We start from the raw sequence: 66,748 nt of genomic DNA on the forward strand, positions 1-66,748 counted from the left end.
CGCCGGTCACCTTCCTGAAGCCGCTGCAGGACCTGCGTGTCCCGGGACACCACGGTGGTGACGCGGGAGTGTGAGCTGTCCCGTCCCAACGTTCAGGCACGATGGTACAAGGTACGTGGACACCGTTAGAGGCAGTGACTACCCCCTCCCTCACTGACCCTCCTCCCTCCCTCCCTCCCCTTCCCCCTCCCCTCCCCTCCCCTCCCCTCCTCCTCTCCCCTCCCCTCCACCCCTCCCTCCTCTCCCCTCCCCTCCACCCCACACCCCTCTCCCTCACCCCCTCCCCCTCCACCCCTCCCCCCTCCACCCCTCCCCTCCCCTCCACCCCCACCCCCTCCCCCTCCACCCCACCCCCTCCCCCCCCACCCCACCCCCCCTTCCCCCACCCCTCCCCACCCCTCCCCCACCCACCCCTCCCCTCCCCTCCCCCTCCCCTCCGCTCCACCCCACCCCATCCCCACCCCACCCCACCCCACCCCACCCCACACCCACTCCACTCACTCCTCTCCCCCTCCCCCTCCCCTCCTCTCCCCTCCCTGCCCTCCACTCCCCTCCCCAACTAGCTCACCGTCTCACACCCCAGCAGCACGAGTGGCCACTCAGCCCCTCGAGACTATCCCACCACTCAAATGTCATTAGCCCCTTTTACAAGGATGTTGCCAATATATAAATATATATCACATTGAATGGTGTGTACGTATGTATATACATGTACATATGTTGTACCAGTATCAGGCAGTTATTTTCCTATGTATTTACACATATATGTGTGTGTGTATATATATAAAAATATATATCTGTGTGTGTGCGTGTATATATATTCGCGTGTGTGTGTGTATATATGTGTGTGTATATATACATATATATATGTGTGTGTGTATATATATGTGTGTGTGTATATATGTGTGCGTGTCTATATGTGTGTGTGTGTGTGTATATACATATTATACGTGTGTGTGTATATATATGTGTGTGTGTCTATATATGTGTGTTTGTCTGTATGTGTGTGTGTATATATACACATATATATGTGTGTGTATATATATATATGTGTGTATATATAATATGTGTGTGTGTCTATATGTGTGTGTATATATATATGTGTGTGTGTGTGTATTTATCTACCTGTGACCACTTTCAGGTAACTGTGTACCTGCGCTCCTAGACCCCTCTGCCCTACAACGCTCCCTGTCTACCTGTGACCACTTTCAGGTAACTGTGTACCTGCGCTCCTAGACCCCTCTGCTCTACAAACACTCCCCAGGGCCCTGCCATTCACTTTACCATATCTGTCCCGTTGTTCTCCTGACACAGAACGACTGGGAGCTCAAACAAAGCAACAGCGTCCGGATTTATTCCTTGGGGAGAAGCGGGTAGTGCAGCTGGGACGGTGCGGGATGGAAGAATCCGGAACCTATACCTGCGACGTTGGGGACAGCAAGACCAGCGCCAAGCTGGAGGTTTACGGTGAGTTTTGCTAATTGGCTTCGCGTGCCGCAAGGCCGGGCTCGTACTCGGAAGGAGTTATATGGGATAGACTGATGGCAGTCATGGAGAGTTTAGATCAATAGATAATAGGTGCAGGAGGAGGCCATTCGGCCCTTTGAGCTAGCACCGCCATTCAATGCGATCATGGCTGATCATTCTCAATCAGTACCCCAGTTCCTGCCTTCTCCCCGTACCCCCTGACTCCGCTATCCTTAAGAGCTCTATCTAGCTCTCTCTTGAATGCATTCAGAGAATTGGCCTCCACTGCCTTCTGAGGTAGAGAATTCCACAGATTCACAACTCTCTGACTGAAAAAGTTTTTCCTCATCTCCGTTCTAAATGCACTAGGACACCCAGATCTCGTTGTAACAGTCACCGAACAGTGAAAGGCCCGGATAGCGTGGACGTGAGAGGATGTTTCCACTGGTAGGAAAGTCTTAGGGTTGCCAACTGTCCCGTATTAGCCGGGACATCCCGTATTTTGGGCCAAATTGGTTTGTCCCGTACGGGACCGCCCTTGTCCCGTACGGGACCGCCCTTGTCCCGTATTAGGCCCCTAGGTTCGCTGTAGGCCCGGACACTGTAGGCCCGGGGTTCACTGTAGGGCCCGGACACATGTAGGCCCGGACGCTGTAGGCCCGGACGCTGTAGGCCCGGACGCTGTAGGCCCGGACGCTGTAGGCCAGGACGCTGTAGGCCAGGACGCTGTAGGCCCCCGACACTGTAGGCCCGGACACTGTAGGCCCCGACACTGTAGGCCCGGACACTGTAGGCCCCGACACTGTAGGCCCCGACACTGTAGGCCCCGACGCTGTAGGCCAGGACGCTGTAGGCCAGGACGCTGTAGGCCAGGACGCTGTAGGCCCGGACGCTGTAGGCCCCGACACTGTAGGCCCGGACACTGTAGGCCCGGACGCTGTAGGCTCGGACGCTGTAGGTCCCGACGCTGTAGACCCGGACGCTGTAGGCCCCGACATTGTAGGCCCCGACACTGTAGGCCCGGACGCTGTAGGTTTCTGACATTTTAGCTCCAGACAATAGACAATAGGTGCAGGAGTAGGCCATTCGGCCCTTCGAGCCAGCACCGCCATTCAATGTGATCATGGCTGATCATTCTCAATCAGTACCCCGTTCCTGCCCTTCTCCCCATACCCCCTGACTCCGCTATCCTTAAGAGCTCTATCTAGCTCTCTCTTGAAAGCACTCAGAGAATTGGCCTCCACTGCCTTCTGAGGCAGAGAATTCCACACTCTAGGACCGGAGGCCCGGGCGCCGCCTGACGGAGGTTGCGTAGCAACCCGTCTCCCGGCCTGGGCGGCCGCCATTGGTGGAGCGGGAGCACGTGGCCGCTGGCTGGGTGAGGTCACGTGGGGCACGGGGCGGTGACGTCACCTTGTCCCGTATTTGGGAGTGAGATAGTTGGCAACCCTTAGAGAGTCTAGGATCAGAGGGCGCAGCCTCAGAATTAAAGGATGCTTCTTAAGGAAGGAGATGAGGAGGAATTTCTTTAGTCAGAGGGTGGTGAATCTGTGGGATTCTTTGCCACAGACGGCTGTGGAGGCCACAAGTCAGTGGGTATTTTTAAGGCAGAGATAGATAGATTGTTGATCAGTGCGGGTGTCAGGGGTTACGGGGAGAAGGCAGGAGAATGGGGTTAGGAGGGAGAGATAGATCAGCCACGATTGACTGGCGGAGTAGACTCGATGGGCCGAATGGCCTAATTCTGCTCCTATCACTTATGACTTTAGTCTAGTTTAGTTTGTCAGGGCCAGCTGTTATCAGGCAACTGAACCATCCCACCACCAACTAGTGAGTCTAGTTTATTGTCCCGTGTACCGAGCGAGGTACAGTGAGAAGCTTGTGTTGCGCGCTAACCAGTCAGCGGAAAGACAATGCATGATTACAGTCGAGCCGTCCACAGTGTACAGATACAGGGTAAAGGGAATAACGTTCAGTGCAAGGTAAAGCCGGCAAAGTCCGATCAAGGATAGTCCGAGGGTCTCCAATGAGGTGGATGGGAGGTCAGGACCGCTCTCTAGTTGGTGAGAGGACGGTTCAGTTGCCTGATAACAGCCGGGAAGAAACTGCCCCTGAATCTGGAGGTGTGCGTTTCCACACTTCTGTACCTCTTGCCCGATGGGAGAGGGGAGAAGAGGGAGTGGCCGGCCGGGGTGAGACTGGTCCTTGATGATGCTGCTGGTCAGCAGTCCCAACCTTCCCATCTACCTCATTGGAGACCCTCGGACCAACTTCGGCTGGACTGTACTGGACTTTACCTTGCACTAAACGCAATTCACGGGCGGCACGGTGGCGCAGCGGGTAGAGCTGCTGCCTCACGGCGCCAGAGACCCGGGTTCCATCCCAACCACGGGCGCTGTCTGTACAGAGTTTGTACGTTCTCCCCGTGACCTGCGTGGGTTTTCTCCGGGCGCTCCGGTTTCCTCCCACACTCCAAAGACGTGCAGGTTTGTGGGTTAATTTGGCTTCAGTAAAAATAAATTGTAAATTGTTCCTCGTGGTTAAGGATAGTGTTAGTGTGCGGGGGGGGGGGATCGCTGGTCGGCACGGACTCGGTGGGCCGAAGGGCCTGTTTACGCGTTGTATTTCTAATCTAAACTAAGCTAAATATGGAACATACTGATTGCTTTCCATCTTGACAACATCCTCTGGCAGGGTGAGCAACAGTGAACGCAATACGCTCATGTTCGGCAGCCTCTACGGAGAAAAGGGATAGGTGGCCTTTCGGACAGAAGGGTCTCAACCAGAAACGTCACCCATTCCTTCTCTCCACAGATGCTGCCCGACCTGTTGAGTTACTCCAGCTTTTTGTGTCCGTGTTTAGTTTAGAGATACAGCGTGGAAACAGGCCCTTCGGCCCACCGGGTCCGCGCCGCCCAGCGATCCCCGCACACTAACACTATCCTACACACATTAGGAACAATTTTTTTACACTTACACCAAGCCAATTAACCTACAAACCTGTACGTCTTTGGAGTGTGGGAGGAAACCGAAGATCTCGAAGAAAACCCACGCAGGTCACGGGGAGAACGTACAAACTCCGTACAGACGGTGCCCGTAGTCGGGATCGAACCCGGGTCTCTGGCGCTTTGAGGCAGCAGCTCTACCCGCTGCACCACCGTGACGTCCTAGATTCAGGTTATCTTCGTAATCGTGTATTGTCTTTCCGTTGACTGGTCAGCACGCAACTAAAGCTTTTTACTGAACCTCGGTACACGGGACAATAAACTGAACTAAACTAAACCAGCTTAACTAAACCGTCTCAACCGACCTGATCTCCCAGTGGCTCAGCACTTCAACTCCGCCTCCCACTCCCAGTCTGACCTTTCTGTCCTGGGCCTCCTCCATTGTCAGAGTGAGGCCCAGCGCAAATTGGAGGAACAGCACCTCATATTTCGCTTGGGCAGCTTACACCCCAGCGGTATGAACATTGACTTCTCTAACTTAAGATAATCCCTGCTTTCCCTCTCTATCCCCTCCCCCCTCCCAGTTCTCCCACTGGTCTTCCTGTCTCTGACTACATTCTATCTTTGTCCCGCCCCCTCTCCTGACATCAGTCTGAAGAAGGGTCTCGACCCGAAACGTCACCCATTCCTTCTCTCCCGAGATGCTGCCTGACCCGCTGAGTTACTCCGGCACTCTGTGAAACGTCACCTATCCATGTTCTCCACAGATGCTGCCTGACCCGCTGAGTTACCCCGGCACTCTGTGAAACGTCACCTATCCATGTTCTCCACAGATGCTGCCTGACCCGCTGAGTTACCCCGGCACTCTGTGTCTACCTTAAACTAAACCAGCTCCTGGCAGTTTCTTCCTACGCAACACTCCCATGTCTTGTCTTGTCTTATCCGTGTGCGTTACAGAGCGGGAGGTCGTCATCGTGAAGCCGCTGGAAAATCTGGAGGTGCGGGAGAACGGTAACGCGGTCTTCGTCTGCGAGGTTTCCCACGAAGGAGTCAAGGGCGAGTGGTGGAAAAACGGAGAGAAAGTCAAGTCGAACAACTGCGTCAAGATAAGGCAGGAGGGTGAGCACGGACTCGGCCCGGCCAGCGCGGACTCGGTGGGCCGAAGGGCCTGCGCCCAAACACTGTATCTCTAATGTCTAAAGTAAAGACCTACATGGATAGGACAGGTTTAGAGGGACGTGGGCCAAACGCAGGTAGGTGGGACTAGTGCAGATGGGGCATGTTGGTTGGCATGGACAAGTTGGGCCGAAGGGCCTGTTTCCACGCTGGATTACTCTGTGTCTCTGTGTGACTCTGTGACTCTGTGTCTCTGTGTCCCTGTGTCTCTGTGTCCCTGTGTGTCTCTGTGTCCCTGTGTCCCTGTGTCCCTGTGTCTCTGTGTGTCTCTGTGTCCCTGTGCCTCTGTGTCCCTGTGTCTCTGTGTGTCTCTGTGTCCCCGTGTCCCCGTGTCTCCGTGTCCCCGTGTCTCCGTATCCCCGTGTCCCCGTGTCCCCGTGTCCCTGTGTCTCTGTGTCTCTGTGTCCCTGTGTCTCTGTGTCCCTGTGTCCCTGTGTCCCTGTGTCTCTGTGACTGTGTCCCTGTGTCCCTGTGTCTCTGTGTCCCTGTGTCCCTGTGTCTCTGTGTCCCTGTGTCTCTGTGACTGTGTCCCTGTGTCTCTGTGTCCCTGTGTCCCTGTGTCCCTGTGTCTCTGTGACTGTGTCCCTGTGTCCCTGTGTCTCTGTGTCCCTGTGTCCCTGTGTCTCTGTGTCCCTGTGTCTCTGTGACTGTGTCCCTGTGTCTCTGTGTCCCTGTGTCCCTGTGTCCCTGTGTCTCTGTGACTGTGTCCCTGTGTCCCTGTGTCTCTGTGTCCCTGTGTCCCTGTGTCTCTGTGTCCCTGTGTCTCTGTGACTGTGTCCCTGTGTCTCTGTGTCTCTGTGTGTCTCTGTGTCTCTGTGTCTCTGTGTCTCTGTGTGTCTCTGTGACTCTGTGTCTCTGTGACTGTGTCCCTGTGTCTCTGTGTCCCTGTGTCTCTGTGACTGTGTCCCTGTGTCTCTGTGTCCCTGTGTCTCTGTGACTGTGTCCCTGTGTCTCTGTGTCCCTGTGTCTCTGTGACTGTGTCCCTGTGTCTCTGTGTCCCTGTGTCTCTGTGTCTCTGTGTGTCTCTGTCTCTGTGTCTCTGTGTGTCTCTGTGTGTCTCTGTGTCTCTGTGTCCCTGTGTCCCTGTGTCCCTGTGTCTCTGTGTGTCTCTGTGTCTCTGTGTCTCTGTGTGACTGTGTCTCTGTGTGTCTCTGTGTCTCTGTGTCTCTGTGTGACTGTGTCTCTGTGTGTCCCTGTGACTCTGTGTCTCTGTGTGACTGTGTCCCTGTGTGACTGTGTCTCTGTGTGTCTCTGTGTCTCTGTGTCTCTGTGTCCCTGTGTCCCTGTGTCTCTGTGTGTCTCTGTGTCTCTGTGTCTCTGTGTGACTGTGTCCATGTGTGACTGTGTCCCTGTGTGACTGTGTCCATGTGTGACTGTGTCCCTGTGTCTCTGTGTCTCTGTGTCTCTGTGACTCTGTGTCTCTGTGTGTCCCTGTCTCTCTGTGTCTCTGTGTCTCTGTGTCTCTGTGTCTCTGTGTCTCTGTGACTCTGTGTCTCTGTGTCTCTGTGTGACTCTGTGACTGTGTCTCTGTGTGTCTCTGTGTGACTCTGATGTCTCTCCCTTTGCACATATCCAGAGAGCAAGCACTTTCTACTGATCTGCGGGGTGAGGGCTGAGGATGGTGGGGAGATCCGCTTCACAGCCAAGAACGTGGAGTGCTCAGCTACCCTCGACGTTGACGGTGAGTCTGACGAGGTTGTGGGTTCAAAACCCACCTCAGATACCCGATCCTTTAATCTGGGCTAACGCACCAAAGTGTCTCTCATAACAAGAGGATTGAGTATAGGAGCAAAGAGGTCCTTCTGCAGTTGTACAGGGCCCTAGTGAGACCGCACCTGGAGTACTGTGTGCAGTTTTGGTCTCCAAATTTGAGGAAGGATATTCTTGCTATTGAGGGCGTGCAGCGTAGGTTTACTAGGTTAATTCCCGGAATGGCGGAACTGTCATATGTTGAAAGACTGGAGCGACTAGGCTTGTATACACTGGAATTTAGAAAGATGAGAGGAGATCTTATCGAAACATATAAGATTATTAAGGGGTTGGACACGTTAGAGGCAGGAAACATGTTCCCAATGTTGGGGGAGTCCAGAACCAGGGGCCACAGTTTAAGAATAAGGGGTAGGCCATTTAGAACGGAGATGAGGAAAAACATTTTTAGTCAGAGAGTTGTGAATCTGTGGAATTCTCTGCCTCAGAAGGCAGTGGAGGCCAATTCTCTGAATGCATTCAAGAGAGAGCTAGATAGAGCTCTTAAGGATAGCGGAGTCAGGGGGTATGGGGAGAAGGCAGGAACGGGGTACTGATTGAGAATGATCAGCCATGATCACATTGAATGGCGGTGCTGGCTCGAAGGGCCGAATGGCCTCCTTCTGCACCTATTGTCTATTAATTTTCGATGAGATTTAGAATATTGGATTTAGAATATTGTGTTCAGTTCTGGGCACCATGTTATAGGAAAGATATTGTCAAGCTTGAAAGGGTATGGAACGAGCTGCTGGAGGAGGTAGTTGAGGCTGGGACTATCCCAAAGTTTAAGAAACAGTTGGACAGGTACATGGATAGGACAGGTTTGGAGGGTTATGGACCAAGCGCAGGCAGGTGGGACTAGTGTAGCTGGGACATTGTTGGCCGGTGTGGGCGAGATGGGCCGAAGGGCCTGTTTCCACACTGTATCACTCCATGACTCTAGATGTGCATACAAGACCTGCCCCACCCTCTGTTAGCGTGGAAAGTCAAGACTTGCAGGAACATGATGAGCGTTTGTGGGCACTGGGCCTGTACTCGCTGGGGTTTAGAAGGATGAGGGGGGACCTCATTGAAACGTACAGAATAGTGAGCGGCCTGGATAGAGTGGATGTGGGGAGGATGTTTCCACTAGTGGGAGAGTCTAGGACCAGAGGGCACAGCCTCAGAATTAAAGGACGTTTCTTTAGGAAGGAGATGAGGAGGAACTTCTTTAGTCAGAGGGTGGTGAATCTATGGGATTCATTGCCACAGACGGCTGTGGAGGCCAAGTCAAACGATATATTTTTACAGTGGAGATGGACAGATTGTTGATCAGTGCGGGTGTCAGGGGTTATGGGGAGAAGGCAGGAGAATGGGGTTAGGAGGGAGAGATAGATCAGCCGTGATTGAATGGCGGAGTATTGATGGGCCGAATAATAAGATCATAAGTGATAGGAGTAGAATTAAGCCATTCGGCCCATCGAGTCTACTCCGCCATTCAATCACGGCTGATCTATCTCTCCCTCCTAACCCCATTCTCCTGCCTTCTCCCCATAACCCCTGACACCCGCACTGATCAACAATCTATCTATCTCTGCCTTACAAATACCCACTGACTTGTGGCCTCCACAGCCACAATGGCCTAATTCAGCACCTAGAACCTTTATGGACATAATAAGCTAAACTAACATACGCCTCTGCAGTTCTTTGTGTCTACATTGGAAGAATGGATCGACTGGGCTTGTATTCCCTGGAGTTTAGAAGGATGAGTGGTGATCTTATAGAAACATGCAAATTTCATAAGGGATGCAGTAAAAATGTTCCCGATGTTGGGGGAGTCCAGAACCAGGGGTCACAGTTTACGAATAATTGGTAGGCCATTTAGGACTGAGATGAGCTTTGCAGTCTTGGCCTCTCAATTTGAGGAAGGACGTCCTTGCTATTGAGGCAGTGCAGCGTAGGTTTACCAGGTTAATCCCCGGGATGGCGGGACTGTCATTTGAGGAAAGATTGGAAAGACTGGGCTTGTATTCACTGGAGTTTTGAAGGATGAGAGGGGATCTTATAGAAACGTATAAAATTATAAAAGGACTGGACAAGCTAGACGCAGGAAAAATGTTCCCAATGTTGTGGGAGTCCAGAACCAGGGGCCACACAGTCTAAGAATAAAGGGGAGGCCATTTAAAACTGAGGTGAGAAAAAGCTTTTTCACCCAGAGAGTTGTGAATCTGTTGTGAACATTTTTCCTGCGTCTAGCTTGTCCAGTCCTTTTATAATTTGATACGTCTCTATAAGATCCCCTCTCATCCTTCTAAACTCCAGTGAATACAAGCCCAGTCTTTCCAAATCTTTCCACATATGACAGTCCCTCCCATCCCGGGGATTAACCCGATGAACCTACGCTGCACTGCCTCAATTGAACGGCGGTGCTATCTCGAAGGGTTGCATGGTCGATGTTTCTAATAATGAGCCTCTCCGTGCAGAGCTGCCGATTAAGATCGTCAAGCCACTGCGGGACAAGACTGCGCTGGAGAAGCACAGGGTGATTCTGGAGTGCACTGTGTCCAAGCCCAGGGCCCAGGTGCGCTGGCTCCGGGGTGGGCAGGAGCTGGAGGCCAGCGACAAGTACCACATCAGCAGCGAGGACTGCTACCGAAAGCTGGTCATCCACGGCATCACGCCACAGGACGAAGACACCTACACCTGCGACGCCTTCGATGACCGCTCCTCGGCCAGAGTCCTGGTGGAAGGTACGGAGGGAGGGTGGTGAATCTGTGGGAGTGGAGAGGGCACCTTCAACATGATCGTGGCCGTTCATCCAGAGTTGAGAAGGATGAGGGGGGGGGGGGGGGGTGGGGGGACCTCATTGAAACGTACCGAACAGTGAGCGGCCTGTCTGATGTATACATGCAACAATATGGTAATATCCCATCCTCGTCGTTTCATTCTCTGAAGCACGCATTGAGTGGGAGACCAAAACAATAGACAATAGACAATAGGTGCAGGAGGAGGCCATTCAGCCCTTCGAGCCAGCACCGCCATTCAATGCGATCATGGCTGATCACTCTCAATCAGTACCCCGTTCCTGCCTTCTCCCCATACCCCCTCACTCCGCTATCCTTAAGAGCTCTATCCAGCTCTCTCTTGAAAGCATCCAACGAACTGGCCTCCACTGCCTTCTGAGGCAGAGAATTCCACACCTTCACCACTCTCTGACTGAAAAAGTTCTTCCTCATCTCCGTTCTAAATGGCCTACCCCTTATTCTTAAACTGTGGCCCCTTGTTCTGGACTCCCCCAACATTGGGAACATGTTTCCTGCCTCTAATGTGTCCAATCCCCTAATTATCTTATATGTTTCAATAAGATCCTCCCTCATCCTTCTAAATTCCAGTGTATACAAGCCTAATTGCTCCAGCCTTTCAACATACGACAGTCCCGCCATTCCGGGAATTAACCTAGTGAACCTACGCTGCACGCCCTCCAACACAGGTCTGGACACAAGATCGCCATTTTAACTCTCTGTGCATTTTAGCAAATGTGCAGGCACAGCTTTACCATATTGTTGCATATATACATCACATAGCAGCTTTACCATATTGTTGCATGTATACATCACAGCCTGGATAGAGTGGACGTGGAGAGGATGTTTCCACCAGTGGGAGAGTCCAGGACCAGAGGGCACGGCCTCAGAATTAAAGGACTGGAGAGGGGATGGAAAGGGGAGAGAGAGAGGTGGGAGGGTGGGGGAAAGAGGGTGGGGGAGATGGGTGAGAGAGGGGAGAGAGAGATGTGAGAGGGTGGGGGAGATGGGTGGGAGAGGGTAGAGGGGTGGGGAGGTGGGAGAGATGGGTGGAGAGGGAGGGGTGTAGAGGTGGGGAAAGGACGTTCCTTTAGGAAGGAGATGAGGAGGAATTTCTTTAGTCAAAGGGTGGTGAATCTGTGGGATTCATTGTCATATTTCCCTGTACAGACTCTATGAGTGGTGGATAGTTTAGATTAGTCACAGAATAGTGAGCGGCCTGGATAGAGTGGATGTGGGGAGGATGTTTCCACCAGTGGGAGAGTCTAGGACCAGAGGGCATGGCCTCAGAATTAAAGGACGTTCCTTTAGGAAGGAGATGAGGAGGAATTTATTTAGCCAGAGGGTGGTGAACAAAGATAATAGAGCAGAGCAAGATAGACCACATGACCCTAAAAACCGTAGTACGTCATGGCACCATTTTAGTCGGCCGAAACTTGTAGAAACATTTTAAAAGGGAGAGGGGGAGGGGTGTAGAGGTGGGGAGAGGGGATGGAGGGGGTGGGGGGGTGGGAGAAGGGGAGGATGGGGAGGAGGGTAGAGGGGGAGGGTGGGGTGGAGATCGGGGGGAGATGGGTGGGGAGAGGGGGAGGATGGGTGAGGAGGGTGGGCGAGAGAGGATGGGGAGATGGGTGGGGGAGGGGGGAAGAGGGAGGGGTGGAGATGGGTGGGAGAGGCGGGGAGTGTAGAGGTGGGGAAAGATGTGGAGAGGTGGGGAGAGGGGAGAGACGGAGGGGTCCCATGAGACTGACCAGCCGGTACCCGCGTGTGCTACAGAACAAGCCATCATGGTGGTGAGGGAGCTGGTGGACGTGGAGGTGTGGGCTCCGGGTGTTGCCATGCTGGAGTGTGAGCTCTCGATGGAAGTGATCAGAGCGCCGCAGTGGAGCCTGAACGGCCGTCCCCTCGCCCGCGGGCCCGGGGTGCGGATGGAGACTGCGGGCACCGTCCAGCGCCTGGTGCTGACCGACACCACCCCAGCCATGAGCGGCCTGGTCAGGTTCACCGCCGGGAAGGCCCGGACCAGCGCCCAGCTCACTGTCAAAGGTAAAACCGCTCAACCAGTGCCGGCTCACCGGCCCCAAACTGCACCGCGATAGACGGATAATGCCGGAGTAACTCAGTGGGTCAGGCAGCATCTGTGGAGAACATGGATGGGTGACGTTTCGGATCGGGACCCTTCTTCAGATGGATGGGGCAAAGAAAGCTAGAAGAGAGGTGGGGGCGGGACAAAGCCTTGCAAGTGATAGGTGGACACACGAGAGGGAGATGGGTTTGTAAGGTCATAAGTGACAGGAGCAGAATTAGGCCATTCGGCCCATCGATTCTACCCCGCCATTCAATCGCGGCCGATCTATCTCTCCCTCCTAACCCCATTCTCCTGCCTTCTCCCCATAACCCCTGACACCCGCACTGATCAATAATCTATCTATCTCTGCCTTAAAAATATCCACTGACTTGTGGCCTCCACAGCCGTCTGTGGCAACGAATTCCTATTAACTACCCTCTGACTAAAGAAGTTCCTCCTCATCGGGTTCCATCCCGACTACGGGCGCTGTCTGTACCGAGTTTGTACGTTCTCCCCCTGACCTGCAACAGAACATGCAATGTAGACAAGACATTAGGTGCAGGAGGAGGCCATTCGGCCCTTCGAGCCAGCACCACCATTCAATGTGATCATGGCTGATCAGTCTCAATCAGTACCCCGTTCCTGCCTTCTCCCCATACCCCCTGACTCCGCTATCCTTAAGAGCTCTATCTAACTCTCTCTTGAAAGCATTCAGAGAATCAGCCTCCACTGCCTTCTGAGGCAGAGAATTCCACAGATTCACAACTCTCTGACTGAAAAAAGTTTTTCCTCATCTCCGTTCTAAATGGCCTACCCCTTATTCTTAAACTGTGGCCCCTGGTTCTGGACTCCCCCAACATTGGGAACATGTTTCCTGCCTCTAACGTGTCCAACCCCTTAATAATCTTATACTTTTGAATAAGATCCCCTCTCATCCTTCTAAATTCCAGTGTATACAAGCCTAGTCGCTCCAGTCTTTCAACATATGACAGTCCCGCCATTCCGGGAATTAACCTAGTAAACCTACGCTGCACGCCCTCAATAGCAAGAATATCCTTCCTCAAATGTAGAATAGTAGAGAACAGGAACAAGTCCTTCGGCTCAGTGTCCGTGTCGAACATGTAAAAAATCATGAGAGGAGTAGATCGGGTAGACACACAGAGCCTCTTGCCCAGAGTAGGGGAATCGAGGACCAGAGGACACAGGTTTAAGGTGAGGGGGGTGGGAAATATTTAATAGGAATCTGAGGGGTGACTTTTGCACGCAAAGGGGTGGTGGGTGTATGGAACGAGCTGCCGGAGGAGGTAGTTGAGGCTGGGACTAACGCAACATCCAAGAAACATTTGGACAGGTACATGGATAGGACAGGTTTGGAGGGATATGGGCCAAGCACAGGCAGGTGGGACTAGGGTAGTTGGGACATTGTTGGCCGGTGTGGGCAAGTTTGGCCGAAGGGCCTGTTTCCACGCTGTGATACTATGACTCTCTGATGCCAAATTAAACTAATCTCACAGCGATCACTCTCTCTCTGTCTCTAAACAGAGAGAGAGAGAGAGAGAGAGAGAGAGAGAGAGAGAGAGAGAGAGAGAGATGCAAAGACATCACCCTAAGAGGAATGACATTTTTGATGATGCTATTTATATTTAAGGATCATCTCACAAGGACCCAAGTTGGTTCTTGCAGCTGTTGAGATCCATAACATTAATGCAACTTGGCTGCAGCAAGTCTTGCTGTGCCCTGTGATGCCAGCAGGTGTCAGTGGTGAGCTGCCAGTGTGGCCAAGGCTCAGGTTATACAGTAAAGCACAGTCAGAAGATGGACACAGAGTGCTGGAGTAACTCAGCGGGTCATAGAAACATAGAAAATAGGTGCAGGAGTAGGCCATTCGGCCCTTCGAGCCTGTACGCACCGCCATTCAATATGATCATGGCTGATCATCCAGCTCAATATCCCGTACCTGCCTTCTCTCCATACCCCCTGATCCCTTTTGCCACAAGGGCCACATCTAACTCCCTCTTAAATATAGCCAATGAACTGGCCTCAACTACCTTCTGTGGCAGAGAATTCCACTGATTCACTACTCTCTGTGTGAAGAAATGTTTTCTCATCTCGGTCCTAAAAGACTTCCCCCTTATCCTTAAGCTGTGACCCCTTGTTCTGGACTTCCCCAACATCGGGAACAATCTTCCCGCATCTAACCTGTCCAACCCCTTAAGAATTTTATATGTTTCAATAAGATCCCCCCTCAGTCGTCTAAATTCCAGCGAGTACAAGCCTAGTCAATCCAGTCTTTCTTCATATGAAAGTCAGGCAGCATCTGTGGAGAACATGGTTAGGTGACGTTTAAGATGGGAATGGGAGGGGGAGTTGAAGTGCTAGTTCTAGTTTGTTCAGTCCTTTTAAGATTTTATACGTATTAACCCTTGCTTTCCCTCTCTCTCCATCCCTCCCCATCCTCGTTCTCCGACCAGTCTGACTGTCCTGATTTACATTGTACACCTCGTCATCCCCTTCCCTTCCCGAACAATTACCTATTCTACATTTTCCTTGAGCTTAGTCCCTTTTGATCTCTTATTTTCACACCTTACCCCCTCCATTCCTCTAGTTTCCCCCTCTCCCCCGACTCTCAGTCTGAAGAAGGGTCTCGACCCGAAACGTCACCCATTCCTTCTCTCCAGAGAAGCTGCCCGACCCTCTGAGTTACGCCAGCATTTTGTATCTATTTTTGGTGTAGATCAGCATCGGCAGTTTCTCCCTGAGCATGTAAGTGACCGACTGTTTCATAGACGTTGGGATGGTCCCTGCCTCAACTACCCCATGGTAGCTCATTCCATACACCCTCCACCGTCTGTAGGAACCTCCATCGTCCGTATGAACCTCCATCGTCCGTATGAACCTCCATCGTCTGTATGAACCTTCATCGTCTGTAGGAACCTCCATCGTCTGTAGGAACCTCCATCGTCCGTATGAACCTCCATCGTCCGTATGAACCTCCATCGTCCGTATGAACCTCCATCGTCTGTATGAACCTTCATCGTCTGTAGGAACCTCCATCGTCTGTACCCCTCAGATTCCTTTGTTGACTTGTCTCCCTTGTTGTTTACAGATGAGCAGATGGAGCAGATGTAAGAATGATGGTGACCACTCGAGAAGGTTCTCACACCGACAACAGGTCATCTCCAGACCCCCCCCGCACGCACTGACCCCTCTACCCTCGATGTGTGGGCGAGGCATCCCATGTCTTGTTGTGGGCCCAACAGACCACGTCTCAAGTCACCTCTCACCACATCTGAAACCCCCTACACACTGCACGATGAAGGAGGGTCCCGACCCGAAACATCAGTCTGAAGAAGGGTCTGGACCCGAAACGTCACCTATCCATGTTCTCCACAGATGCTGCCCGACCCGCTGAGTTACTCCAGCACTCTGTGAAACGTCACCTATCCATGTCCTCCACAGATGCTGCCTGACCCGCTGAGTTACTCCAGCACCTTTTGTCTTCCTTTGTAAACCAGCATCTGCGAATCCCGTTTCTCCACACTGCTGGCTGGTTACAGAGTTGGCTACTCCCTTGCATTAACCTGGAGTGTCTAGCAACTGAACTCTGGGAGTGTCCAGCAACTGAACTCTGGGACAGTGTGACAAGTACGAGGCAGGAGAAAGATGCAGGGGAGCAGACAAAATTGAACGTGATTTTCATTTCCGTTGAAAGTTTTTATTAGTTTGAAACATAGAAAACAAGTGCAGAAGGAGGCCATTCGGCCCTTCGAGCCTGTACGCACCGCCATTCATTGTGATCATGGCTGATCATCCACAATCAGTAACCCGTGCCTGCCTTCTCCCCATATCCCTTGATTCCACTAGCCCCTAGAGCTCTATCTAACTCTCTCTATAATCCATCCAGTGAATTGGCCTCCACTGCCCTCTGTGGCAGAGAATTCCACAAATTCACAACTCTCTGGGAGAAAATGTTTCTTCTCACCTCAGTTTAAATGGCCTCCCATTTATTCTTAGACTGTGTGGCCCCTGGTTCTGGACTCCCCCAACATTGGGAACATTTTTTCCTGCATCTAGCTTGTCCAGTCCTTTTATAATTTTAAACGTCTCTATAAGATCCCCTCTCATCCTTCTAAACTCCAGTGAATACAAGCCTAGTCTTTTCTATCTTTCCTCATATGACAGTCCCGCCAACCTGGTGAACCTACACTGCACTGCCTCAATTACAAGGATGTCCTTCCTCAAATTAGCAGACCAAAGCTGCGCACAATAGTCACTGGAAAGTATTGAAAGTGGGGAGAGACAATGCTGAGGTCGGGTGTTGAGGAATGAGTTGGTTTTCTGCTAGGCCACAGAATGGCAAAGTTTGGATGTCCAGTGACCGCTGGTCGGAGTGGAAGGGTTGCAAGCGTCGGGAGCTGCAACTTTAGTTTAGTTTAGAGATAGACAATAGGTGCAGGAGGAGGCCATTCGGCCCTTCGAGCCAGCATCGCCATTCAATGTGATCATGGTTGATCATTCTCAATCAGTACCCCGTTCCTGCCTTCTCCCCATACCCCCTGACTCCGCTATCCTTAAGAGCTCTATCTAGCTCTCTCGTGAATGCATTCAGAGAATTGGCCTCCACTGCCTTCTGAGGCAGAGAATTCCACAGATTCACAACTCTCTGACTGAAAAGGTTTTTCCTCATCTCCGTTCTAAATGGCCTACCCCTTATTCTTAAACTGTGGCCCCTGGTTCTGGACTCCCCCAACATTGGGAACATGTTTCCTGCCTCTGACGTGTCCAACCCCTTAATAATCTTATACGTTTCGATAAAATCTCCTCTTATCCTTCTAAATTCCAGTGTATACAAGCCTAGTCGCTCCAGTCTTTCAACATACGACAGATACAGTTCAAAAACAGGCACTTCGGCCCACTGAGTCCGTGCCGACCAGCCATCACCTGTAAACTAGCACTATTACACAACACACTAGGGACAATTTACAATTTTTACTTACGCCAAGTACCCTACAAATTAACCCTGGGTTATCATATCATATCATATCATATATATACAGCCGGAAACAGGCCTTTTTCGGCCCTCCAAGTCCGTGCCGCCCAGCGATCCCCGTACATTAACACTATCCTACACCCACTAGGGACAATTTTTTACATTTACCCAGCCAATTATCCTACAAACCTGTACGTCTTTGGAGTGTGGGAGGAAACCGAAGATCTCGGAGAAAACCCACGCAGGTCACGGGGAGAACGTACAAACTCCTTACAGTGCAGCACCCGTAGTCAGGATCGAACCTGAGTCTCCGGCGCTGCATTCGCTGTAAAGCAGCAACTCTACCGCTGCGCTACCGTGCCGGTAGCTTGGTAAATTGGCTTTGGTAAAAATGTGGATTTTGCTTCCATCCTCGGTATAAACCAGCATCTGCAGTTCCTTCCCAAGGCCTCCTCTCTTTGCGCACGTTCTCTTTGGAGACCTTTGGAACGTTCATTCCCACCCACAACCACCCGAAGATCAATCTCTTACCTCGACGGAGTTGCGATGTTTCTCCGTGTGGTATCTCCGTCCCCACTGCGGCCTAACGTCGAGGAGTTGGCGGCCTTTCCTGGAGACCGGCCTCCCGGCGCTTCAACACCGCGGGCTTTAACATCGCGGAGCTTGCGATCCTCTGCCGGGGATCGACTGCGGAGAGCTCCGACCGCGGGGCCTGTGGACTTTAACACCGTGAAGCCCGCGGTCTCTGGTGAGAAGAGGCCGACTCGGGAGCTCCATGCCGCGGACAGTATCGACCACCCCGACGTGGGGAGTTTCGATCGCCCCGACGCGAGGGCCTCGGACGGTTGGCAGCGGCGACTACGGACGGTTCAACAGCCCCGACCGCGGGTGAACAAAGAGGAAGACGATTGAACTTTATTACCTTCCATCACAGTGAGGAATGTGGAATCCACTGTGGTGGATGTTTATGTTAAATTTTATTTCATGTGGCTGTGTGTCTTGTTGCTTTTCACTTCGTTTGGCTGTGTGGTAATTCAAATTTCACTGTACCTTAATTGGTACCTGTGACAATAAATTGATCTTGATCTCTTGATCTTGAAGATTAGATGAGGTCAGAATCCTGTACAGCCAGTCAGAAGCAAATACTAGTCTTCCCACCCCCCACCACTCCCCATTTTTGAAGACTTCACCAACCACGATTCACAAGATCATAAGTGATAGGAGCAGAATTAGGCCGTTCGGCCCATCAGGTCTACTCCACCATTCAATCATGTCTGATCTATCTCTCCCTCCTAACCCCATTCTCCTGCCTTCTCCCCATAACCCCTGACAACCGTACTAATCAAGAATCTGTCTATTTCTGCCTTAGAAATATCCACTGACTTGTGGCCTCCACAGCCGTCTGTGGCAAAGAATCCCACAGATTCACCACCCTCTGACTAAAGAAATTCCTCCTCATCTCCTTCCTAAAAGAACGTCCTTTAATTCTGAGGCTGTGCCCTCTGGTTTAGCCTCTCCCATTAGTGGAAACATCCTCTCCACATCCACTCTATCCAAGCCTTTTTTTAAATTCTGTATGTTTCAATGAGGTTCCCTCCCCCCCCTCTCATTCTGCACTCTGTATCTTCCCCTTTGCTCCACCTATTGTACTTTGAGTTTGATTTGATTGCATTGATGTCTGGTATTAGACATTAGGTGCAGGAGGAGGCCATTCGGCCCTTCGAGCCAGCACCACCATTCACTATGATCATGGCTGATCATCCACAATCAGTACCCCGTTCCTGCCTTCTCCCCATATCCCTTGACTCCACTATCATTAAGAACTCTATCTAACTCTCTCTTGTAAGCATCCAGAGAATTGGCCTCCACCGTCACCTTAGGCAGAATTCCACAGCTTCAGAACTCTCTGAGTGAAGAAGTTTTTCCTCATCTCCGTTCTAAATGGCCTACCTCTGATTCTTAAACTGTTGCCCCTGGTTCTGGACTCCCCCAACATCGGGAACATGTTTCCTGCCTCTAGCGTGTCCTATCCCTTAATAATCTTATTTGTTTTAATAAGATCCCCTCTCATCCGTCTAAATTCCAGTGTATACAAGCCCAGTCTTTCAACATACGACAGTCCTGCCATTCCGGGAATTAACCTAGTAAACCTACGCTGCACGCCCTCAATAGCAAGAATATCCTTCCTCAAATTTGGAGACCAAAACTGCACACAGTACTCCAGGTGCGGTTTCACTAGGGCCCTGTACAACTGCAGAAGGACCTCTTTGCTCCTATACTCAACCCCTCTTGTTATGAAGGCCAACATGCCATTGGCTTTCTTCACTGCCTGCTGTACCTGCATGCTTCCTTTCAGTGACTGATGCACTAGCCCACCCAGATCTCGTTGTACGTCCCCTTTTCTTGACACCATTCAGATAATAATGTGAAACAGCGGCTCCAGTAGTTGAACTACTGGAAAATTGCAGGGTCTACCCTTGGCAATGCCATCGCTCATTAAACATCAAACATGTTATCAATCCTCGAAGTAAACCTCCACTCAACAATGCTTCCATGGTTATTTATGGGCTTCAGGTTCACATATATGTATATATTTATATATATATATAAAAAACAATGCTTTGTCAATCTTCCAGTTCTGTACAGACAAGCTGAACATATACATATTATAACATGATAATTGAACAATATATTAATATTTCTAATTGCTGCCAGGTTCCGTGAGGAGTTACCTCCACCGCGTTAAACGACTTCACATCTTTTAGTTTAAATTAGAGATACAGCGCAGAAACAGGCCCTTCGGCCCACCGAGTCCGTGCCGACCAGCGATCCCCACATATCAACACTTCCAGGGACAATTTTACATTTATACACCAAGCCAATTAACCCACGAACCTGCACGTCTTTGGAGTGTGGGAGGAAAGCGAAGATCTCGGAGAAAACCCACGCAGGTCACGGGGAGAACGTACAAACTCCGTACAGACTGCACCCGTAGTCAGGACCGGACCCCGGTCTCTGGCGCTGAACATGTTCCCAATGTTGGGGGAGTCCAGAACAAGGGGCCACAGTTTTAAGAATAAGGGGTAGGCCATTTAGAACGGAGATGAGGAAAAACGTTTTCACCCAGAGTTGTGAATCTGTGGAATTCTTTGCCTCAGAAGGCAGTGGAGGCCAATTCTCTGAATGCATTCAAGAGAGAGCTAGATAGAGCTCTTAAGGATAGCGGAGTCAGGGGGTATGGGGAGAAGGCAGGAACGGGGTACTGATTGAGAATGATCAGCCATGATCACATTGAATGGTGGTGATGGCTAGAAGGGCCGAATGGCCTCCTCCTGCACCTTTTGTCTATTATCTATTAACTCCCAGGTATTTAAAGTGTAAACTACCCAAGCGAAATATGAGGTGCTGTTCCTCCAATTTGTGCTGTCAAGGGTAGACCTAGGTAGACACCAAATGCTGGAGTAACTCAGCGGGTCAGGCAGCATCTCAGGAGAGAAGGAATGGGTGACGTTTTGGGTCGAGACCCTTGTTCAGTCTGATGTCAGGGGAGAGGGCAGGATAGAGATAGAATGTAGTCGGAGACAGTAAGACTAGTGGGAGAACTGGGAAATGGGGAGGGGATGGAGAGAGAGGGAAAGCAAGGGCTTCTTGAAGTTACAGAAGTCAATGTTGATACTGCTGGGGTCAAGTCAAGTCAAGTCAAGTTTATTTGTCACACACATATACAAGATGTGCAGTGAAATGAAAGTGGCAACGTCTGCGGATTGTGCTAAACTACAAAACAGAATAGAAAAAAAAAAAATTAACACAAAAAATTATCTAATGACCTGGTTGACTGAATGGAGTTTTGCTCTGTCCAAAGTTGAAGTTAAGGACCACCTTTGGTTACAGCCATCTCTCAAGGTCCTCGCAAAGCCATTCGACGAGAAAACATCTCCCAGCAATTCCATGCGCAGAAACAGGGAGAAGCATCAGTAATTAAGGGAGAAATAGCCAGCAAATTAACAGCTCAGCTGTCAAAGCCAAACTGAATCCTTGCCCTGAAATGGTTCAGTATAAGAGGGAGTGGCTTTCGACCAGTCTTGTGAGATCCTATCTTCAGTAACCAAACCAAGCACCCTTGGCCTATTGCACTGTGCAAACTGAAAGCTAGCCTTATCTCAGGGTGCAGAATGAGTTTCTACTGAAGGCACCAGTTTGGTCTCCTAATTTGAGGAAGGACGTCCTTGCTATTGAGGCAGTGCAGCGTAGGTTCACCAGGTTAATCCCCGGGATGGCGGGACTGTCATATGAGGAAAGATTGAAAAGACTGGGCTTGTAGTCACTGGAATTTAGAAGGATGAGAGGGGATCTTATAGAAAGATATAAAATCATAAAAGAACTGGACAAGCTAGATGCATGAAAAATGTTCCCAATGTTGGGGGAGTCCAGAACCAGGGGTCACACAGTCTAAGAATAAAGCGGAGGCCATTTAAAACTGAGGTGAGAAAAAACATTTTCACCCAGAGAGTTGGAATTCTCTGCCACAGAGGGCAGTGGAGGCCAATTCACTGGATGAATTTAAAAGAGTTAGATAGAGCTCTAGGGGCTAGCGGAATCAAGGGATATGGGGAGAAGGCAGGCACGGGTTACTGATTGTGGATGATCAGCCATGATCACAATGAATGGCGGTGCTGGCTCGAAGGGCCAAATGGCCTCCGCTTGCACCTATTTTTTTTAAAAAGGACATACCTTTAGATAGAAATTTTGTTAGTCAGAAGGTGGTGAGTCTGTGGAATTCATTGCCACAGACAAATGTGGAGACCAAGTCTTTGGGTATTTTTTAAAGCAAAGATTGACAGATTCTTGATTCTAAAAGTGCCTCAAGGCTTAAGGGGAGAAGGCAGGAGAATGGGGTTAAGAGGGAAAAATAGGTCAGACATGATTGAATGGCGGAGTGGACTCGATGGGCTGAATGGCCTAATTCTGCTCCTATGTCTTATGGTGTGAATTATCTGGTTGCCCCATTACAGGAAGGATATGGAGGTTTTGGAGATGTGGAGATTAGAAAATAGGTGAAGGAGGAGGCCATTTGGCCCTTCGAGCCAGCACCACAGCCAGATTCTAGATTAATACGGGTGTCATGGATTATCATCATATCATATCATATCATATATATACAGCACGGAAACAGGCCTTTTCGGCCCACCAAGTCCGCGCCGCCCAGGATTATGGGGAGAAGGCAGGAGAATGAGGTGAAGAGGGAAAGATATATCAGCCATGATTGAATGGGGAGAATAGTCTAATGCAGTGGTCTTCAGTCTGAAGAAGGGTTCTGAACCAAAACCTCACCGATCCATGTTCTCCACAGATGCTGCCTGACCCGCTGAGTTACTCCAGCACTCTGTGAAACGTCACCTATCCATGTTCTCCACAGATGCTGCCTGACCCGTTGAGTTACTCCAGCACTCTGTGAAACGTCACCTATCCATGTTCTCCAGTGATGCTGCCTGACCCGCTGAGTTACTCCAGCATTTTAGAGTTGAAACATTGCCAAACTGAGCCCATCAAGTGTCTTGAAAAGCTGAACATGGATTGTGCTGATAAATGAGGAGGAATTATTTTAGTTAGAGGGTGGCGAATCTGTGGAATTCATTGCGGCAGACAGCTACGGAGGCCAAGTCATTGGGTATTTGTAAAGCGGAGGTTGACAGATTCTTGATTAGTACGTGTATCGAAGGTTATGGCGGGAAGGCAGGAGAATGAGATTGAGAAGTAAAAATAGATCAATCATGATTGAATGGCGGAGCCAGACTCGATGGGCCGAATGGCCTGATTCTGCACCCATGCCTGACAAACCCATGCGGAAGTTTTATTCTGATCTTCCACAGGGATTTCAGTGGAAGCTGCGGGAATGGCCATGGGCATTTGCAATCACTCTGGGGTGGGCAGCCCGTGGTCAATTATCCACCATACAGTTTTGGTCTCCTAATCTGAGGAAAGACATTCTTGCCATAGAGGGAGTACAGAGAAGGTTCACCAGATTGATTCCTGGGATGGCAGGACTTTCATATGAAGAAAGACTGGATAAACTCGGCTTGTACTCGCTGGAATTTAGAAGACTGATGGGGGATCTTATAGAAACTTACAAAATTCTTAAGGGGTTGGACAGGCTAGATGCGGGAAGATTGTTCCCGATGTTGGGGAAGTCCAGAACAAGGGGTCACAGTTTAAGGATAAGGGGGAAGTCTTTTAGGACCGAGATGAGAAAGTTTTTTTTCACACAGAGAGTGGTGAATCTGTGGAATTCTCTGCCACAGAAGGTAGTTGAGGCCAGTTCATTGGCTATATTTAAGAGGGAGTTAGATGTGGCCCTTGCGGCTAAAGGGGTCAGGGGGTATGGAGAGAAGGCAGGCACAGGATACTGAGTTGGATGATCAGCCATGATCATATTGAATGGCGGTGCAGGCTTGAAGGGCTGAATGGCCTACTCCTGCACCAATTTTCTATGTTTCTATGATACAGATGCACCTTCTCTCCCTCTCGCTCTCTGTCCCTGTCCTGACCAGCAAGTCCCAGCCCTTTGCAACTCACCTTGGACTTGCTGCGATGGTGGGAAGCAGGTGACAGCCCTCTCGTACAATGACGCGTTGTTGCATGCAAGTACGCAGCCAAAGCAATGTCAGCGACAGTCGCCAGTTTTGTTGTTTACGTTGGTCTGGTAAGGTCCAGGGTCTCAGTGGGTAGAGGGGTGGCGTGGTTGTCCATCCCTGTACTTGAAACGGCACGGTTCCTCGCCTGCTGGAAGGACAGTCAAGTCCTGTGCGTGCCAGCACACACACATACATACATGCACCTCAGGTGAATCCACTACCTGTTTAGATGGTTGGCAGCTTGGGGGGGGGTGGGCAGTCCCAGCGGTTGGGAAACGTCAATGTCCTTCGGAGGTGACCACGATTTCGATGGCCGCAGATTCGAGGGGGAGGGCGGCGGGCAGGGGTTCCCCGATGCCGAGGTGACGGGAGCCCAGGGCGTGGGCGAGGGGCACCTTGCCCACCCCCTGGCTGGGGTCCGCGGCTTTCAGGGGGTGGTGGCGCCGGATGTGTTTCACCACCTGGAACTTCTGCTTGGCCTTGTAGCTGCAGTGGCGGCAGTAGAAGGGGTGCTCGTTGGTATGGGTGAGGTAGTGGTGGCGCAGGCCAGCCTGCCAGCGGAAGCCCCGGCGGCAGACCCCGCACACGTGGGGCTTGTCCTCGCTGTGCTTCTTCAGGTGGGTCTTCAGGAGGAAGCGGGTCTTGAACCCTTTGCCACACTGCTCGCAGATGAAGCTCCGTGCCTCCTTGTGCCGCGTCTCCTTGTGGGTCCGCAGGGCGTCCGCCCGGTTGGTACGGTAGTCGCACTGGTCGCACTGGTAGGGCTTGGCACCTGCGGAGATGGACGCCTACGGTTAGCCAAACGACCCGCCAACGCTTGCCCACACTGGGCTAATGAGCCACAAAACGTAAGCCCAGAGTCCCACAGCAAACTTAAACCACCCATTCATAGAAACATAGAAGGTATCACAAAATGCTGGAGTAACTCAGCGGGTCAGGCAACATCTGTGGAGAACATGGATAGGTGACGTTTCACAGAGTGCTGGAGTAACTCAGCAGGTCAGGCAGCATCTGTGGAGAACATGGATAGGTGACGTTTCACAGAATGCTGGAGTAACTCAGCAGGTCAGGCAGCATCTGTGGAGAACATGGATAGGTGACGTTTCACAGAATGCTGGAGTAACTCAGCAGGTCAGGCAGCATCTGTGGAGAACATGGATAGGTGACGTTTCACAGAGTGCTGGAGTAACTCAGCGGGTCAGGCAGCATCTCTGGAGAGAAGGAATGGGTGACGTTTCACAGAGCGCTGGAGTAACTCAGCGGGTCAGGCAGCATCTCTGGAGAACATGGATAGGTGACGTTTCACAGAGTGCTGGAGTAACTCAGCGGGACAGGCAGCATCTCTGGAGAACATGGATAGGTGACGTTTCACAGAGTGCTGGGGTAACTCAGCGGGTCGGGCAGCATCTCTGGAGAGAAGGAATGGGTGACGTTTCGGGTCGAGACTCTTCTTCAGACTGATATCAGGGGGGGGGTGGGACAAAGAAAGGATATAGGTGGAGACAGGAAGACAGTGGGAGAACTGGAAGGGGAGAGGGGAAGAGAGGGACAGAGGAGCTATCTAAAGTTAGAGAAGTCAATGTTCATACTGCTGGGCATAGAAAACATAGAAAATAGGTGCAGGAGGAGACCATTCAGCCCATCGAGCCAGCACCGCCATTCTATGTGATCACGGCTGATCATCCACAATCAGTAACCCGTTCCTGTTTTTCTCCCCATATCCCTCGATTCACTGGAATTTAGAAGGATGAGAGGGGATCTTATAGAAACGTATAAAATTATAATAGGACTGGACAAGCTAGATGCAGGAAAAATGTTCCCAATGTTTGGGGAAGTCCAGAACCAGGGGCCACAGTCTAAGAATAAAGGGGAGGCCATATAAAACTGAGAGTTGTGAATTTGTGGACTCTTTGGGTGAAAAAGCCACAGAAGGCAGTGGAGGCCAATTCACTGGATAGATTTAAGAGAGAGTTAGATAGAGCTCAAGGGGCTAGTGGGATCAAGGGATATGGGGAGAAGGCAGGCATGGGTTACTGATTGTGGATGATCAGCCATAATCACAATGAATGGCGGTGCTGGCTCGAAGGGCCTAATGGCCTCCTCCTGCACCGATTTTCTGTTTCTATGATTGCGTTAGCTCTAAGAGCTATATCTAACCTAACACTTAAAAACCTCGTAAAAGCCTCTGAAAATGGAGGCACTTTGTTTGAAGAATGGTCTTGACCCGAAACGTCACCCATTCAATAGACAATAGGTGCAGGAGGAGGCCATTCGGCCCTTTGAGCCAGCACCGTCATTCAATGTGATCATGGCTGATCGTTCTCAATCAGTTCCTGCCTTCTCCCCATACCCCCTGACTCCGCTATCCTTAAGAGCTCTATCCAGCTCTCTCTTGAATGCATTCAGAGAATTGGCCTCCACTGCCTTCTGAGGCAGAGAATTCCACAGATTCACAACTCTCTGACTGAAAACGTTTTTCCTCATTTCAGTTCATCCCAATCCTTCTCTCCAGAGATGCTGCCTGACCCGCTGAGTTACTCCAGCATTTTGTGTGTATCTTTGGTGTACACCGGCATCTGCAGTTTGTTCCCAGGCCTTTTGTTTGGTTGGACAAGGGCAGTCCTGCTTGTGGATTTTGAAAAGGAGATAGAAACATAGAAAATAGATGCAGGAGTAGGCCATTCGGCCCTTCGAGCCTTCACCGCCATTCAATATGATCATGGCTGATCATCCAACTCAGTATCCTGTACCTGCCTTCTCTCCATACCCCCTGATCCCTTTAGCCACAAGGGCCACATCTAACTCCCTCTTAAATATAGCCAATGAACTGGCCTCAACTACCTTCTGTGGCAGAGAATTCCACAGACTCACCACTCTCTGTGTGAAGAAATGTTTTCTCATCTCGGTCCTAAAAGACTTCCCCCTTATCCTTAAGCTGTGACCCCTGGTTCTGGACTCCCCCAACATCGGGAACAATCTTCCCGCATCTAGCCTCTCCAACCCCTTAAGAATTTTATATGTTTCTATAAGATCCCCCCTCAGTCTTCTAAATTCCAGCGAGTACAAGCCCAGTCAATCCAGTCTTTCCTCATATGCAAGTCCCGCCATCCCAGGGATCAATCTGGTGAACCTTCTCTGTACTCCCTCTAAGGCAAGAACGTCTTTCCTCAGGTTAGGAGACCAAAACTGCACACAATACTCCAGGTGCGGTCTCACCAAGGCCCTGTACAACTGCAGCAGAACCTCCCTGCTCCTAAACTCAAATCCTCTTGCTATGAATGCCAACATACCATTCGCTTTCTTCACTGCCTGCTGCACCTGCATGCTTGCTTTCAATGACTGGTGCACCATGACACCCAGGTCACGTTGCATCTCCCCTTCTCCCAATCGGTCACCATTCAGGTAATACTCTGCTTTCCTGTTCTTGCCGCCAAAGTGGATAACCTCACATTTATCCACATTATATTGCATCTGCCATGCATTTGCCCACTCGCCTAATCTATCCAAGTCACTCTGCAACCTCCTAGCATCCTCCTCGCAGCTAACACTGCCACCCAGCTTCGTGTCATTCGCAAACTTAGAGATGTTGCATTCAATTCCCTCGTCCAAATCATTAATATACACTGTAAATAACTGGGGTCCCAGCACTGAGCCTTGCGGTACCCCACTAGTCACTGCCTGCCATTCCGAAAAGGACCCGTTTATTCCTACTCTTTGCTTCCTGTCCGCCAACCAATTTTCTATCCACCTCAAAACTGAACCCTCAATACCGTGTGCTTTAAGTTTGTACACGAATCTCCTATGTGGGACCTTGTCGAAGGCCTTCTGAAAGTCCAGATATAACACATCGACTGGTTCTCCCTTATCCACTCTACTAGTTACATCCTCAAAAAATTCTATAACATTCGTCAGACATGATTTGCCTTTGGTAAATCCATGCTGACTTTGTCCGATGATTTCACCACTTTCCAAATGTGATGCTATCACATCTTTAATAACTGACTCTAGCATTTTCCCCACTACCGATGTTAGGCTAACTGGTCTATAATTCCCCGTTTTCTCTCTCCCTCCCTTTTTAAAAAGTGGGGTTACATTAGCTACCCTCCAATCCTCAGGAACTACTCCAGAATCTAAAGAGTTTTGAAAAATTATCACTAATGCATCCACTATTTCTGAGGCTACTTCCTTAAGCACTCTGGGATGCAGCCTATCTGTTCCTGGGGATTTATCTGCCTTTAATCCATTTAATTTACCTAACACCACTTCCCGACTAACCTGGATTTCCCTCAGTTCCTCCATCTCATTAGACCCCCGGTACCCCGCTATTTCCGGCAGACGGTTTATGTCTTCCTTAGTGAAGACAGAACCAAAGTATTTGTTCAATTGGTCTGCCATCTCCTTGTTCCCTATGATCAATTCACCTGTTTCCGACTGCAAGGGACCTACATTTGCCTTAACTAATCTTTTTCTCTTGACATATCTATAAAAGCTTTTGCAGTCTGTTTTTATGTTCCTTGCCAGTTTTCCCTCATAGTCTATTTTCCCTTTCCTAATTAAGCCCTTTGTCCTCCTGTGCTGGACTCTGAATTTCTCCCAGTCCTCTGGTATGCTACTTTTTCTGGCTAATCTGTATGCTTCATCTTTTGTTTTAAAGACAGAAATGGGCAGTGTGGGGTCGGAAACTATAACATCTTGTTTGACGGGGAAAGAGCAGGTGTAAACAATGGGTCTGCCGGAAGTGTCCCAACCTGAAACATCACCTATCCATGACCTCCAGAGAAGTATAAAATTATAAAAGAATTATAAAAGGACTGGAGAAGCTAGATGCAGGAAAAATGTTCCCAATGTTGGGGGGAGTCCAGAACTAAGTATAAAGGGGAGGCTATTTAAAACTGAGGTGAGAAGAAATTCCGCTAGCCCCTAGAGCTCTAACTCTCTTTTAAATTCATCCATTGAATTGGCCTCCACTGCCCTCTGTGGCAGAGAATTCCACAAATTCACAACTCTCTGGGTGAAAAAGTTCCTTCTCAACTCATTTTTAAATGGCCTTCAATGGGCTGCTCCTCACCTGTGTGCTTGGTCATGTGGTACTTGAGTTGGTTGATCCACTTGCATTTGTAGCCACAATCCGGACACAGGTATTTCCTCTCCTCTTGGTGAATACGCATGTGGTACTGAAAGACAAGAGTTGAATTAAAACAGCGTTCACGAATTAATTGGTTAGCACCAACATCCTCCCAAAACTAGCCATTAAATTGGTGAGTTGCTGCCTTACTGCCCAGAGACTCGGCTTTGATGCTGGCCATGGGTGCTGTCAGTATGGAGTTTGTGTGTCCTCCCTGTGTTTCTCCGGGTGATCCTCCCGCACTCCAAAGACGTACAGGCTTGTAGGTTAGTTGGCTGCGGTAAAATCTTAAATTGTCCCCAGTGTGTATGTTAGTGCTAGTGTACGGGGAGATCGCTGGTCGGCACGGACACGGTGGGCCGAAGGGCCTGTTTCCGCTCTGTGTCTCTAAAGACTAAAAGTCTACATTCAGCACTGGAGTGCTGGAGTAACTCAAGTGGGTCAGGCAGCATCTGTGGAAGGAATGGACAGGTGATGTTTCGGGTCAGGGCCCTTATTCGAACAGGAGTCCCAACCCAAAACGTCCTCCAGAGATGCTGTCCGACCCGCTGAGCTAGTCCAGCAATCTGTGTTTTACTCAAGATTCCAGCAACACATTCCAGACATGATGAATCAGCACCCTCTTCCCAGCGAGGCAAAGCCCACACTGTACACTGCTTTGTAAAAGGTGCTATGTAAACACAAGACTTTTTGGTTGCTATCTATAATTCTCCCTTTGTACAAGTTTCTAACTCAAAATTGGAAAGATTGGGCTTGTATTCACTGGAGTTTAGAAGGATGAGAGGGATAGAAACGTATAAAATTATAAAGGGACTGGACAAGCTAGATGCAGGAAAAATGTTCCCAATGTTGGGGGAGTCCAGAACCAGGGGCCACAGTCTAAGAATAAAAGGGAGGCCATTTAAAACTGAGGTGAGAAAATACTTTTTCACCCAAAGAGTTGTGAATTTGTGGAATTCTCTGCCACAGAAGGCAGTGGAGGCCAATTCACTGGATGAATTTAAAAGGGAGTGAAATTGAGCTCTAGGGGCTAGCGGAATCAAGGGATATGGGGAGAAGGCAGGCACGGGTTACTGATTGTGGATGATCAGCCATGAGGATGATCAGCCATCGGGGTAGCACGGTGGCGCAGCGGTAGAGTTGCCGCCTTACAGCGAATGCAGCGCCGGAGACTCAGGTTCGATCCTGACTACGGGCGCAGTCTGTACGGAGTTTGTACGTTCTCCCCGTGACCTGCGAGGGTTTTCTCCGAGATCTTCGGTTTCCTCCCAAACTCCAAAGACGTACAAGTATGTAGGTTCATTGACTGGGTAAATGTAAAAAGAATTGTCCCTAGTGGGTGTAAGATAGTGTTAATGTGCGGGGATCGCTGGGCGGCGCGGACTAGGTGGGCCGAAGGGCCTGTTTCCGCGCTGTATCTCTAAATCCAAAATCTAAATCACAATGAATGGCGGTGCTGGCTCGAAGGGCCAACTGGCCTCCTGCTGCACCTATTGTCTGTTTCTATATTTCTAAAATGGAGCAGGCTTTTCCTACGATTTAATAGCTCTATCATCTCTACAATTAAGCTGCCACCTTTGGCACCAAATTATGACTCTGTAAATTTCAGGATAAGTATTGTACGATCAGCAATTAACTGGTGGAGTTAATAATCAGTTCGTCAAGATCAGCTTCAAGTGATCAAAATGAGATAATGGAGTTATAAGTGAGTCATCGCATTTGAAGGATGAGCAGATAATTAACAGAGCGTTGCCCCGGAAAATAGTCAACCAGAGCACTTTTACTGCCAAGATAGTTATAGTCATAGAGACACAGTGTGGGGACAGGCCTCTCAGCCCAACTTGCCCACGACGACCAACACGCCGACCGGACAGTGAGCGGCCTGGACAGAGTGGATGTGGAGAGGATGTTTCCACTAGTGGGGGAGTCTAGGACCAGAGGGCACAGCCTCAGAATTAAAGGACGTTCTTTGAGGAAGGAGATGAGAAGGAATTTCTTTAGTCAGAGGGTGGTGGAACCTGTAGAATTCATTGCCACAGAAGGCTGTGGAGTCAAGTCAAGTTTATTTGTCAGTGAATATTTGTCAGTGAAGGCCGTCAGTGGATATTTTTAACATAGAAAATAGGTGCAGGAGGAGGCCATTTGGCCCTTCGAGCCAGCACCGCCATTCATTGTGACCATGGCTGATCGTCCACAATCAGAAACCTGTGCCTGCCTTCTCCCCATATCCCTTGATTAAGGCAGATATACTCCAGAACTCTTGATTAGTATGGATGTGGAGAGGATGTTTCCACCAGTGGGAGAGTCTAGAACCAGAGGGCACAGCCTCAGAATGAGAGGGGGACCTCATTGAAACGTACAGAATAGTGAAAGGCTTGGGGAGAGTGGATGTGGAGAGGATGTTTCCACTAGTGGGAGAGTCTAGGACCAGAGGGCACAGCCTCAGAATTAAAGGACGTTCCTTTAGGAAGGAGATGAGGAGGAATTTCTTTAGTCAGAGGTTGGTGAATCTGTGGAATTCATTGCCACAGACGGCTGTGGAGGCCACAAGTCAGTGGATATTTTTAAGGCAGAGATAGATTGTTGATTAGTACAGGTGTCAGGGGTTATGGGGAGAAGGCAGGAGAATGGGGTTAGGAGGGAGAGATAGATCAGCCTTGATTGAATGGTGGAGTAGACTTGATGGGTCAATTGGCCTAATTCTGCTCTGATCACATATGAACATGAACCCATGTCCAATTAACACTAATCCCACCTGCCTGCTTTTGGCTCATATCCCTCTAAATATTTCCTGTCCATGTACCCTTCTAAATGTTTCTTAACCGTTTTGCCTCCCTGCCTCAACTACCTCCTCCGGCAGCTCGTTCCATACACCCACCCTCAAAAAGTTACCCCTCAGGTTCCTATTAACTCTTCCACCTCCCTCACCTAGAACCTATGTCCTCTGGTCCTCGAGTCACCTACTCTGGGCAAGGGATTCTCCCAGTCTATTCCTCTCATGATTTTGTACACCTCTATAAGATCACCCCTCATCCTCCTGCGCTCCAAGGAATAAAGTCCTAGCCTGCCCACTCTCTCTCTCTATAGCTCAGGCCCTCGAGTCCTGGTAACATTCTCGTAAATTTTCTCTGGGCCTATTCCAGTTTGGCAACATCTTTCCGCTGCTCTTCTCGACGTTGCCACTAGGGTGCAGTGCCACCACAGGGCCAGCACTGGAGATAGAAATGGGTTTAGGAAGATGTGGCCCATTAAACAAAGCAGCAATGTGAAGTGAGCATTGCTCTGCCTTTGACCCACCCACTGGCACGCAGCATCTGTGGAGAACATGGATAGGTGACGTTTCACAGAGTGCTGGAATAACTCAGCGGGTCAGGCAGCATCTGTGGAGAACATGGATAGGTGACGTTTCACAGAGTGCTGGAATAACTCAGCAGGTCAGGCAGCATCTGTGGAGAACATGGATAGGTGACGTTTCACAGAGTGCTGGAGTAACTCAGCAGGTCAGGCAGCATCTGTGGAGAACATGGATAGGTGACGTTTCACAGAGTGCTGGTGATTTTTTTTTAGACAATAAAGTAATGGCAGATAAGTTGGTGCAGTGTGTTTCATGCAGGATGTGGGAAGGTAGGGACACCGCTGGAGCTTCACTCTTCTGCCTCAGAAGGCAGTGGAGGCCAAGTCTCTGAATGCATTCAAGAGAGAGCTAGATAGAGCTCTTAAGGATAGCGGAGTCAGGGGGTATGGGGAGAAGGCAGGAACGGGGTACTGATTGAGAATGATCAGCCATGATCACATTGAATGGCCGTGCTGGCTCGAAGGGCCGAATGGCCTACTCCTGCACCTATTGTCTATTGTCTAAGAATTCAACCAGTCGAACAGCATCTGTGGAAAGGAAAACCTGTCGCTGTTTTGGGTCAGGGACGGAAATGAGGAAGTTACTGATCCGATCGGTTTCTCCTTCCACAGATGCTGGCTGATTGGCCGAGTTTAGTTTTAGCTTTAGAGATCTAAGTCCCCACGACCATCGTTCACCCATACACTATTTCTCTGTCTTACACACAAGAGGCAATTTGCAGAAGCTAAATAACCTTCAAATCTGTGCGTCATTGGAATGCGGGAGGAAACCGGAGCGCCCGGAAGGAACCCACACAGTCACAGGGATGTGGACCAAGCGCAGGCAGGCCGAAGGGCCTGTTTCCACGCTGTATCGCTATGAATCTATGAAAGTGCAAACTCCACACAGGCAGCACCCAGAGTCAGGATCTAACAATAGACAATAGACGCAGGAGGAGGCCATTCGGCTCTTTGAGCCAGCACCGCCATTCAATGTGATCATGGCTGGTCATTCTCAATCAGTACCCCGTTCCTGCCTTCTCCCCATACCCCCTGACTCCGCTATCCTTAAGAGCTCTATCCAGCTCTCTCTTGAATGCATTCAGAGAATTGGCCTCCACTGCCTTCTGAGGCAGAGAATTCCAGATTCACAACTCTCTGACTGAAAAAGTTTTTCCTCATCTCAGTTCTAAATGGCCTACCCCTTATTCTTAAACTGTGGCCCCTTGTTCTGGACTCCCCCAACATTGGGAACATGTTTCCTGCCTCTAACGTGTCCAACCTCTTAATAATTTTATACTTTTCGATAAGATCTCCTCTCATCCTTCTAAATTCCAGTGTATACAAGCCTAGTCGCTCCAGTCTTGCAACATACGACAGTCCCGCCATTCTGGGAATTAACCTAGTGAACCTACGCTGCACGCCCTCAATAGCAAGAATATCTTTCCTCAAATTTGGAGACCAAAACTGCACACAGTACTCCAGGTGCGGTCTCACTAGGGCCCTGTACAACTGCACACAGTACTCCAGGTGCGGTCTCACTAGGGCCCTGTACAACTGCACACAGTACTCCAGGTGCGGTCTTACCAGGGCCCTGTACAACTGCACACAGTACTCCAGGTGCGGTCTCACTAGGGCCCTGTACAACTGCACACAGTACTCCAGGTGCGGTCTCACCAGGGCCCTGTACAACTGCACACAGTACTCCAGGTGCGGTCTCACTAGGGCCCTGTACAACTGCACACAGTACTCCAGGTGCGGTCTCACCAGGGCCCTGTACAACTGCACACAGTACTCCAGGTGCGGTCTCACTAGGGCCCTGTACAACTGCACACAGTACTCCAGGTGCGGTCTCACTAGGGCCCTGTACAACTGCACACAGTACTCCAGGTGCGGTCTCACCAGGGCCCTGTACAACTGCGCGCTGTGAGGCAATATCTTTACCGCTTCACCACTGTTCTTACGTTACCGTTTCTGACTTTTGTTTCAGATCTTCGGGTTTCTGATTTCTGGATTCTCTCTCCATTTAGAAAATATTATTCTTATTACTAAAATGTATGACTTGTAAGGGCTAACATTACGAATGCAGCTATGTGGGTTTTATTGCAGGAGTGTAAAAGCTCCAGCTCGGATTATTCCTGGGGCATCGTTGTCAGCATGGAAGTGCGGTTTATGGCTGATCGTATCTTCTGATATCAGCAACCGGCCTCAAAGCTTTGAAGTGTTAAGAAGAACATCTTGCCATATGGACTGTCCTTTGTTCCCAAGAAAGAAGAGGTCACGATGGACACGTTGGTCCCGAAAGACACATAAAGATTTTATAGGGCATTGTAAACTTGCCATATAAGGCAGTGATGGAAAAATACTGGCACGTGTATTTGGGGGTATAAAAGGTGTGTAAATGTAAGAATTCGGTTGTCTGACTATTCTGTTAATAGGTCACGAACTACAACAGACTCCACTATATTCCACCTGCCACTTCTCTGCCCACTCTCCCAACCTGTCCACATCCTTCTGCCGAGCCCGTGCTTCCTCTACACCGCCTGCCCCGCCACCTGTCTTAGCGTCATCTGCAAACTTGGCAACAAAGCCTTCAGTCCCCTCATCCGAATCATTAATATTAATGTATAGAACGTGAAGAGAAGTGGTCCCCAGCAGCGGCCCCTGCGGAACCCCACCAGTCACTGGCAGCCAACGTGAAGAAGGGCCTTTTATTGCAACTCTTTGCCTTCTGCCATCCAATCAAACGCAGCACGGTGGCGCAGTGGTAGAGTTGCTGCCTTACAGCGAATGCAGCGCCAGAGACTCCGGGCGCTGTCTGTAGGGAGTTTGTACGTTCTCCCCGTGACCTGCGTGGGTTTTCTCCGAGATCTTCAGTTTCCTCCCACACTCCAAAGACGTGCAGGTTTGTAGGTTAATTGACTGGGTAAATGTAAAAATTGTCCCTAGGATAGTGTTAGCGTTCGGGGATAGTGTTAGTGTGCGGGGATCGCTGGGCGGCGCGGACTCGGTGGGCCGAAGGGCATGTTTCCGCGCTGTATCTCTAAATCAAAATCTAAAATCTATCCACGCTGGTATCCGCCCTCTGATACCGTGGGGTCTCATCTTCCCTAACAGTCCGACGTGCGGCACCTCAATAAAGGCCTTCTGAAAATCTAGGTAGACAACATCTACAGCCTCCCCTCTGTCTGTCCTGCTATTAACTTCCTCAAAAAAAACTCCAGCGGATTCGTCAAACAAGATCTTCCCTTCACAAAACCATGCTGACTTTGGCCTACTTTAATCGCAAACTTTAGTTTAGTTGTAGTTTTTGAGATACAGCGTGGAAACGGGCCCTTCGGCCCACCGGGTCCGCGCCGACCAGCGATCCCCGCACAATAACACTATCCTACACACACTAGGGACAATTTTTATATTTACACCAAGCCAATTAACCTACAAACCTGCACGTTTTTGGAGTGTGGGAGGAAACCGAAGATCTCGGAGAAAACCCACGCAGGTCACGGGGAGAACGTACAGACTCTGTACAGACGGCGCCCGTAGTCGGGATGGAACCCGGGTCTCCGGCGCTGTGAGGCAGCAACTCTACCCGCCGCGCCACCGTGACCGCCCAAGTCACTTCCAAGTGCTGCGTAACCTCATCCTTTATAAGCGACTGTAAAACCTTGCCAACCACCGAGGTCGTGCCAAGCGGCGGAGGGTTTGCGGGCGAGGTGGGCGCCCGGTCTCGGTGCTCACCTTGAGTCGGGAGGGGTCGGCACAGGCGTAGCTGCAGAGGTGGCACTTGTAGGGCTTCTCGCCGGTGTGAATGCGGATGTGCCAGGTGATCTTCTGGCGGTTCTTGGTGGTGTAGTCGCAGTCGGTACACTTGTAGAGGCGTGTGCCGCCGTGTGCCTTCATGTGGTGGTCGAACACCAGCTGGTGGCGGCAGGCGAAGTCGCAAGAGGGGCAGCGCAGGGGCTTGGGCTCGTCGCCCTCCTGCTCGTGCTGGTCCAGCAGGTGCTGGACCAGCTGTTGCCGCTCGCGCCCGGCGAAGGGGCAGAGCTGGCAGCGGTGGTGGAAGTGCGTCTTCCTGTGCTCCTCCAGCTGCGGCCTGCCGGGGAAGGTCAGCTTGCAGGACGGGCACTGCAGCTGCGGGTGCTGCCTCTGCAGGTGGCTGCGCAGCGTGGCCTCGCTGCGGCAGGCGAACAGGCAGGAGGGGCAGCAGTGGCAGCCGCCCGGCCCCTGGCGGTGTTTGCGCAGCCGGTGCTGTTTCAGCGCGCCCTCCGAGCTGAAGCGGGCGCTGCAGCCGCGGTGACTGCAGGCGGCGCTGGGCTGCCCGGCGTGGCAGCTGCCCACGTGCCGGCTGATGTCGTTGTGGTTGTAGCCGCTGTAGTCGCACAGGGCGCAGAAGTGTGTGGGCGTCTTGTCGTGCACCCGCAGCTTGTGCACGCGCAGCTTGGACCCCGTGCCGAAGGTGCGCTGGCACGCGTCGCACGCCAGGCGGCCCACCCCCGTGTGCAGCGACTCGTGCGCCTCCAGCCGGTAGCGCCGCGCCGTGCTGAAGTCGCAGTAGCTGCACTTGTGCGGCTTGGCCCCGTGGTGCTTGAGGGCCACGTGCTGCTGCAGGCAGCGAGCCTGCTTGCAGCTGAAGGGGCAGAGCTGGCAGCACAGGCGGCTGCGGCGAGCTGCGGCCCCCCTGCGCCGGGCCCCCTTGCAGCCGTGCAGCAGGGCGTGCTGCCGCAGAGCGCCCGCGGACTTGCAGACGAAGGAGCAGAGGCGGCACTGCAGCTCGTCGGCCTTCATGCAGCCCTTCCTCAGGTGGGTGTCCATGGCCCGCTGTTGGCAGCAGGTGAAGGGGCAGGAGGAGCAGGTGATGCGCCGCTGACGGCCGGCGCCATCGCCCCCATCCTCCGCCTCGCCGCCAGACCCCAGGCCCGAGTGAGCCCCTCCCCCTGCCGCCGCCCCCTCCCCTCTGTGTTTGATGGCCCGGTGGTTCCTCAGCGCCCTGTCCGAGCGGAAGAGCAGCGGGCACAGGCCGCAGGGCAGCTTGGCGGGACGTGCGCAGCCCGCTGACACGTGCTCGCCCATCGCCAGCTTGCTGGAACACGTGAAGGGGCAGGCGGTGCAGGAGTACGTGTCCTGGGCAACGGTGAACCCGGCCCCAGCGCCGACGGAAGACCCCAGCCCTGAGGACGGAAGCAAAGTCTCCCCATTGCCCAGGGAAGCTGCTTCCAAGGCCTCCTCCTCCAAGGTGCTGGAGACATCTGTCTCACTGTGGTGAACAGCCGGCCCTTCCAGCAAGGTGTTCCCGTCCACCGCGGCCTGGCCAGGCTGGCAGTCTTCGCCTTGCGCTGGCTCTCCAGCCGCACAAGCCTCTGAGGTGTCGGACGTTGGCTGGGCGGGTTGGTCAGGGTCGGGGTGGGGGTGGGGTTCGTGCTCCTCGTGCCGCCCAGCGTCGGCTTGCTGTCCCGTGCCCGTGGAAGACCCTCGCGGGCCGGCGGCCTTGGAGTCCAAGTCCAGGTGTCCGTGGAAGAGGGCGGCGGGCGGCTCGATGGCCACGGCCGGGCGCGGGAAGAGCCGGCCCTTCTTCACCCTGACCGGGCACTTCTTCAGCGTGTGGGTGTTGAGCCCCCTCTGCTGCTTGAAGCTGGCGCCGCAGGCCGGGCACACCAGGGGCGTCTTCCTGCTCTGGCATCCCGACTTGGTGTGGAGGACCATGGCCTTCTCCTTGCGGGTGACGTACGAGCAGTCTTCGCATCTGAACAGCCGGGCGTCCGTCTGCACCACCAGCATCTGCACCCTCCCCTCCAGCACCAGGGCCTGCGCTTGCTGCTTGTCCTGCCTCCTCAGAGCCTTGATCTCCGACTCGGACCGCGAGAGGAGTGCTTCTTCCCGGCTCTCCGGACTGGGAAGGTCCCAGCCCGTGGCTCTGGGGTCGGGCGGTTCAGGAGGAGGAGGTTGGGGGTGAACCGGGCTCGTGCAGGACCCGAGGGCAGGTGTGTCCTCTGCCTCTTGGCCAAGCCCCCCGGCCTGCTCTGACAGCTGGCGATCCTCGTCCGTGAAGACGTCAACGTTGTGTCCCACCACCTCGTGGTTGCCGACGAGGTGTTCCCCCTCACCCCCCTCCCCGTCGTCGCAGTGCTCTCCAACATCGGTCTCATTGTGGCTGAGATCCTCAGCGGTGCCCAGCCCGAAGTCCCCGTACATGGAGGCCGCGCTGCAGAGTGGCCAGCAGTCCAGCGAGTGGCTGGGGATGTGCTTTGCCGGCTCGTCCGGGGCAGGAGGGTGGGGAAAGCCCGCCTGGGGGCTGAAGACCACCTCAGGCGGAGGGTCGTTTGCACACAGGCCCACCTGAAGCTCCTGCTCCGTACCGTGGATGGCATCGCTGCCGTGCTCCGCCATGGCCTGCCCCGTGCCGGCGGTGTCTGCGTCCGACGCCACGCCCGCCTGCCCGAAGGCCGCAGCTTCAGAGCCGGGGCGGCAGGCCTTCTTCACGAGTTCCTCCCCGGCTCCTGAACCTTTGCCCCGCCACGCCTCGCTCCGCGTAGACGCGGCGGTCGCGCCCGTCTTGGCCGCGCTCAAGGGATTGGCGTTGGCCTCGATGTACGACAACACGTTGTGGGTGGAGTTCATGGCCATCTCCTCCTTGGCGTAGTTTTCCAGCCACTCCTTGTCCCCCGGCACATAGCCGTGGACTTTCCGCTTGTGGAAGAACAGGCCGGTGTTGCTGAAGGTCTTGTAGGGACACAAGGCACAGCGGAACTCCTTCTGCTTGGTGTGCTTGCAGTTCTCGTGATTCAGCAGAGCCTGCTTGTACTGAGTCTGGTAACTGCAGTAGCGGCACTGGTGCAGGGGCATCTGGTAGTCCTGTGAATGCTTCACCTGCATGTGCTTCTGCAGCTCGTACTTGCGCTTGCAAGCAAAACCGCACACCTCGCAGATGAGCGACTTGCCCTGGTGTCGCAGTTTGTGGCTGCTGAGCTGATCTGCACGGTGGCAACGGTAGGAGCACTGATTACAATGATACCTGCGGGAAAGAGATGGGGAGACGGTTAACAGGCATGGTGGTACAGCGGTAGGAGCACTGATTGCAATGATACAATAGACAATAGGTGCAGGAGGAGGCCATTCGGCCCTTCGAGCCAGCACCGCCATTCAATGTGATCATGGCTGATCATTCTCAATCAGGACCCCGTTCCTGCCTTCTCCCCATACCCCCTGACTCCGCTATCCTTAAGAGCTCTATCTAGCTCTCTCTTGAATGCATTCAGAGAATTGGCCTCCACTGCCTTCTGAGGCAGAGAATTCCACAAATACACAACTCTCTATGTTATATGTTATAGAGCTCTTAAGGATAGCGGAGTCAGGGGGTATGGGGAGATGGCAGGAACGGGGTACTGATTGAGAATGATCAGCCATGATCACATTGAATGGCGGTGCTGGCTCAAAGGGCCGTTTGGCCTCCTCCTGCACCTATTGTCTATTGCCTGTTGAAATGAATGAACGATTTGCAAAAAGTAACAAAGATCAAGGAGGGGTGGAGGCCACAATGGGCCAGGTGTTAACGTGTTAGACAGACAGTGAAACTCAACAGGATGACAGTGAAACTAGTACAATGTTGCTTGACACAAGCACACACTCACTCACACACACACACACTCACAAAGTACACACACATACACACACACACTCATACACACACACACACACACACAAAGTGCACTCACACACACACACTCACAAAGTACACACACACACAAAGTGCAGTCACACACACACTCACAAAGTACACACACATACACTCACACACACACTCATACACACACACACACAAAGTGCACTCACACACACACTCACAAAGTACACACACTCACACAAAGTACACACAAAGGAAGACGTAGGCGTTACCTCAGGTCTCCGGTGTGTTTACGCATGTGCACGGTGAGGTAGTGCTTCCACTTGGTGATGTAGCCACACTCTGTACACATGTAGTTCTTATCGTCGGAGTGTGTGAGCATGTGTTTGGACAGGTAACCCATATCCCTGCAGGTGAAGTCGCACAGTTCACACTGATGTGGCTTCTCGCCTAGAGGGTTCAAAAGCAACAGAATACAAACAAATACAATTAGACCCGGGATCATCTTTAGTTTAGTTTGGTTTACAGGTGCTCCCCTGCTTACGTTGCTTGCGATAGTTCGACTTTGCGACAGTGCAAAGCGGCAGGGACCAGTATCGAGCGATCGGCCACGCGATCGCGCGCACTACAATGCATTTCGACTTGCGATACTTTCGGTTTCCGATGGGCTTCTGGGAACGGAACCCCATCGGAAGCTGTGGGGCACCTGTAGTTTAGTCCGCGCCGACCAGCGATCCCCGCACACTAGCGCTATCCTACACAACTAGGGACAGTTTACAGTTTTTACCAAAGCCAATTATCCTAACAAACTTGTATGTCTGTGGAGTGTGGGAGGAAACCGGAGCACCTGGACAAAACCCACATGCAAACTCCGTACAGACAGCAGCCGTAGTCAGGGTGGAACCCGGGTCTCCGGCGCTGTGAGGCAGCAGCTCTACCCGCTGCACCACTGCGTCGCCCCGCTGGTAATGTTTGAAGTACAAGAAAATGCAGATGTCGGAACTCCCCTCCCTGATGTCCTCTTCCACCTATATGCTTCCTCTAGATTTATATATCCCATTTATTCCCCACCCAAACCCCCTCTTCGAATAGTGAAAGGGCTGAGTAGAGTGGATGTGGAAGAGAATAAGGAGCGTTTTGACAGCACTGGGCCTGTACTCGCTGGAGTTTAGAAGGATGAGGGGGGAACCTCATTGAAACGTACAGAATAGTGAGCGGCCTGGATAGAGTGGATGTGGAGAGGATGTTTCCACTAGTGGGAGAGTCTAGGACCAGAGGGCACAGCCTCAGAATTAAAAGACGTGCCTTTAGAAAGGAGATGAGGAGGAATTTCTTTAGTCAGAGGGTGGTGAATCTGTGGAATGCATTGGCACAGACAGCTGTCAATCTTCACCTTAAAAATATCCAGTGACTTGTGGCCTCCACAACCGTCTGTAGCGATGAATTCCACAGATTCACCACCCTCTGACTAAAGAAATTCCTCCTCATCTCCTTCCTAAAGGAACGTCCTTTAATTCTGAGGCTGTGCCCTCTGGTCCTAGGCTCTCCCACTAGTGGAAACATCCTCTCCACATCCACAGATTCACTACGCTCTGACTAAAGCAATTCATAGAAACATAGAAAATAGGTGCAGCAGGAGGCCATTTGGCCCTTCGAGCCAGCACCGCCATTCATTGTGATCATGGCTGATCATCCACAATCAGTAACCCGTGCCTGCCTTCTCCCCACATCCCTTGATTCCACTAGCCCCTAGAGCTCTATCTAACTCTCTTTTAAATTCATCCAGTGAATTGGCCTCCACTGCCCTCTGTGCCAGAGAATTCCACAAATTCACAACTCTCTGGGTGAAAACGTTTCTTCTCACCTCAGTTATAAATGGCCTCCCCTTTATTCTTAGACTGTGTGTGGCCCCTGGTTCTGGACTCCCCCAACATCGGGAACATTGGGAACAATTCCTCCTCATCTCCTTCCTAAAAATACGTCCTTTAATTCTGAGGCTGTGACCTCTGGTCCTAGACTCTCCCACTATTGGAAGCATCCTCTCCACATCCATTCTATCCAGGCCACTCACCGTACAATAAGTTTCAATGAGGTCCCTCTCTCTCTCTCATCCTTCTTGGGTGATGTCAAAGTTCTCTCCGAGCTTTCAGACAACAAACCACACGAGTCATCTTAAGAATGAAGCGATATCCTTTTATTCAGCCTCGAGGGACAGTGAGTATGTAGCCTTACTCTGGGTTGCTCTCCCACTCCTGCATGCGCGAATAATAAGGTATTGATTCATTCTTCAGGTGACTAATGTGGTTTGTTGTCTGGCAGCGCAGTGAAGAAAGCTAATGGAATGTTGGCCTCACAACGAGAGGATTTCAGTACAGGAGTAAAGAGGTTCTTCTGCAGTTGTACAGGGCCCTGGTGAGATCTGGAGTATTGTGTGCAGTTTTGGTTTCCTAATTTGAGGAAGGACGTCCTTGCTATTGAGGCAGTGCAGCGTAGGTTCACGAGATTAATCCCCGGGATGGCAGGACTGTCATATGAGGAAAGATTGAAAAGACTAGGCTTGTATTCACTGGAGTTTAGAAGGATGAGAGGGGATCTTATAGAAACATATAAAATTATGGAAAGGACTGGACAAGCTAGATGCAGGAAAAATGTTCCCATTGTTGGGCGAGTCCAGAACCAGGGGCCACAGCCTTAGAATAAAGGGGAGGCCATTTAAAACTGAGGTGAGAAGGAACCTTTTCAATAGACAATAGGTGCAGGAGTAGGCCATTCGGCCCTTCGAACCAACACCACCATTCAATGTGATCATGGCTGATCATTCTCAATCAGTACCCTGTTCCTGCCTTCTCCCGATACCCCCTGACTTCGCTATCCTTAAGAGCTCAATCTAGCTCTCTCTTGAATGCATTCAGAGAATTGGCCTCCACTGCCTTTTGAGGCAGAGAATTCCACAGATTCACAACTCTCTGACTGAAAATGTTTTTCCTCACCTCCGTTCTAAATGGCCTACCCCTTATTCTTAAACTGTGCCCCCTGGTTCTGGACTCCCCCAACATTGGGAACATTTTCCTGCCTCTAACGTGTCAAACCCCTTAATAATCTTATATTATTCGATAAGCTTTTTCACCCAGAGAGTTGTGAATTTGTGGAATTCTCTGCCACAGAGGGCAGTGGAGGCCAAATCACTGGATGAAAGTAAGAGAGAGTTAGAGAGAGCTCTAGGGGCTAGCGGAATCAAGGGGTATGGGGAGAAGGCAGGCACGGGTTACTGATTGTGGACGATCAGCCGTGATCACATTGAATGGCGGTGCGTACAGGCTGGAAGGGCTGAATGGCCTCCTCCTGCACCATTGTCTGTGTGAGTCTGTGCCACCCACCTGTGTGGAGAAGGACGTGCCTGTTCAGAACCCTCTTGTGCGCCGTGGCAAAGTCGCATTCGCCGCACTTGTGTATCTTCTCGTTGGCGTGCATCTTGCCCACGTGGTCGTTGAACTCCACGGGGTTGAAGGTGGAGTAGGGGCAGAATGCGCAGGGCAGCTCCTCGCTGCCCGGGTGGCCCCGGCGCTTGTGGCGGCGGAACACGTGCTTGTTGGAGCAGACGAAGTCGCACTGGTCGCAGTGGAAGGCGTAGTGCGTGCGACGGTGGGCCTCCATGCCCGCCTCGGTGGCGAAGAGCGAGCCGCAGGTGCGGTAGCGGCACTCCACCGCCCGGGAGCCGTGCTCCTCCTGCAGGTGGCGGACAAAGTCCTTGCGCTCCTGGGCGGTGTAGTCGCAGCCACTCTCGGAGCAGCCCAGCGGCCGCCTCTCCTCCTTGTGGCTCTTCATGTGCTCCTTCAGCGCGTTGCTGACAGTGAACCTCTCCTCACAGGCCGGGCAGCAGTACACCTCCGAGTAGAAGTTGCTGGTGTTCTCGTGCATGCTGGCCATGTGGCGGTTCAGAGAGTTCTTCTCCACCGCCCGGTAGTCGCACAGCGGGCAGTGGTGGGCTTTCTCCCCCAGCTCACGCATCAGGTGCACCTTCAGCTTGCCCTTGCTGGTGAAGAACTTCTGGCAGTGTGGGCACTGCAGGCTGGGGTCGGGGAAGTGCAGGTGGAGGTGCTCCACCAGGTGCGTCCTCTTCTTGAAGCAGCGCTTGCATTCCGGGCAGATGTGGGTCTTGTACAGATGTTCCATCCCTTCTTGCACGTCAACTAAGGCACACAATCAAAAATAAAATGAGGTGCTTGACAAATGAGAAAACACAACCTGCCACAGGCAATGATGGTCCAATTCTACACTGCCATCGTAGAGTCCATCCTCACCTTCTCCATCATGGAAAGGAAGCATGCAGGTACAGCAGGCAGTGAAGAAAGCCAATGGAATGTTGGCCTTCATAACAAGAGAAGTTGAGTATAGGAGCAAAGAGCTTCTTCTGCAGTTGTACAGGGCCCTAGTGAGACCGCAGCTAGAGTACTGTGTGTACTTTTGGTCTCCAAATTTGAGGAAGGATATTCTTGTTATTGAGGGCGTGCAGCGTAGGTTCACTAGGTTAATTCCCGGAATGGCGGGACTGTCATATGTTGAAAGACTGGAGCGACTAGGCTTGTATACACTGGAATTTAGAAGGGGCGGCACGGTAGCGCAGCGGTAGAGTTGCTGCTTTACAGCGAATGCAGCGCCGGAGACTCAGGTTCGATCCTGACTACGGGTGCTGCACTGTAAGGAGTTTGTACGTTCTCCCCGTGACCTGCGTGGGTTTTCTCCGAGATCTTCGGTTTCCTCCCACACTCCAAAGACGTACAGGTATGTAGGTTAATTGGCTGGGTAAATGTAAAAATTGTCCCTAGTGGGTGTAGGATAGTGTTAATGTACGGGGATCACTGGGCGGCACGGACTTGGAGGGCCGAAAAAGGCCTGTTTCCGGCTGTATATATATGATATGATGATATGATGAGAGGGAATCTTATTGAAACGTATAAGATTATTAAGGGGTTGGATACGTTAGAGGCAGGAAACATGTTCCCAATGTTGGGGGAGTCTAGAAAAAGGGGCCACAGTTTAAGAATAAGGGGTAGGCCATTTAGAACAGAGATGAGGAAAAACTTTTTCAGTCAGAGAGTTGTGAATCTGTGGAATTCTCTGTCTCAGAGGGCAGTGGAGGCCAATTCTCTGAATGCATTCAAGAGAGAGCTAGATAGAGCTCTTAAGGATAGCGGAGTCAGGGGGTATGGGGAGAAGGCAGGAACGGGGTACTGATTGAGAATGATCAGCCATGATCACATTGAATGGCGGTGCTGGCTCAAAGGGCCGAATGGCCTCCTCCTGCACCTATTGTCTATTGTCCATTGTCTATTGTCATGGTCTGGTTTGGCTCAGCCACCAAGCACGACATCCGGAGGCTGCAACACATCGTTCGATCAGCTGAGAAGGTTGTTGGCTGCAACCTTCCCGCCCCATCAACGAACTGTACACTGCAATAGACAATAGACAATAGGTGCAGGAAGCGAGCGGGCAAGATCATCTCTGACCCCTCTCACCCTAGCCACAAACTCTTCGAAGCACTTCCCTCTGGAAGGCGACTCCGGACTGTCAAAGCAGCCACAGCCAGACATAAAAACTGCTTTTTTCCACAAGCAGTAGCTCTACTCAATAGACAATAGGTGCAGGAGGAGGCCATTCGGTCCTTCAAGCCAGCACCGCCATTCAATGTGATCATGGCTGATCATTCACAATCAGTTCCTGCCTTCTCCCCATACCCCCTGACTCCGCTATCCTTAAGAGCTCTATCTAGCTCTCTCTTGAATGCATTCAGAGAATCCAAATACTCGACATCGAAAAGTCTGTAACCTCCTTTTGCTCTGGTATTTTATTTCATTCACATGTTTAAACTATAACGTTTTATTCTTAATGTTTTATTCGTAATTGTTTACTGTATGTCGTGTTGTTACTTGCGAGCGGAGTACCGAGGCACATTCCTTGTATGTGCACATACATGGCTAATAAAATTTATTCAATTCAATTCAAATGCAATGCTTGTCGACAAAGCAGTGACGTGGTGGTGCGGTGGTAGAGTTGCCGCCTGACAGCGTCACAGATCCAAGTTCGATCCTGACCACGGGTGCTGTCTGTATGGAGTTTGCACCTTTTCCCTGTGACCGCATAGGTTTTCCCCGCGTGCTCCGGTTTCAACACACAACTCAAAGACATAATACGTCTTTGTACGTAAGGTACGAAAATTAATAGACCGCTAATTCCATAAGTGTAAAATTGTCCCTAGTGTGTAGGATAATGGTAGTGTATGGGGGGGGGGTCTCTGGTCAGCTTGAACTCGGTGGGCTAAAGGGCCTGTTTCCATGCTGGATCTCTACAAGGCACGGTGGTACAAAGGTAGATTTGCTGCCACTGAGCACCACAGACACGGGTTCGATCCCGACTACGGGCACTGTCTGTACAGAGTTTGTACGTTCTCCCTGTGACCGCGTGAGTTTTCTCCGGGTGCTCCGGTTTCCTCCCACACTCCAAAGACGGGTTTGTAAGTTACTTGGCTTTAGATATTCGGTAAATTGTACCGAGTGTGTAGGATAGTGTTAGTGTACAGGGTGATTGTTGTTCAGCACGGACACGACGGGCCGAAGGGCCTGTTCCAACGCTGTATCTCTAAACTAAACTATAAACAATCTTTAAATGATACTATACACTTTGGGGGGCAGTGAGGCCTGGAACGATAATGAGTAAATGGGATAGACATAAAATGCTGGAGTAACTCAGCGGGTCAGGCAGCATTTGTGGAGAACATGGATAGGTGACGTTTCACAGAGTGCTGGAGTAACTCAGTGGGTCAGGCAGCATCTGTGGAGAACATGGATAGGTGACGTTTCATAGAGTGCTGGAGTAACTCAGCGGGTCAGGCAGCATCTCTGGAGAGAAGGAATGGGTCTCGACCTTCCGTCTGTAGATGGGTCTCGACCCGAAAGGTCACCCATTCCTTCTCTCCACAGATGCTGCCTGTCCCGTTGAGTTACTCCAGCATTTTGTGTCTACCTTCAACGTAAGCCAACATCTGCAGTTCCTTCCTGCACATCTGTAAATGGGATACCAGCAGTTCCCACGACATTCATGCACCTTTGAAATGTCGCTGTCTGAGGGAGTTGTTCTTTCTGTTCCTGTCGCCCTCTGACCCAGTCTCTGACACCGGCTCTTCCTCGTCACAGGCAGACGGCTGCTGCTTCCCGGCCCGCGTCTGTGCCATCACGTTGCCACCATCGAGCTCCTCCTGTCCCCTCTCCACCTGTTCATCGTTCTCTTCCGCAGTGCTACCACTCTCATCTGCAAGTCAACAAACAGCGTCACGGACGGACAGTAGACAGCACTAGAGCGCGTCACAACGTAGAATAGTCCAGCACAAGGAAAGACCCTTCGGCCCACAATATCTGTGCTGAACATTGCATATCTATGTGCCTGTCTAAAAGCCTCTAAAATATCGGATCTGCCTCCACCCCTACCACCAAGCACTCTCTGTTTAAAAACAAAACTTGCCCAGCTACTTTCCTTCACACTTTGCCTCTCCCCGGGTTCGATCCAGACTACGGGTGCAGTCCGTACGGTGTTTGCACGTTCTCCCTGTGACCGCGTGGGTTTTCTACGGGTGTTCAGCTTTCTTCACTTATACGTTCATGAGCTCTAGGAGTAGAATTAGGCCATTTGGCCCATCAAGTTTACCTCTCCATTCTATCTTTCCCTCTCATCCCCATTCTCCTGCCTTCGCCCCATAAGGACCGGACAAGCTAGACGCAGGAAAAATGTTCCCAATGATGGGGGAGTCCGGAACCAGGGGCCACACAGTCTAAGAATAAAGGGGAGGCCATTTAAAACTGAGGTGAGTGGAAACCTTTTCACCCAGAGTTGTGAATTTGTGAAATACTCTGCCACAGAGGGCAGTCAAGTCAAGTCAAGTCAATTTTATTTGTATAGCACATTTAAAAACAACCCACGTTGACCAAAGTGCTGTACATCTGATTAGGTACTAAGGAAAAAAATGAAACATACAGTAGCACGCAAACAGTTCACAGCGCCTCCTCAATGAGCCTCAAACGCTAGGGAGTAGAAATAGGTTTTGAGCCTGGACTTAAAGGAGTCGATGGAGGGGGCAGTTCTGATGGGGAGAGGGATGCTGTTCCACAGTCTAGGAGCTGCAACCGCAAAAGCGCGGTCACCCCTGAGCTTAAGCCTAGACCGCGGGATAGTGAGTAGCCCCAAGTCGGCCGACCTGAGAGACCTGGAGTTAGAGAGGTGGGTTAGAAGATTTTTGATGTAGGGGGGGGAATGTCCATTTAGGGCTTTATACGTGAATAGGAGGAGCTTGAAGTTGATTCTGTACCGTACAGGGAGCCAGTGGAGAGAGGCCAGAATCGGGGTGATGTGGTCCCTTTTACGGGTACCCGTCAGGAGTCTCGCTGCGGCGTTTTGGACCAGTTGCAGGCGGGACAGGGAAGATTGGCTGATCCCAGTGTATAGGGAGTTGCAGTAGTCTAGGCGGGAGGAAATGAAAGCATGAATGATTTTTTCTGTGTCGTCGAATTGGAGGAAAGGTTTGATTTTAGCCATGGTACGAAGTCGGAAGAAGCTGGCAGTGGAGTGGAGGCCAATGCACTGAATGAATTTAAAAGAGTTAAATAGAGCTCTAGGGGCTAGCGGAATCAAGGGATATGGGGAGAAGGCAGGCACAGGTTACTGATTGTGGATGATCAGCCATGATCATAATGAATGGTTCGAAACACAGAAAATAGGTGCAGGAAGCCATTCGGCCCTTCGAGCCAGCACCGCCATTCATTGTGATCATGGCTGATCATCCACAATCAGTAACCCGTGCCTGCCTTCTCCCCATATCCCTTGATTCCACTAGCCCCTAGAGCTCTATCTAACTCTCTCTTAAATCCATCCAGTGATCCAAATGGCCTCCTCCTGCACCTATTTTCTATGTTTCTAAGATTCTATAACCCCTGACACCCGTACTAATCAACAATTACATGATCGAAGGTATTTATTTCACAAAATGCTGGAGTAACTCAGCAGGTCAGGCAGCATCTCAGGAGAGAAGGAATGGGTGACGTTTCGGGTCAATAGACAATAGACAATAGGTGCAGGAGTAGGCCATTCAGCCCTTCAAGCCAGCACCGCCATTCAATGCGATCATGGCTGATCACTCTCAATCAGTACCCCGTTCCTGCCTTCTCCCCATACCCCCTCACTCCGCTATCCTTAAGAGCTCTATCCAGCTCTCTCTTGAAAGCATCCAACGAACTGGCCTCCACTGCCTTCTGAGGCAGAGAATTCCACACCTTCACCACTCTCTGACTGAAAAAGTTCTTCCTCATCTCCGTTCTAAATGGCCTACCCCTTATTCTTAAACTGTGGCCCCTTGTTCTGGACTCCCCCAACATTGGGAACATGTTTCCTGCCTCTAATGTGTCCAATCCCCTAATTATCTTATATGTTTCAATAAGATCCCCCCTCATCCTTCTAAATTCCAGTGTATACGAGACCCTTCTTCAGCCTGATCAGTCTGATTAAGACTATCTCCGCTTAACAATTACACAATTGCACTTGATCCGTGTCCCTCCATTCCCTGCATATCCATGTGCCTGTCTTAAAGCCTCTTAAATACCACTATCGTATCTGACTCCACCACCCCTGGGCAGCTCGTTCCAGGCCCAGTCGGCTGAAGGGCCTAATTCCATTCTGTACCTCTAAACTAATATTCTTCAAAGAGTTATACAATGTCTATTTCGGGAACATCTTCTGGTGTTTTGTAATCGCCAAGTGTCTACCCCATTGCGGACATTGGACTTTGTCTCTGGAACTGATGCGCAACAATGCTGATAACTACTGTACATTCTGCACTCTGTATCTTCCCCTTTGCTCTACTGATTGTACACCTTTTGTGCATGAGCTTGACTTGCTGGTATCTATGAATAGTATGTACCATAGCATATACATACTAATATATGTATGGAGCATAGTATAGAATAGTATACTAGTATGTATAGAATAGTATGTACCATAGCATATAGATGTATACGTATCTTATCGAAACGTATAAGATTATTAAGCGGTTGGACACGTTAGAGGCAGGAAACATGTTCCCAATGTTGGGGGAGTCCAGAACCAGGGGCCACAGTTTAAGAATAAGGGGTAGGCCATTTAGAACTGAGATGGGGAAAAAAAAATTCAGTCAGAAAGTTGTGAATCTGTGGAATTCTCTGCCTCAGAAGGCAGTGGAGGCCAATTCTCTGAATGCATTCAAGAGAGAGCTAGATAGAGCTCTTAAGGATAGCGGAGTCAGGGGGTATGGGGAGAAGGCAGGAACGGGGTACTGATTGAGAATGATCAGCCATGATCACATTGAATGGCGGTGCTGGCTCGAAGGGCCGAATGGCCTCCTCCTGCACCTATTGTCTATTGAGCCGTACAGTGGCGCAGAGGTAGAATTGCTGCCTCACAGCGTCAGATAACCGGGTTGATCCTGACCACGGGTGATGTCTGTACAGAGCTTGTACGTTCTCCCTGTGACTGCGTGGGTTTTCTCCGGGTGCTCTGGTTTTCTCCCACACGCCAAAGACTTACAGGTTTGTAGGTGAAAAGAAAATCGTAAATTGTCCCCTAGTGTGTAGGATAGTGCTAGTGATAGTGGTCACTAGTCAGCACGGACTCGGCGGGCCGAAGGGCCTGTTTCTGCGCTGTATCTCTAAAGTCTAAAAATCTACTATCTAAATTGATTGGATAACATGCAAAACAAAGTTTTTCACTCCCGCCCCCCTGACATCAGTCTGAAGAAGGGTCTCGACCCGAAACGTCACCCATTCCTTCTCTCCCGAGATGCTGCCTGACCTGCTGAGTTACTCCAGCATTTTGTGAATAAAAAGTTTTTCACTCTACTTGGGCACATAAGAAAATAATAAATCTAAAGCTATATTTACAACATCTTAATTCCTCTTATCCAAGTCTATGTTCTTTCATTACTGTATCTCGCATTGGTCTGTCATTGTATAACTCATGAAAAGAATAGGAATCCCAGGGGTAACTTTTTCACGCAGAGGCTGGTGGGTGTATGGAACGAACTACCAGAGGAGGTGGTTGAGGCTGGGACTATCCCATCTTTTAAGAAACAGTTGGACAGGTACATGGATAGGACAGGTTTGGAGGGATATGGACCAAGCGCAGTGTAGCTGGGACATTGTTGGCCGGTGTGGGCGAGTTGGGCCGAAGGGCCTGTTTCCACACTGTATCACTCAATGACTCTAATTATAAAAACATTTCAAGTCAGGCAGCTTCTCTGTGACAGTTTGGGTCAGGACCGTTCTCCAGTCTGAAGAAGGATCCCATCCAGAAACGTCACCTATCCCTTTTCCTTCTGAGATGCTGCCTGACCCACTTAGTTACTCCTGCACTTTGTGTCTATCTTTGGTATAAACCAACTTCTGCAGTTCCTGGTTTCTATAAAAACATAGCGTTAATTTTTAGATTTAGATTTAGAGATACAGCGCGGAAAAAGGCCCTTCGGCCCACCGGGTCCGCGCCGCCCAGCGATCCCCGCACACTAACACTATCCTACACACACTAGGGACAATTTTTACATTTACCCAGTCAATTAACCTACAAACCTGCACGTCTTTGGAATGTGGGAGGAAACCGAAGATCTCGGAGAAAACCCACGCAGGTCACGGGGAGAACGTACAAACTCCGTACAGACGGCGCCCGTAGTCAGGATCGATCCTGAGTCTCCGGCGCTGCATTCACTGTGAGGTGGCAACTCTACCGCTGCACCACAGTGAAACTCACTACTACCTTCAACACACTGACACAGGCTATGGTCCATTGAGGTAAAGGGCAGTGGATGTTGTCCACATGGACATTAGTACGGCAATTTACTTACTAATTTTACACCCGTACCTTGGCCCCATAGCAGAAGCGTCCACGTCGCAGGGCTCGAAACTGTACGTGTCCTGAGCTAATTCTGCTACCACCATCATAGACAATAGGTGCAGGAGGAGGCCATTCGGCCCTTCGAGCCAGCACCGCCATTCAATGTGATCATGGCTGATCATTCTCAATCAGTACCCCGTTCCTGCCTTCTCCCCATACCCCCTGACTCCGCTATCCTTAAGAGCTCTATTTAGCTCTCTCTTGAATGCATTCAGAGAATTGGCCACCACTGCCTTCTGAAGCAGAGAATTCCACAGATTCACAACTCTCTGACTGAAAAAGTTTTTCCTCATCTCAGTTCTAAATGGTCTACCCCTTATTCGTAAACTGTGGCCCCTTGTTCTGGACTCCCCCAACACTGGGAACATGTTTCCTGCCTCTAACGTGTCCAACCCCTTAATAATCTTATACGTTTCGATAAGATCTCCTCTCATCCTTCTAAATTCCAGTGTATACAAGCCTAGTCGCTCCAGTCTTTCAACATATGACAGTCCCGCCATTCTGGGAATTAACCTAGTAAACCTACGCTGCAAGCCCTCTATCTTTTGGATCATCTATTGTAACAAGTGATGGTTCCCACTGACTGTCGCCGGAAGCTTGCGCCCTTTTCAGGACGGACGATGACAGCGATGTAACGTTTGAAACATAGAAGATGGACACGAAAGAAGACCCATACCTTTACTAATTAAGAACCTATCAATCTCCACCTTAAAAATATCCATTGGGCTTGTATACACTGGAATTTAGAAGGATGAGGGGGGATCTTATTGAAACATATAAGATAATTAGGGGATTGGACACATTAGAGGCAGATAACATGTTCCCAATGTTGGGGGAGTCCAGAACAAGGGGCCACAGTTTGAGAATAAGGGGTAGGCCATTTAGAACGGAGATGAGGAAGAACTTTTTCAGTCAGAGGGTGGTGAAGGTGTGGAATTCTCTGCCTCAAAAGGCAGTGGAGGCCAGTTCGTTGGATGCTTTCAAGAGAGAGCTGGATAGAGCTCTTAAGGATAGCGGAGTGAGGGTGTATGGGGAGAAGGCAGGAACGGGGTACTGATTGATAGTGATCAGCCATGATCGCATTGAATGGCGGTGCTGGCTCGAAGGGCTGAATGGCCTACTCCTGCACCTATTGTCTATTGTCTATTGACGATCTCCACAGCCTTCTATGGCAATGAATTCCTCAGATTCACCACCCTCTGACCAAAGAAATTCCTCTTCATATCTTTTCTAAAGAATAAAAGGACGTACCTTTAGAAAGGAGATAAGCTGGAATTTCTTTAGTCAGAGGGTGGTGAATCTGTGGAATTCATTGCCATAGAAGGCTTTGGAGGTCGTCAATAGATATGTATAGAGTGACAGACAGATTCTTGATTAGGTCATAGGTGAAAGGAGCAATTAGGCCGAAGATAGACACAAAACGCTGGAGTAACTCAGCGGGACAGGCTGCATATCTGGAGAGAAGGAACGGTCGACGTTCTAGGTCGAGACCCTTCTACAAACTGAGAGTCAGGGGAGACGGAAACGAGAGATATAGACGGTGATGTAGAGAGATATTGAACAAATGAATGAAGGATACGCAAAATAAAGTAAGTAGACACAAAAATGCTGGAGTAATTCAGCGGGACAGGCAGCATTTCTGGGAAGAAGGATACTATGTTTTGTGTCTACCTTTGATTTAAACCAGCATCTACAGTTCTTTCCAACAGCAGAATTAGGCCATTCAGCCCACCATGATCAGTGCGGGTGTCAGGGGTTATGGGGAGAAGGCAGGAGAATGGGGTTGAGAGGGAGAGATAGATCAGCCATGATTGAATGGTGGAGTAGACTTGATGGGCCGAATGGCTTAATTCTGCACCCACAATTTATGAACTTATTTGACCCAGTCTGGGCTATTTGCTTTAAGGGGAGCAAACACAAGGAGCTGGAGGAACTCAGCGGGTCAGGAAGAACTCAGCGGGTCAGGCAGCATTTGTGCCCGTTTACATCAAGAGTTTTGACAGCTTCCGTGCATGTTCCTCCCACCTCTCTTTCGAAAACTACTGAAGAATCAGATTCCAACACCATATTTTTAAATTTGTTTAGAAATACAGCACGGAAACAGGCCCTTCGGCCCACCGAGTTCGCACCGACCAGCGCACATTAACACTATCCTACACACAGGAGGGATAATTTACATTTGTACCAAGCCAATTAACCTACAAACCTATAGGTCTTTGGAGTGTGGGAGGAAACTGAAGATCTCGGAGAAAACCCACGCAGGTCACGGGGAGAACGTACAAACTCTTTACAGACGGCGCCCGTAGTCGGGATGGAACCCGGGTCCCTGGTGCTCTCAGGCAGCAGCTCTACCGGGCGGCGCGGTGGCGCAGCAGTAGAGTTGCTGCCTTACAGCGAATGCAGTGCCGGAGACTCAGGTTCGACCCCGTCTACGGGTGCTGTACTGTACGGAGTTTGTACGTTCTCCCCGTGACCTGCGTGGGTTTTCTCCGAGATCTTCGGTTTCCTCCCACACTCCAAAGACTTGCGGGTTTGTAGGTTAATTGGCTGGGCAAATGGGATAGTGTTAGTGTGCGGGGATCGCTGGTCGGCGCGGACCCGGTGGGCCGAAGGGCCCGTTTCTGCGCTGTATCTCTAAATCTAAAAAAATCAAAAGCTACCGCTGCACCAGAGGATACCAGGTTTTATTTTGACCCGTTGTGGGACGCAAGCGGGCAGATTGTCCTTGCCAGCATGAGAGTGGTGGCCTAGCGCAAAGCCACACGATAAACCGTGCAAGGTACCCACCTGAATGCGCAGTCAAGTGCTTCTTCAACACCTTGCGATAGCGGCAGGCGAAGTCGCATCTATTGCAGGTGTAGGCGGCCTTGTCTCGGTGCATGGCGCTGTAGTGCTTGCTTAGGTCCCGGGGGGCACAGCTGTGGAAGGGGCAGAGATCGCAGCTGGACGTCTTGGTTTTCGCCCGGCCATGCCTCTTGTGCTGCGCCAGGAGCGTGGCGCTGGGGCACGCCACGTCGCACCGGTCGCAGCGGAACGGCAAGTGGACGCAGCTGTGGTCAGCCAGCCCCGCCGCGGTCCGGAACGTCAGCCCGCACGAGCCGTGAGGGCAGGAGGCGGCCGCAATTCCGCTGCCGTCTGCCGGCGGCCCGGCCGCGGCCCCGGAGAGTCCATCGCCGCCGCCGCGGACGGGGCAAGGGTCTTCCATCCACGGCCGGCCAGTGGCCGAGCTTGACCCCTCGTCCGTCTCTCCCTCCAAGCCGGCGCCGGCCGCGCCACGCTTACACCGCGCCGACCGGGGACGTTTGGCCCGCGGTCTGGCCTGGTCACCGGAGCCGGGAGACCGAGGGCGTTTGGTGTGAAGCCGGAGGTGGTCGGACAGCCGCTCCTGGTCCTCAAAGCTCTCGTCGCACTTGTGGCTGCAGCAGAGGCCCTCCACATGGGTCACAGCACCTGCTGAGAACATGAACCATCCGTCATGGAGTCACACGGCACGCACACAGACCCTTCGGCCCAACGCGTCCTCGCTGACCAAGAATGCTAGTCCCATCCGTTCAGTTCAGTTCAGCTTAGTTTATGTAGAAAAGAACTGGAGGTGCTGGTTTAAATCGAAGGTAGACACAAAATGCTGGAGTAACTCGGCGAGTCAGGCAGCATCTCGGGAGAGAAGGAACGGGTGACTTTTCGGGTCAGACTGAAGAAGGGTCTTGACCCGAAACTTCACCCATTCATTCTCTCCCGAGATGCTGCCTGACCCGCTGAGTTACTCCAGCATTTTATGTCTACCTTCAGTTTAGTTTATTACGTGTGCCAAGCTTTTTGACACATTCTATCCAGTCAGCGAAACGACAACGAACAAAAGACAATCTGCCCGTGTTTGGCCCATATCCCTCTAAACATCGTGCACGTGACAATAATAAAATAAACCTTTCCTATCCATATGCCTGTCCAAGTGTCTTATAAATGTTATACTCAACTATCTCATCTTGCAGCTCGTTCCGTACACCCACCACTCTCTGTGAAAAAGTTGCTGGAGTAACTCAGCGGGTCTGGCAGCATTTCCGGAGAGAAATGATGGGTGACGTTTCGGATCGAGACCCATTTTCCGAAGAAAGGTCCTGACTACCTTGGGACTATCTTTGGTCGTACTTTACTGGCTTCATCTTGCACTAAACGTTATTCATTTATCATATATCATTAGAATCATTTCTCATTAGAAGGATGAGAGGAGATCTTATTGAAACGTATAAGATTATTAAGGGGTTGGACACGTTAGAGGCAGGAAACATGTTCTCAATGTTGGGGGAGTCCAGAACCAGGGGCCACAGTTTAAGAATAAGGGGTAGCCCATTTAGAACGGAGATGAGGAAAAACTTTTTCAGTCAGAGAGGTGTGAATCTGTGGAATTCTCTGCCTCAGAAGGCAGTGGAGGCCAATTCTCCGAATGCATTCAAGAGAGAGCTAGAGAGAGCTCTTAAGGATAGCGGAGTCAGGGGGTATGGGGAGAAGGCAGGAACGGGGTACTGATTGAGAATGATCAGCCATGATCATATTGAATGGCGGTGCTGGCTCGAAGGGCCGAATGACCTCCTCCTGCACCTATTGCTTATATAGGTCACGTGTGGCGGCGCCTAACGGCTGCGGCTCACTGGCAGTCTGTTCGTCTTTTTTCCTTTTTTTTTGTTGTGTGTCGGTGTTGGGATGGTTTTTGTTTTTGTTTTATGGCTGTGTATGTGTGGGGGGGTGGGGTGGGGGGTGGTGGGGGAAACCTTTCCTTTTTAGGTCTCTTCCACACGGTGCGGGGCGCGGCTCGGCCGCGGGACTTCCATCTCCGCGGGGCCTTCCATCGCCCGGTGTGGCTCGGCCGCTGGACTTTACACCGCTGGTGCGGCTCGGCCGCGGGACCTAACATCACCCGGTGCGGCTAGGCCGCGGGACTTAGCAGCGCTGGTGCGGCTCGGCCGCGGAACCTAACATCGCCCGGCGCGGCCGCGGGACGGTTCAGCGCCAGGTGCGGCTCGGCCGCGGGGCCTTCCATCGCCCGGCGCGGCTCGGCCGCGGGACTTTACATCGCTGGTGCGGCTCGGCGGCGGGACCTAACATCGCCCGGTGCGGCTCGGCGGCAGGACTTAGCAGCGCACGGTACGGCCGCGGGGCCTTCCATCGCCGGCTCGGCCGCGGGACTTTTCAGCGCCACGGGGACTTCCATCCCCTTTCGGGGACTGAGCGGGTCGGTCGGGGACGAGCTGTCTGTCCGTGGGCGTGGGGAAGAGAGTGGAAGTTTTGTTGCCTCCATCACAGTGAGGGGGTGTTTGGAGTCACTGTGATGGATGTTTGTGTTGGGGTCATGTGTCTTGTGTTCTTTTTTTTTGTTGTTTTTTTTTTTTGTGTGTGACTGCAATGTAATTTCGTTCGGTACCTTGGTACCGAATGACAAATAAAGCTCTGTATGTAAATGGCTCGATTGTAATCAGGTATTGTCTTTCCACCGAATGGTTAGCACGCAACAAAAGCTTTTCACTCTACCTCGCTCGGTACAGATGACAATAAACCCGAAACATCACCAACTCTTTTTCTCCAGAGGTGCTGCCTGACCTGCTGAGTTACTCCAGCACTCTGTGAAACGTCACCTATCTATGTTCTCCAGAGATGCTGCCTGACTCGCTGAGTTACTCCAGCACTCTGTGAAACGTCACCTATCCATGTTCTCCACAGATGCTGCCTGACCCGCTGAGTTCCTCCAGCACTTTGTATCTACCCGTGGGTAAAAACTAGCATTCGCTGTTGCTTGTTATTACTGTAAGCTGAGCTACCTGGCTGGTTGTCAGCACATCCCATGGTTTCATCCCGTTGCTCTGCCGGCTTCGTCCCTCGAGTGCTTTCCGACATCTGCTGCTCGGACGCCACAGTCACCACCAAGGCCACGGTGTGCTGCACGTCCTTGGGGCCAGGCTGGTGGAGACACCCGGCACTCTGCCCGTCCACCCCTGGCACCATGATGTCCACCGACTCCGCGTGGAAGCACCCGTCTCCCTGGAGAGAAGGTGGCGGTCCATCGATCCCGAGGAGCGCGTAGTCCTGCTCAGGAACAAAGGCCGCGTAGACACTGTCACTGTCCGCCACCTCATCTTCCATCTTGACGTGCACACCTGCCTGCGACGGTCCCCCCCCCTGGTCCCTGGCACTCTTGGGTCTTCTCAGAACTGAATCCTGTTACAGATCAAAAAATGGTTTTAGTTTAGTTAGTTTATAGATGCAGGCCCTTCGGCCCACCGAGTCCGCGACGACCAGTGATCCCCGCTCATTGACACCAGGGACCATTTACATTTATACCAAAGCCAATTAACCTGCAAACCTGCACGTCTTTGGAGTGTGGAAGGAAACCGGAGCACCCGGAGAAAACCCACGCAAGTCACGAGGAGAACGTACAAACTCCGTACAGACAGCAACCGGAGTCAGGATCAAACCAGGGTCTTTGGTGCAGTAAAGCAGCAACTCTAACACTGCGCCACCCTGTTGTGTAGGAAGGAACTGTTAATAGACAATAGACAATAGCTGCAGGAGGAGGCCATTCGGCCAGCACCGCCATTCAATGTGATCATGGCTGATCATTCTCAATCAGTACCCCGTTCCTGCCTTCTCCCCATACCCCCTGACTCCGCTATCCTTAAGAGCTCTATCTAGCCTCCACTGCCTTCTGAGGCAGAGAATTCCTGTTGATGCTACTTTAAACCAAAGATAGACTCAAAATGCTGGAGTAACTCAGCTTGTCAGACAGCATCTTTGGAGAAAAGGAATAGGTGATGTTTCGGGTCAAGTCCCTTCTGCAGAAGATCTGAAGAAGGGTCTCGACCCGAAACTTCACCTATTATTTTTCTCCAGAGATGCTCTCTGACCCGCTCAGTTACTCCAGCTTTTTGAGTAACTCAGCGGGGACAGGCAGCATCTCTGGACTGAAGAATCCTCCAGCATTTTGAGATGAGGAAAGACTTTTTCACCCAGAGAATTGTGAATCTGTGGAATTCTCTGCCGCAGAGGGCAGTGGAGGCCAATTCACTGAATATATTCAAGAGAGAATTAGATTTAGCTCGATGGGCTAACGGAATCAAGGGATATGGGGGAAAAAGCAGGAACGAGGTACTGATTTTAGATGATCAGCCATTATTATATTGAATGGCGATGCTGGCTAGAAGGGCCGAATGGCCTACTCCTGCACCTATTTTTCTATGAATGGTCTTATTCTGCTCCTATGACCTTATAAACATAGAACGGTACAGTATAGAAACAAAGAACTGCAGATGTTGGTTTACACCAAAGATAGGCACAGAGTGCTGGAGGAACTCAGCGGGTCAGGCAGCATCTGTGGAGAACATGGATAGGTGACGTTTCGGGTTGGGACCCTTCTTCAATCTGAGGCGCATCCTCCCTCCCGAGGCGACCTGCACCATCTACCCTGCACCATCTACCCTGCACCATCTACCCTGCACCATCTACCCTGCACCATCTACCCTGCACCATCTACCCTGCACCATCTACCCTGCACCATCTACCCTGCACCATCTACCCTGCACCATCTACCCTGCACCATCTACCCTGCACCATCTACCCTGCACCATCTACCCTGCACCATCTACCCCGGGTGTTCTCTCCTCTCCGTTAGGCTCCCTTTCTCCCTCAGGGATCTCCCTGAGGCGCACCCTATCCCCTCAGGGCCACTGCGACCCCTCGGGCGTCCACCCGCCACACCTCGGGTGCATCCTCCCCCCCAGGGCACTCTCCCCCCCCCACCCCCCAGGGCGCTCCCTCCCCTCTAAGGTGCTCCTTCCCCCCCTGAGGCGCTCCCCCCTCTCCCTCTAAGGCGCTCCCTCTCCTTCCTGAGGCGCTCCCTACCCCCCTCCCTGAGGCGCTCACCCCACTCCCACTTGAGGCGCTCCCCCCACTCCCTGAGGCGCTCCCTCCCCTACTGATGCCCTCCCCCCCACTCCCTGAGGCGCTCCCTCTCCCCCTCCTCCCCACTCACTGAGGCGCTCCCTCCCCCACTGATGCACCCCCCCTGAGGCGCTCCCTCCCCCACTGATGCACCCCCCCTGAGGCGCTCCCTCCCCCACTGATGCACCCCCCCTGAGGCGCTCCCTCCCCCACTGATGCCCTCCCCCCCACTCCCTGAGGCGCTCCCTCTCCCCCTCCTCCCCACTCACTGAGGCTCTCCCCACCCCACTCCCTGAGGCTCTCCCCACCCCCACTCCCTGAGGCGCTCCCTCCCCACTCCCTGAGTGAGGTGCTCCCTCCCCCCCACTTCCTGAGGCGCTCCCTCTACCCCCCCTGAGGCGCTCCCTCTACCCCCCCTGAGGCGCTCCCTCTCCCCCCCTCCCTCCCCACTCCCTGAGGCGCTCCCTCTACCCCCCCTGAGGCGCTCCCTCTCTCCCCCTCCCTCCCCACTCCCTGAGTGAGGTGCTCCCTCCCCACTCCCTGAGTGAGGTGCTCCCTGCCCCCCACTCCCTGAGGCGCTCCCTCTACCCCCCCCTGAGGCGCTCCCTCTCCCCCCCCCCTCCCTCCCCACTCCCTGAGGCGCTCCCTCCCCCCCAGCCAGGCCCCGCGGCGACCCCTCGGGCGCCCGCCCGCACCCTCTCCCCGCGCGGCGCTCCCTCACCCTCCTCTCCTCTCCTGCGGGGCCGCGCTCGGTGCTGGCGTCGGGGCCGCGCCCCGTGTGTCGGTGGCGCGCCCGGGGGGGTGTCGGGGGCGCGCTCGGTGTCGGGGCCGCGCGCCGCGGGCGGGTTTTGGTTTTTTTTTTCCCGCCCGCCCGCACTGACCGTTCGTCTTCTCCGCGGCCCACTAAACGCCTGATGGTAAATCGCTTGCTCCACCGATGCTGGGGGAGGGGGGGGATCTTCTCGCCTCCACCAGCATTCAGCTGATTCACAAATGCGTGAAGATCAACCTCTGGGCCGTTAAACTTATCATACCCGGAGGTTTTTTGTTAAATTATTATTTATTTTTTATTTTTCCTCAGGCACTGGGTTAGACAGCTTTCCCCATCCGAAGGCCCTCCTCCACCGCACTGCCAGCCGTTGGCGTCACGTGACGCGAACGCCGCCGCCGCCGCCGCCATCTTGGGTTAGGGAAAATGGATGGGCGTGGCCTGGAGCCCACGTTGGAAAAGGTGTCATGGCGGCTGTAGACCATGTGCCAATAATGGATGTTGGAGTTAGCACCTTCTAATCCTCTTGCAAGAAGCCAGGCAGAGCCCTGGGAAGTGTTGCTCAGTTTTAATTTAGTTATTTTAGTTTAGGGAGGCTGTTTGGGTGGAACTCAGAAATGAGAAAGGTTTAGCAACACTTATCGGGGTGTATTATAGACCGCCAAATAGGGAACGAGAATTGGAAGAGCAAATATGTAAGGCGATAGCAGATATTAGTAGTAAGCACAGAGTAGTGATTGTGGGTGATTTCAATTTTCCGTATATAGACTGGGAATCACATTCTGTTAAAGGGCTGGATGGTTTGGAGTTTGTAAAATGTGTGCAGGATAGTTTTTTGCAGCAATACGTAGAGGTACCTACCAGAGAAGGGGCAGTGTTGGACCTCCTGTTAGGAAATGAGATGGGTCAGGTGACGGAGGTATGTGTTGAGGAGCACGTTGGGTCTAGTGATCACAATGCCATTAGTTTCAATATAATTATGGAGAAGGTCAAATCTGGACCAAGGGTTGAGATTTTGGATTGGAGAAAGGCTAATTTTGAGGAGATGAGAAAGGATTTAAAAGGAGTGAAATGGGACATTTTGTTTTATGAAAAGGATATAATAGAGAAATGGAGGATATTTAAAGGTGAAATTTTGAGAGTACAGAGTCCTTATGTCCCTGTTCGGTAGAAAGGAAAGAATAATAATTTGAAAGAGCCGTGGTTTTCCAGGGAAATTGGACACTTGGTTCAGAAAAAGAGGGAGATATACAATAAATATAAGCGGCAGGGAGTAAATGAGGTTCTTGAGGAATATAAAGAATGTAAAAGGAATCTTAAGGAGGAAATTAGAAAAGCGAAAAAAAGATATGAGGTTGCTTTGGCAAGTAATGTAAAAGTAAACCCCAAGGGGTTCTACAGATATGTCAATAGCAAAAGGATAGCGAGGGATAAAATTGGTCCATTAGAGAGTTAGAGTGGACAGCTATGTGCTGAGCCGGAAGAAATGGGGGAGATATTAAACAATTTCTTTTCTTCAGTATTCACCGAGGAGAAGGATATTGAATTATGTGAGATAAGCGAAACAAGTAGAGTAGTGATGGAAATTATGAGGATCAAAGAAGAGGAGGTACGGACACTTTTGAAAAATATAAAAGTGGATAAGTCTCCAGGTCCTGATAGGATATTCCCTAGGACATTGAGGGAAGTTAGTGCAGAAATAGCAGGGGCTATGACGGAAATATTTCAAACGTCATTAGAAACGGGGATGGTGCCGGAAGATTGGCACATTGCGCATGTTGTGCCTCTGTTTAAAAAAGGTTCTAAAAGTAAACCTAGCAATTATAGACCTGTTAGTTTGACGTCTGTGGTGGGAAAATTAATGGAAAAGATACTTAGGGACAATATATATAATCACATGGATAAACAAGGCCTGATTAGAAACAGTCAACATGGATTTGTGCCTGGAAGGTCATGTTTGACTAATCTTCTTGAAATTTTTGAGGAGGTTACCAGGGAAATTGATAAGGGCAAGGCTGTGGATGTTGTCTATATGGACTTCAGTAAGGCATTTGACAAGGTTCCACATGGAAGGTTGATTAAGAAGGTTAAATCGTTGGGTATTAATAGTGAGGTTGCAAGATGGATTCAACAATGACTGAATGGGAGATACCAGAGGGTAATGGTTGACAACTGTATGTCAGGTTGGAGGCCAGTGTCTAGTGGAGTACCCCAAGGATCTGTGTTGGGTCCACTGTTGTTTGTCATTTACATTAATGATCTGGATGATAGTGTGGCAAATTGGATTAGTAAGTATGCAGATGATACTAAGATAGGTGGTGAAGTTAATAATGAAGTAGATTTTCAAAGTCTACAGAGAGACTTGGGCCTTTTGGAAGGGTGGGCTGAAAGATGGCAGATGGAGTTTAATGCTGATAAGTGTGAGGTGCTGCATTTTGGTAGGACAAATCAAAATAGGACGTACAGGGTAAATGGTAGGGAATTGAGGAATGCAGAGGGATCTGGGAATAACTGTGCATTGTTCCCTGAAGGTGGAATCTCATGTGGATAGGGTGGTGAAGAAGGCGTTTGGTATGCTTGCCTTTATAAATCAGAGCATCGAATATAGAAGTTGGGATGTAATGTTGAAATTGTACAGGTCATTGGTGAGGCCGAATCTGAGTATGGTGTACAGTTCTGATCGCCAAATTATAGGAAGGATGTCGACAAAATGGAGAGGGTACAGAGGAGATTTACTAGAATGTTGCCTGGGTTTCAGCACTTAAGCTACAGAGAGAGGTTGAACAGGTTGGGTCTTTATTCTTTGGAGCGTAGAAGGTTGAGGGGGGACTTGATAGAGGTTTTTAAAATTTTAAGAGGGACGGACAGAGTTGACGTGGGTAGGCTTTTCTCTTTGAGAGTGGGGAAGATTCCAACAAGGGGACATAACTTCAGAATTAAGGGACAAAAGTTTAGGGGTAACATGAGGGGTAACTTCTTTACTCAGAGGGTGGTGGCTGTGTGGAATGAGCTTCCGGTGGAAGTGGTGGAGGCAGGCTCGATTTTATTATTTAAGAGTAAATTGGATAGGTATATGGATGGGAGGGGATTGGAGGGTTATGGTCTGAGAGCAGGTAGATGAGACTAGGTCAGAGAAAGTGGTCGGCGTGGACTGGTAGGGCCGAACGGGCCTGTTTCCGTGCTGTAATTGTTATATGGTTATATGGTTTAGTTTATAATTATTATTTTTTAATTTTATCAAGGTGTATTAAAAAACCATGAGAGGAAAGGATTTTAGCATTTTGGCCTTCATCGGTCAATAGACAATAGATGCAGGAGTAGGCCATTCGGCCCTTCCAGCCAGCACCGCCATTCAATGTGATCATGGCTGATCATTCTCAATCAGTACCCCGTTCCTCCCCATACCCCCTGACTCCGCTATCCTTAAGAGCTCTATCTAGCTCACTCTTGAATGCATTCAGAGAATTGGCCTCCACTGCCTTCTGAGGCAGTGAATTCCACAGATTTACAACTCTCTGACTGAAAAAGTTTTTCCTCATCTCCGTTCTAAATGGCCTACTCCTTATTCTTAAACTGTGGCCCCTTGTTCTGGACTCCCCCAGAGCCCTGGGGAAGTGTTGTTCAGTTTTAATTTAGTTATTTTAGTTTAGTTTATTGAAGGTATTTAATTTAGTTATTTTAGTTTAGTTTATTGAAGGTATTTATTCACAAAATGCTGGAGTAACTCAGCAGGTCAGGCAGCATAAAAAAAAATTTTTATAAATCATATAGCAGAAGTAGGCTCTTTGGCCCATCGAGTCTACCCCACCATTGAACCATGGCTGATCTATCTTTCCCTCTCAACCCCACACATTATCAGTTTCATAAACTGCTTCTTCCCCACTGTAATCAGACTATTACATGGACATCTCAAAAACTAAGGGGGTGGTCCCGATCTCCAAACCTCTCTCATTGAAACACTTGCACTATTTTATCTAAACTTTCTCAGACTGAGGTCAGTCTGAAGAAGGGTCTCGACCCGAAACGTCACCCATTCCTTCTCTCCTGAGATGCTGCCCGACCTGCTGAGTTATAATAACCATATAACCATATAACAACTACAGCACGGAAACAGGCCCGTTCGGCCCTATCAGTCCACGCCGACCACTCTCTCTGACCTAGTCTCATCTACCTGCTCTCAGACCATAACCCTCCAATCCCCTCTCATCCATATACCTATCCAATTTACTCTTAATTAATAAAATCGAGCCTGCCTCCACCACTTCCACCGGAAGCCCATTCCATACAGCCACCACCCTCTGAGTAAAGAAGTTACCCCTCATGTTACCCCTAAACGTTTGTCCCTCAATTCTGAAGTTATGTCCCCTTGTTGGAATCTTCCCCACTCTCAAGGGGTAAACGCCTACCCACGTCAACTCTGTCCGTCCCTCTTAAAATTTAAAAAACCTCTATCAAGTGCCCCCTCAACCTTCTACGCTCCAAAGAATAAAGACCCAACCTGTTCAACCTCTCTCTGTAGCTTAAGTGCTGAAACCCAGGCAACATTCTAGTAAATCTCCTCTGTACCCTCTCCATTTTGTCGACATCCTTCCTATAATTTGGCGACCAGAACTGCACACCATACTCCAGATTCGGCCTCACCAATGCCCTGTACAATTTTAACATTACATCCCAACTTCTATATTCGATGCTCTGATTTATAAAGGCAAGCATACCAAACGCCTTCTTCACCACCCTATCCACATGAGATTCCACCTTCAGGGAACAATGCACAGTTATTCCCAGATCCCTATGTTCCACTGCATTCCTCAATTCCCTACCATTTACCTTGTACGTCCTATTTTGATTTGTCCTACCAAAATGCAGCACCAGCGTTTTGTGAATAAATACCTTCGGTTTGTACCAGCATCTGCAGTTAGTTTCTTACACTTAGCTTAGTTTATAATTATTAAGAAGAGCAAAGAAGGCCCGCCAGCGGCTCTTTTTCCTGAGAAGACTGAGGAAGTTTGGCATGAACGCCAGCATCCTCACAAACTTCTACAGATGCACCATCGAGAGCCTGCTGACGGGCTGCACTACAGTCTGGTACGGGAACTGTTCTGCCCACAGCCACAAATCACTACAGAGAGTTAGTGGTGAAGACGGCACAGCACATCACTGGCAACTGTCTCCCGGCCACTCAGGACATGTTCTACTGGCGGTGCCTGCGGAAGGCACGCAGAATCATCAAGGACCACAGCCACCCAGCACGCAGGCTGTTCTCCTTGTTACCGTCAGGCAGACGATATGCGCGTACCACCAGACTTAAGAACAGTTTCTACCATCAGGCCATCAGGCTTCTGAACTCATAAACACATTTCAAATCATATATGTTGATTATTTTTAATATTGTCTTTTTACCTATTTTTAATATTGACTTTTTACCTTACTAATGTCATTTATAAAATCTTATTTATCCTTGGAATATTACTGCTGAAGTGACCCGTTGTCTTGTCAAATACATTTCATTGTTTTGTTGACCCTGTGCCAACCTACATATGACAAACACAATGTATTATTTATTTATTATTTATTATATTTTTTAATTTTATGAAGGCGTATTAAAAAAACATGAGAGGAAAGGTTTTTAGCATTTTGGCCTTCATCAGTCAGAGTATTGAGTATAGAAGTTGGGAGGTCATGTTGCAGTTGTATATGACTGTTGGTGGGACTGCATTTAGAATAATGTGTTCAGTTCTGGGCACCATTTATAGGAAAGACATTGCCAAGCTTGAAAGGGTTCAGAAAAGATTTACGAGGATGTTACATAGAAACATAGAAAATAGGTGCAGGAGGAGGGCATTCAGCCCTTCGAGCCAGCACCACCATTCATTGTGATCATGGCTGATCGTCCACAATCAGTAACCCGTGCTTGCCCTCTCCCCATATCCCTTGATTCCGCTAGCCGCTGGAGCTCTGTCTAACTGTTGCCAGGACTAGAAGGTATGAGCTACAGGGAGAGGTGAGCAGGCTGGGTCTCTATTCCATGGAGCACAGGAGGATGAGGGGAGATCTTATAGAGGTGTACAAGATCATGAGAGGAATAGATCGGGTAGACACACAGAGTCTCTTGCCCAGAGTAGGGGAATCGAGGACCAGAGGACATAGGTGAAGGGGAAAAGATTTAAGAGGAATCCGAGGGGTGGTAACTTTTCCACACAGAGGGTGGTGGG

At 50.8% G+C, this 66,748-nt stretch overlaps 1 protein-coding gene across 1 annotated transcript; it reads right to left on the minus strand.

Moving 5' to 3' along the window:
* Positions 1-19,726: 19,726 nt before the first annotated feature.
* Positions 19,727-60,660, minus strand: znf142 (zinc finger protein 142). The gene is made up of 9 exons (XM_078403250.1): positions 60,489-60,660; positions 57,652-58,048; positions 54,629-55,294; positions 46,982-47,185; positions 43,258-44,070; positions 40,153-40,330; positions 36,001-39,271; positions 28,873-28,978; positions 19,727-24,576 (listed from the first exon to the last, which is right to left on the minus strand). Exons 2-9 carry the CDS (start codon positions 57,971-57,973, stop codon positions 24,083-24,085), a joined length of 6,054 nt encoding a protein of 2,017 aa, XP_078259376.1. The 5' UTR covers positions 57,974-58,048; positions 60,489-60,660; the 3' UTR covers positions 19,727-24,082.
* Positions 60,661-66,748: the final 6,088 nt, after the last annotated feature.

This window comes from Rhinoraja longicauda, chromosome 8 (assembly GCF_053455715.1).
Source record: "Rhinoraja longicauda isolate Sanriku21f chromosome 8, sRhiLon1.1, whole genome shotgun sequence".
Classification (NCBI taxonomy): Eukaryota; Metazoa; Chordata; class Chondrichthyes; order Rajiformes; family Arhynchobatidae; genus Rhinoraja; species Rhinoraja longicauda.

Coding starts and splice junctions, on each gene's coding strand:
- znf142 (XM_078403250.1), bottom strand. CDS start 57,973: ATGGAAGATGAGGTGGCGGACAGTGACAGTGTCTACGCGGCCTTTGTT. Junction 47,186..54,628: donor GCACTTGACTGCGCATTCAG/GTGGGTACCTTG, acceptor GTTGACTTGCAG/ATGAGAGTGGTAGCACTGCG. Junction 28,979..36,000: donor CCGACCCCTCCCGACTCAAG/GTGAGCACCGAG, acceptor CTTGTCTTTCAG/TACCACATGCGTATTCACCA.